The 71012-nt window shown below is 43.8% G+C and overlaps 3 protein-coding genes across 6 annotated transcripts in view; 1 reads left to right on the top strand and 2 right to left on the bottom strand.

Moving 5' to 3' along the window:
* NT5DC4 (5'-nucleotidase domain containing 4) overlaps nt 1–5996 on the top strand; it is a 9982-nt gene extending 3986 nt beyond the window's left edge. Inside the window, 5 exon segments of the mRNA XM_085016041.1 lie at nt 159–227; nt 331–501; nt 1366–1417; nt 1801–1861; nt 5301–5996. Of these exon segments, the coding sequence (XP_084872167.1) occupies nt 159–227; nt 331–501; nt 1366–1417; nt 1801–1861; nt 5301–5582 (635 nt within the window). The 3' untranslated portion in view covers nt 5583–5996.
* A 6440-nt stretch (nt 5997–12436) lies between these two features.
* Nucleotides 12437–34458, bottom strand: CKAP2L (cytoskeleton associated protein 2 like). 2 transcript variants are annotated; one of them, XM_085016040.1, is made up of 9 exons: nt 34396–34458; nt 32667–32754; nt 30492–30543; nt 28109–29352; nt 24158–24365; nt 19694–19849; nt 16673–16736; nt 15122–15311; nt 12437–13490 (listed from the first exon to the last, which is right to left on the bottom strand). In XM_085016040.1, exons 4-9 carry the CDS (start codon nt 28960–28962, stop codon nt 13265–13267), a joined length of 1698 nt encoding a protein of 565 aa, XP_084872166.1. In that variant the 5' UTR covers nt 28963–29352; nt 30492–30543; nt 32667–32754; nt 34396–34458; the 3' UTR covers nt 12437–13264. The 2 variants fall into 2 exon arrangements, with proteins under 2 accessions (XP_084872166.1, XP_020942679.2); XM_021087020.2 differs by having other exon boundaries at nt 32688–32754.
* A 19064-nt stretch (nt 34459–53522) lies between these two features.
* On the bottom strand, nt 53523–66787 carry IL1A (interleukin 1 alpha). 3 transcript variants are annotated; one of them, XM_013987857.3, is made up of 8 exons: nt 66732–66787; nt 66029–66083; nt 64166–64214; nt 63816–63988; nt 62591–62813; nt 59387–59560; nt 57440–57561; nt 53523–55226 (listed from the first exon to the last, which is right to left on the bottom strand). In XM_013987857.3, exons 5-8 carry the CDS (start codon nt 62766–62768, stop codon nt 55029–55031), a joined length of 672 nt encoding a protein of 223 aa, XP_013843311.1. In that variant the 5' UTR covers nt 62769–62813; nt 63816–63988; nt 64166–64214; nt 66029–66083; nt 66732–66787; the 3' UTR covers nt 53523–55028.
* Between the last annotated feature and the right edge of the window lie 4225 nt (nt 66788–71012).

Here is a 71012-nt window from a genome sequence, read left to right as displayed (position 1 = left end):
CCCGCCCTTGGCAGCTACTGCCCTGCTGTCTGTCTGTCTCTGGAGACAGGGACCCAGGGTCCCTTCAGGGCCCTCTGCTGCCTCCTTCCTCCCATGCCCCGTGGTTACCCCCACCAATCCCAGCCCCTAGCCCTCTAATGACACCCCCTGCCCCTTCCAGGACTCAGACAAACTCCGCGTCGACACCTACACCGGGCCCCACCAGCACTGTGCCATCTACTCTGGATGTACCAGCTCCCACAGGCACCGTCCCTAGACTAGGAGCCTGTGTCCCCAGCCTCCCCCTTGGACAGGAAGGGCTGTGAGCCAGTCAATCTCACCGTGGGGCAGGCTCATCGGATGTGGTATGCAAATTGCTCGGGGTGCGGGGGAAGGACATCCTGTACATTGGTGACCACATCTTGGTGGACATCCTCAAGTCCAAGAAGCGGCAGGGCTGGTGGACTTGCCTGGTGGTTCCTGAGCTGTCCCGGGAGCTGGGCATCTGGATCCAAGAGAAGGGTGAGAGGTGGGGTGGGTCATCAGGGGACACTGGCCAGTGGGGCAGAGGCTTTCCCCCTTGTCAACCTCCCCCTCTCCTGCAGGTTTGGAAGTGTCCACTTTGTGGTTTATGAGAGCTGATTTTTTATTTTATTTTATTTATTTTATTTTATTTTATATTTTTCCTTAGGGCTGCAACTGCAGCCTATGGAAGTTCCCCAGGCTAGGGGTCGAATCCGAGCTACAGCTGTTGGCCTATACTATAGCCACAGCCAAGCCAGATCTGAGCCACATCTGTGACCTACACTGCTGGAAACTTTAGCTCACCGAACAAGGCCAAGGATTGAATCTGCATCCTTATGGATACTAGTCAGATTCTTAACCTGCTGAACCACCACAGGAATTCCAAGCCGAGCTATTTTATACCTGAGGAAAAAGAGACCCAGAGAGGTTAAGCAGCTTGCCCAAAATCACACAGCCAGAAGGCTAAAGCTGAGACTAAAATCCGGAGTGCTGTGGTGTTTCTATAGTTCAAGTTCTCCCTCCTCACCCAACCCCTCCACCCCCAGAGCCCTGAAGAATGTGAGAGGAAGGTCACGCCCCCGGCCGGGTCAGAGTTGCTGTGAACCCAAACAATTCAGGCTTGTTCACAGAGCTGGGTTTGAGTCACTGCCATGTGACCTCAGGCAGATCACCTGACCAGTCTCCACTGGTCTCACAGTGCTGCCGTTGCTCTGCTCTGGGTGGAGTCTCACTCGTTGTAAGAAAAGTGTCAGGGAGGTTATGCACACAGCTGGGGGCTGGGCCTAGACCCCCATGATCTGGAGGCCTGGGACAAAGGTGGGCAGGGTTGTCACTCATACCCCCTTTCCCCCACCTTCTCAGAGAGAATGGAGGAGCTGAAGAGGCTGGATGTGCACCTGGCTGACCTGTACCAGTGAGAGTCCTGACCTGTGACTCCGGCCCCTGGAGGGGAGCAGGATGGAGGGTGGTAGGCCATGTCCAGGCCTGGCAGTGGGCCGTGGCCATGAAAGTCAGGAAATCCTGATCTGTGTCAGGCTGGGCTTCTTCAGTAACCTGGAATTTGGGACCCCACTGACCCCCCTGGGACACTCGACTGTGACCTCTAGGCCCTTCCTCCTGACCCACCTGGCATGGACTCAGGATGCTTACCCTCCCCAACACGGCTCCCCACCAGCCCAGCAGCGCCATTGGGTGCTGATAGCGGGTCCCTGATCCTGGAGCAGTCTGGGGAGGCCGTGTCTGGAGCTGGGGGCCTGGCTCCTCTCCTCCTGGGTCATGTGGATATTTTTGCACCAGGCACATGGATGGAAGCAGTTATGACCTTCAACTCCTCAACTCCACCAAGAGAGAGATTTGGGTAAGAGCCAAGGGCCCAGTGAGGAGGGCGGGACCGTGATCCGCTCTGGCCCGGGTTCCCAGAACCCAGTGATTCTCTCGGGCTCAGAGAAGCGCTGCTTGCCCTTGTCAGCCAGCGCCCTCTGCTGGCCCAAGTCCCAAATGACTGCAGTGTGCTCTTGAACAGCTGAGTTAGTTCAGCCTGTGGGGGTGATTTCTCCAGCTTGGCCCGGGTCCTCAGTCTTTACCCCTAACTTCGAGAAGTGCCTGCCTCTTGGGTTGGGTCCTCGTGTGACCAACTAGTCAGCTGGCATCTGGGGTCAGCCAGACAAGGGCCGGAGAAGATGGGGATTGAGAGCCCTTGAGCTGATGGGTCTGGGAAAGAAGAAAGGAAACCTTCCCTTAGGGCATTACTGACCAGCCCCCAAAGCTGGGAGGGTCTCCTCCGACTGCATCAGGGGATTCAGGCAATTCGGCTTTTCCAGGCCCCAGGGACTGATAATGAAGGATCTTTGGCCCTTCCACAGCCCTGCGAGGTGGGCTGGGCAGGGATTGTCACCCTCATCTTACAGATGAGAAAACCGGGCTGGAACGAGCATGATCTTGGTCCCTCTAGGAGTAATATCTGGGCTGGTTTTCTAGACTCTAAAAGCAGGGACTGTGGAGTTCCCGTTGTGGCTCAGCTGGTTAAGAAACCAACTAGTATCCATGAGGACGTGAGTTTTATCCCTGGCCTCCCTCAGTGGGTTAAGGATCCTGCGTTGCTGTGGCCTTGGTGTAGGCTGGCAGCTGCAGCTCCGATTCGACCCCTAGCCTGAGAACTTCCATATGCCATGAGTACAGCCCTAAAAGCAATTAAAAAAAAAAAAAAGTAAAAGCAAGGGACTGTGACGAGGTAGGAGTCTAAGAGGGGGGCTGGGCATGTGGGCCTCTGCAAAGCCCTTGATGGGGGCATCAGAAGGTAACTCAGGCTGAGAGTTTAGCTTGGGGGTGGGGGGGGGTCACTTTCCCAGGACCAGGGGGGAGACTAACTGTGAAGAAAGCAGGGAGGGGGCCCATGGCAAAGTGGGGAGAGCTGGCCCATCCCAAAGACTCTGGTTGGTGGAGCAAGGGCCTCAGTGGCCTCAGGTGACAGACCCGGGAGGGTGGAGCTGGGCTGGAACCCAAAGGTGGGCTCACTTGCGGGTGAAGCAGTTTCCGGGGGGGTGGGGACCTTGAATCAGTGAGCTGTCCCTCTGCCAGAGAGTCACCCGGGAGCTGGACCTGAGCTATAGCACGATGGGCAGCCTGTTCCGCTGTGGCTTCCGCCAGATGCTCTTCTCCAGCCAGCTGATGCGCTACGCTGACCTCTATACAGCCACCTGCCTCAACTTCCTGCACCACCCGCTCAGCTCGCTGTTCCGGGCGCCCCAGGAGCTGGTGGGTCCCTAGAACTCCCCCAGCATCCCTGACCCTTTACCTCAGAAGGACCCACTGGTCCCCAGCCCCTGCCAAGAGGTTTTCAGGTCACCAGACCCACCGTTCCACCTCCAGGCACCAGCCTTGCAGATAACTGTCCGCATCGCGAAAAATAGATCAGGAGGGGTTATAGCAGTACAGATAGGATGCCTCCTCTGGGAAGTCCTTCTCCTCCCAACCTTAACTCCTGCTTTAAACTGAGACTCCATTACCACTATTTCCCTTGTATATATGACACTGGTTTCAAGGGAGAAAGCTATGGTCCCCCACCCTCACATATACATACAGTGATTGCAGAGGAAGTGGACCAAATAGCAGATGATACAGTAAATGCTCCAGCTGGTTTTCTTTGGGGAGACCAGAGATGCTTCTGGGTCAAGAGTAGAGAAATAGAGGCAGCAGTGATGCCACGGGGTTCATGGGGTCCATAAGTGCATAGCTCCCCGGAGCATGAGCTTCCGGTCTCCCAAAGATCGGTTGGTCTTTCTTTTTCCTTTTTTTTTTTTTTTTGTCTTTTTAGGGCTGCACCCTCGGCTCATGGAGGTTCCCAGGCTAGGGGTTAGATTGGAGCTATAGCTGCCGGCCTATGTCAGAGCCACAGCAACATGAGATCCGAGCCACGTCTGTGACCTACACCATAGCTCATGGCAATGCTGGATCTTTAACCCACTGAGCGAGGCCAGTATTGAATCTTCATCCTCATGGGTACTAGTCAGAGTTGTTTTAGCTGAGCCATGGCAGAAACTCCAGGGGTCACTATTTCCATCTTTAACAATGTACTGTCTGCAGTCAAGGATTTGGACTTGAAACTAGTTCTCTGGAGCTCCCCGGGCCCTGCTGCCATTCTCAACTGCCTTCCTGATAGTTGAGAGGAGAAAAACCATTTTATGTGTCTTGCACTGGGCTGGGCTGGAGTTTTGTTTGTTTGTTTATTTTCACTTTACGGCTGCACCTGCAGCATATGGAAATTCCCAGGCTTGGGGCTGAATCGGAGCTGCAGCTGCCAGGCTACACCACAGTCATGGCAAGGCCAGATCTGAGCCGCATCTGCTACCTAAGCTGCAGCTCACGGCAATGCTGGATCCCTGACCCACTGATCGAGGCCAGGGATTGAACCCACATCCCCAAGGACACTATGTTGGGTTCTTAACCTGCTGAGCCACAACAGGAACTCCTGCTTTTTTTTTTTTTAATTGATTCTGCTGAATGATTAACATAACCCAGCCAAATAGTCTTTCTTCTCCTCATTTACCATTGGTGAATTGGAAGTGCAAGGAACCTGGGTAACTTGCTGTTGCACTGCTGGTAGACAGACTGCATCCAGGGCTGCTGAACTTAGCGGAGGGGCTCTGTCCCCTGCACCACACTGCCGCATGCTGGGGGAGTGGAGCTCACAGAGCAGCCTCATCTCATCTCTGGGCTTTTAGATGAACAGGGCTGGAGAATCCCTGTAGGCAAAGCTGGGGGTCCAGGGCCTAGGTTTTTTTTTTTGTGTGTGTGTCTTTTTAGGGCCAAACCTGAGGCATATGGAGGTTCTGAGCCGTGTCTGTGACCTACACCACAGCTCACAGCAATGCTGGACCCTTAACCCACCGAGCGAAGCCAGGAATCGAACCTGCATCCTAGTGGATGTCAGTCAGATTTGTTTCCGCTGCACCACGATGGGAACTCCTCCAAGGCCTAGATCTTGTGCTGTTAGATATCATTGCTAAAGTCCAGAACAGTCAGGTGAAGACAATGGCCCCGAAGGGCCACAGGTGAAAGAACATGACCTTTACCTAGCTGGGCCTGCCTGCGAGTTTTGAGGAAGTGAGGTCCATCTGCCAGAACCTTCCTTCTCCTGCTGACCCTCCCGGGCTCCTTCTTCTGTACCCTCACTGGGCAGGAAGCTGGCCACTGTGGTCAGAGGGTGGGCTGGGGGTGAGTCTATGGAGAGCTGAGGGCTCTGGGAAGCCTCACCAAAGATGGAGTTTCTCCACCTCCTGCTGCATTTGTCCCTACAGATGCTGCAGGAGTCAGTTGTGGATCAAGAACGGGCCAATCTGGACCCCGCCTCCTGCCTCCTCTCTTGCAGCCGGAGGATGAGTCCCTGGGAGGTGGGAGGGGTCCCCTGGCTGGCCAGAGGCTTGGAGGCTACCATGGGCCAGAGCTGGGGTCCCAAGGGAGCAGTATCACCCCAGGGAGCATTTTGGAGATTTGCGGGAGCTATTTTGTCTTCAGGTACAACCACTCCTATTTATATAGAAATACGTGTTATTTTACCATACGTATTATATGTGTTATAGTTGGGTATTACATTTCTTTTTTTTCTCTTTTTTCAAAGGTCTTCTTTTTTAGGGCTGCACCCTTGGCATATGGAGGTTCCCAGACTGGGGGTCAAATCAGAGCTGGAGCTGCCAGCCTACACCACAGCCACAGCAATGCGGAATTCCAGTTGTGTCTGCGATCTACACCACAGCTCACAGCAATGCCCAACCCTTTAATCCACTAAGTGAGGCCAGGGATCAAATCCACAACCTCATGGATACTAGTCAGATTCATGTCTGCTGAGCCACGCTGGGAACTCCCTGAATTCTTTTTTTTTTATTTATTTATTTTTTATTTTTTTGGTCTTTTTAGGGCCACACCTGTGGCATTAGAAGTTCCCAGGCTAGGGATCAAATTGGAGCTATAGCTGCCCGTCTACAGCACAGCCAGAGCAACGGCAGATCTGAGCTGCATCTGCGACCTGCCCCGCAGCTCACAGCAACACAGATCCTTAACCCAGCTAGGCCTGGGATTGCACCCGAATCCTTGTGGCTACTAGTTGGGTTCTTAACCCTCTGAGCCACAATTGGAATTCCTCACTGCTCATTCTTTAATGCCTTCTGTATGCCCAACAGACAGGGAGAAAATGAATTGTAAATGACTTTATTATCTAGCCCAGGCGAAGCTCAAACTCAGGTTCATTAATAACCTTTAATTAGTGGTTTGTGACTCTTTCCCTTCCCAATCCACCAGAGGGCTGGACAGCTCCCATCTGTAACTGTGTGTCCTCTGGTCCTCTTTACCTCCTGTCTCCATCCCAGCCCAAACTAGGGCATTCAGACACGTTTTCTACCCCTGGTTGGGGGGTCACTGTGTGAACTTGGGAAGGTTCCATAATGAGCTCTCTTTGTTTCTTATCAGGCTGAAGGCCAAGAGAGAGACGAGGACCAGGAGGGCTGCCTGGGGGCTGCGTGAGTCCTGGACACGGGCTGGCATCAGTGTCATCTTCTACTTGAGACATTTTCCAGATAAGTGGTTTCAGGAACAATATGGAAGATGGAAAAAGCAAACATGTTGAAATCTCCTAAGAGTAACAGTTTGGGAGCCCAGGAACACTTCTTTTAGGGAGGAGGGTGTATTGCTCTCATCCTGGGAGCCATTCCACCTCCCCCAAACCCCTGCCGCCACCCCGCTCTGTGCCATTGGGAAATGTGTGTAATAAGTGGAATGATTTTACCTGTTCCCTGAGCGTATCGTTTCACCGCCAATTTCTATTCATTTCTTTCTTTCTTTTTTGTCTTTTCTTTTTAGCCACACCCACAGCATATGGAGGTTCCCAGGCTAGGGGTCTAATCAGAGCTGTTGCCGCCAGCCTACACCACAGCCACAGCAATGCCAGATCCGAGCCGTGTCTGCAACCTACACCACAGCTCACGGCAACGCCAGATCCTTAACCCACTGAGGGAAGCCAGGGATGGAACCCGCAACCTCATGGTTCCTAGTCGGATTCGTTTCTGCTGCGCCATGATGGGAATTCCCATTTCTTTTTAAAAATAGTATTTCTGGGCACTGTGGATTCTATTGCTAGTAACAACACCTGATTGGCTACTACAAAAGGCAGTAAATGCGATGGCCCAGATGTCTTTGAACTTGATGTGTACCTGCATCAAAAATCATAACGTCACACTGAAGACTTCCCTTCGTGGCTCAGTGGTCAATGAACCCAACTAGGATCCATGAGGATGCGAGTTCGATCCCTGGCCTTGCTCAGTGGGCTAAGGATCCGGCGTTGCCGTGAGCTGTGGTGTAGATTCCAGATGCAGCTCAGATCTGGCATTGCTATGGCTGTTGGGGTAGGTTGGCAGCTCTAGCTCTGATTTGACCCCCTAGCCTGGGAACCTCTGTATGCTGTGGGTGCAGAACTAAAAAGAAAAAGCAAAAAAAAAAAAAGAGTCATACTCAGATTAAAAACTTTTTTTACCAAAAAAATCAAAAAAACTTTATGATTTTTTTTTTGGTTGCACCCAATGTATATAAAAGTTCCCAGGCCAGGGACTAAACTCTCGCCTCAGCTGTAACCAGAATCACAGCAGTAACAATGCCAGATCCTTAACCCACCAAGCCACCAGGAACTCCTTGATTATTTTGGTAGAAGCTGCTCTGTAGTGTTAAGCTCTAGCCCTCCATTGATTTGATGTCACTGATTTGAGTCTGCTTTTTGTGTTAATGGTATCATCTGGCATTTACATGGAGGCTTAGAAAGAATATATCTATATGTTTGAAATGACAAAAAAATTCTTGAAGGAGTAGGTCTGTGACAGTTCAGTAGTTTTGTTTTCTGTGGATAAATAAGGGAAACATTTGGAAGATGTGTGTGTTCAGAGAGTTTGCAGTCATTTTTTTATATCTCTTCTGCATTTCAGAAGCTTCTAGGCCTTTCATTCTTCGTCCTGGGTTGATTTTTGGGCCCCAGAGTCTACAGAGGCAGGTTCTTGAGCAAAAGGAGCAAATATGCCCAGCTGTGTGCCTTTTAACACTAGAGTTTTTTATTTTTTTATTTTTTTATTTTTTTATTTTTTTATTTTTAGGGTGCCACCTGCAGCACATGAAGTTCCCAGGCTAGGGGTCGAATCCAAGCTATAGCTGCCGGCTTGCACCACAGCCACAGCAACATGGGATTCAAAGCCAGGTCTGCAACCTACAACACAGCTCATGGAAATGGGATCTTTAACCCACATCCTCGAACCCGCATCCTCATGGATCCCAGTTGGGTTTGTTAACCACCGAGCCAAGAAGGGAACTCCACATGCTAGAGTTTTATTCAAGGGCTAGAGAATAGCATTTCTTCAGAAAAATTGCTCAGTTTCTAGGGCCCAGACTTTTCTGGGAAGGTGCTAAAATATGGTACAGTAGCTAACACTACAAAAATCAACCCTTAGAAATCCCTCCTAGGGTAGAGAGAATGCAGAAAGGGCTGGGGGATAAAGGGCCTGGCAGAAGACCCTTAAGGGATCTGAGGAAGAGAGTGAAGGAGAGGGAGGGGGAGGAGGGAGGGGAGGAGGGAGAGAGATCCTGCAAAAGAAGAGATGGCCAAAGGACCCTTCTCACGCTTTTCCCTCTGCGGGAAACATCCCTGCCTCTGCTCCTCGTTAAACCTGCTCTTCCTTCAGATCTCAGGGGCCTCCCTGATGTAGGAGACTAGACCTGTTCCTCAGTCTCCACAGCCTTTCTCAGGATTATCACACTTTGACATTTGTGACTAACACATGTCCCCACTAGACTCGTGGCTCCTGGGGACAGGCCATTTGGGTCATCTCTGGCTTTGAGTATCCTGTATGTTTTAGTGAGTGCATCATGTAACCTGGTTTATTATTACTCTGGGTTGGCCTGTGGGATTGCATGCTTTTGAAGATACATTGTAAGATAAGAGAAAGTGGGGAAAGGCTATAAAGCTTTGGATTGGAACTCTCCTAAACTCTTAGGATCTCATCTGGAGCAGGGTAGGGGGGCTTCTCATCTGGGGGCTACTCATTTTTTTTCCTATGGTTTTCTATGGTTGCCCCTACAGCACATAGAGTTTCCTGGGCCAGGGATTGAAATTGAGCTGTAGCTGCAACTCGCTGCAGCTGTGGCAGTGCTAAATCTTTTAACTCACTGCCCTGGACTAGGAATCGAAACCTGCCTCCACAGTGACTGGAACTGCTGCAGTCTGGTTCTTAACCCACTGTACCACAGTGGGAACTCTTATTTATTTTTATTTTTTTAAACACTTTGTCACCTCATTCTCATTTATCTGCACCTTCAGGATGTACCCCATTATTCCTAAGATGTGGACATGGAGAGTCACACCCCATTTCTGGAAGAATTTTTAGTTGGGCATGTGGCCACCCAAGACATTTCCCAGCCTTCTTGGAAGATGAGTGGGGACACCTGACCAAGTTCTGGCCCCGCCCATATTAAGCAGAAATAGGGCATCCAACTTGCAGGTTGTGACCTTAAAAGGAGCGGGTGTGCCTTCCACCTCCCCTCTCCCCCTTTCCCACCAGCTGGGAGCCATCCTTGGCCACATGGCTGGGCCGCACCCTGGGGATGCAGGGCTGTGAGATAGATGTGGTCTGCACCTGGCACCAGGTGAGCATCAGTTGGTTCATGGGGAATGTGATGGGGGAGAGATGCATTTCCAGTTGGGCCTAGTCACGAGGGTGGGGGTGTAGAGCGGTGTCTGAATCCTGACACCCAGGCCTGAGCAGGCAGAAATGAAGAGAGCAGGAGCATCATCCCTGGGGTAGTGACCTTGTGGTAAAAATGTGATCAAGTCACCTCGTTTGGAGAATAAATGACAGCACTTTGGTTATCATAGCGATTCCTGTTTGATAAGGTGGGAACAGTTCCAGAATTTCTCAGATTCGTCCTTTCCTTGTCACCGTTCTGGCCGTCATTTCTACATGTTAAATAGAGATAGGAATTAAAAGCTCTGGACTCAAAGCCAGCCAGCTCTGACTTTGAGATTTCAGCCGTCATTTACTCTCTGACTTAGCATTTCTATGCCTAGGGCATAGGGCTATTGTGAGAATGTAATGAGATAACACCCATGGGGGGTGGCCCCAGCAAGCACGAAACAAATAGGAGTTTCCTACCCTGTTGTGTGTACTAGTCAGGATTTTCCCCCAGCAACTGATGAAACCTAAAGGAAACTGGCTTAAGAATAAGGGAATCTTATTGTCCCGTATCATTGAAAAGTGTGGGGCTTGACTGGCTCCAGCCTTTAGCCAGGGGATCAGGCGATGTCACTGGATGTAACCTTACTCTCTTCAGCTCTCAGGCTTATCCCATGATGTTCTATAGTTGGTTTTTCTGCATGGTTATGAGAGGGTTTAAGATTTCTGCCTTATCTTTTCAGCAACTCTACCAGAAAAAAGTCTCCTACCAGCAGAAACCTAGGAAATTGGTTTTGACTGAGACAGAAACCCCCTTGTCCAATCAATGCCACTGGCTTAAGAGATACTGGGCTCTGCTTGGCCAGACCTGGGTCACATGCTCATGTGGGTGGAGTCCATTCATCTTAAGCTACAGACCAGTGGGAGAAGGTGGTGGGAAGGAAATTAGGATGCTCTTACTAGAAGGACTACATGCCAGGTAGGCACAGCAGATGTCTTTTATAGCATGAGCACCTGGTACCTAGTAAACAGTGATAAATGTCAAGTGTCCCGCCTCCTCTCCCAGTCTTCTGGTTCATGGTCATTCTGCACAGGGATGCCAGTATACAACCATCCTTGTTTGTCTTTCTTTAAAACTTGCTTATCCTCTTCTCTTCCAAGAAGCTGTCCCTAAACAACTTTAGACTTGATTTCTGCCAAGATCTGTATCTCTATTACAATTCCCTATGACTCTTCCTCCCAAGTGATTAAAGGCCTGCCTTCTTTCCTTCCCTCCGTCCCTCCCTCCTACTCCCAGTTTCTAGAACAGCTGTTTACTAAGCAAGAGGGTTATCACGAATCTACAAGGAGCTCCAGAGTTAGGGTGCAGTTTTCTGCTGCTGTTGTTATTACCTACATCTTTTTATATGCTGAAGAGGCTATTTAGTCTAATCAGGCTGTTTAAAATCTCCACTTGGTCAGTTTGAAAACTATGCATTATCAGATGCCAATAGTTCAACCTGCATCATTAGTACCCAGGGCGGTACTGTGAGACTTCTTGCAAGGAACTGGAAACAAAGAAAATGATGTTGCTCTTTGAGAACTGAACTGTAATACTGAGACAGTGGCTCTGAGGAGGGTGTGTAAAATCACCTGATCCCCAGGTCTGGGTGGGGGGATGGGCATTGGGTGGCAAGGATGAACCCTGTGAAGCCAGAGAAAAGGCAGGTGAACAAAGGGCAGCAGTGCAGACCCATCCAAGTCGAGGGAGGGAGGGCTCAGGGAGGGGCTTGCTTCAGACTCAGCCTGGTGATTTTGAATATTTGATTTCTTGAAGTCACATTTTCAGATTCTGTGAGTCCTTTCTTTCTTTTTTTTTTTTTTTTAGGGCTGCACCCACGGCACATGGAAGTTCCCAGGCTAGGGGTTGAATCCGAACTGCAGCTGCTGGCCTGCACCACAGCCATAGCAACCCAGATCTGAGCTGCATCTGCGAACTACACCAGAGCTCACGGCAACGCCAGATGGTTAACCCACTGAGCGATGCCAGGGATTGAACCTGAGCCCTCATGGATACCAGTCGTTATTGTTGAGCCATGATGGGAACTTCAGATCCTGGGATTTCTAGGCAAACTCCTAGGAATTCAGCTTCACAGGTCAAGTGAGTCTAAGGAAGGAAAGGGCTGGCCATGTGGATTCCTGCATTTTGGTTGTGGTGACCATCTATTTCTCATGGCAAGTGAGTCTATTAGCATTGTGGTTTTATGGCTCAGTTATGAGTCTCGTTTTTATCAGTCTGACTTAGAGAGGTAGAACTACCTTCCTCACAAAGGGAAAATTCAAGTCCTGAGTGAAGCTGGTGGTCAGATGGAGGTGAGTTCTCTAGAGTAATGAGTGCTTTCTGCGAGGCCTCCAGGGACAACCTGTTGGTGTTTCCCCGGACAAACCCCTAATTCTCTAGCCAGGCCACCATCACTGTTTTCTGTAATAAATAAGATAAATGAATAAGCAGGAATGAACACAAGTTAATTTTTTAAAAGTTAATACATAAATATTAAGAAAACTAAAATTTAAAATACATAGGTTTTTCTATACATATTTACAGAATGATTCTGATTTGACCTTTCCAAAAGCAGTTGCCCAGGAGGAAAGAAAGGCAACCCATTCGAGCCCCTGGGCCTGGGGTGTCTTCTTCTCAGGCCAGGTGTCCCCTAGCAGAGCAAAATGTGAAGAGGCAAGGGTCCTCTCCACCCCTCTGCGGCTCCCTTTTGTTTTTATTTGAAGGACTTCTGAAGAACGAATGCAGAGTTGGGTTTGAATGACAAAAGCTTGATGAGCACCCCCATTCAGTATCGTGTTTCATTAGAAAAGCTCAGACAGGGACCAGACAGGGGTTACCCCTCATCTCCAGGAATCTGTGGGGAAGTGAACAATCACACATAAAAGTCATTTGTGATCTCCAAGCAAAGGCACAGCTGGCATAAACTCATCTGCAATGGACCAGAGGGTCTGTCACATCCCTCGCAATGGGGAAGGCTGGTTTCTCAGCTCCGTTCTTTCACGCTGGGAGGATGGGCCTTCTCTGCTAAGGTGGATGCGGGAAGGAGAGGCTATCATTTTGCAGAAATGACCCTCTGATATTTTTACCATATTTGTGGGGGAAATTAATTTTCAACAGTTTCAAATTGCTGTATGCTGTGAAACTTTGGTAAACTACAGTCTTAAACAAATAAAGCAAACTTTCCTGTGGGGATAGAAAATTTGAGAGTAAGCCCAGTGAATTAATTCCTGAAAATTAAGTGAATGAGGTACTGGGAGCCCCTAGTCTGCACCACAATGCCCCTCCATTAGACAGTTTCTTCCAGGTCACCTGGATAAGTGCATTTCTCATCTCATGCAAGTTCTGAAATTTCTTAAAAAAAAAAAAAAAAAAAAGCAAAGCACCAGGAGTTCCCTGGTGGCTCAGTGGGTTAAGGATTTGGCATTGTTGCTGCTGCAGCTTGGGTCACTGCTGTGCTGTGGGTTCCATCCCTGGCCTTGGAACTTCCGTATGCTGTGGGTGCAGCCAAAAATGAATCAAGAAATTATGATTCAAGGGTTGGAAACCCCAATGTTACAGGCAAAGCCTCATTTTTGCGGAATATAAAACAGTCTGTCTCTTCCACTTCCAAGAGCTCATTGAGTGAAGCCACCACTAAGTCGTGCTCCTGTAGCATTTCTGGGTAGCGGGACACAGCTCGCTCGATCCTTGCCGAACGCCGCACAGGGGTGATGAGCTTCATGTCTTGCACTTCCGGCATTCCACCCATTCTGAGACACAATGAGAGAGGCATTCAGAATCTTATAACTTCTTCTGAAATTCTACTTGCTGTTCTTAATTTTTTCGTATTCCGTGATAAAGCACAAGAGACGTTTCACTGTAGGCTGAGACCAGAGGTGTGTTTGGAGCAGCCCTCGTCCTAAAACGGCCTTTCCCTGACTGTCAGCATGAAGAGGGTGGTGTCCACCTGCTCTCAGAGGGTGTCAGCATAGGGATTTAACTGATGAAGTTTAAGTGTGGTTTTTATTCCAAGTCAACTACTCAGCAGTTGGTGTGTTTATTCAAAGAGTTGATAGGTTTTGGGGAACGTGGGCCTAACACCAAATGAAGTTGGACTAATGAATTCTAAGCTTTGAAAGTAAATTATTTAAAAAACACCTTTTTAAGATGGTAGACCAAGGAGTTCCTGTTGTGGCCCAGCAGGTTAAGAACCTGACCTTGGCTCCGTGAGGATGCAAGTTAGATCCCTGGCCTTGTTCAGTGGGTTAAGAATCCGGTGTTCCGTGGGTTGTGGTGTAGATTGCAGATGCGGCTGGGATCCAGCATTGCTGTGGCTGTGGTATAGGCTGGCAGCTGCAGCTCTGATCTGACCCCTGGCCTGGGAACTTCCATATGCCACAGGCAAGGCCATTAAAAAAAAAAAAAAAAAAAGATGGTAGACCACAAATTGAAACTGGAACAAACTAGGCATCTTCTTGGTAAACTTTAATCATTCCAATAGTAAGCAGCTTGGAGGACAAGTTGCAGAGATCTGTCCACGTAGTGAATCCTGGCCACACCTCACAAAACCACTGAGGACATTAGCCCAACAAAGCTAGTGGCCAGTCTGCTGAAAACCCTCATGATAAATTCCAGAGCCAGCAAGAGGAAGTTTTCACATCAACTGCTTGCCTCATCCACCCGTGAGCTGACTATAGTGGTGGAAGGACATGGCTGAGAGAGGATTCTAGACTGGAGTGGCCCAGCTGTGTGTTCCAGGAAACAAAGACACAAAACTGCGGTCCTGGTGCTTTGTTTGGAATTTTCCTTTCAAGTTCATGAACAGAGATTGATGTTATACTAATGTATTTTCTAATGACATTGATGCCCTGACATGGTTCCTTAAATCTATGGATTCTGCCTGAAATCTGCACTTGTTTAAGAACCAAACACTTCTGATGTTATGAGCAGCCTCTAACTAGTACGTCCCTGACTGCCCTCCCTGTTCTTACTGGGCTGTTTACCGCCCCTTCTTCCCATAGCTCCAGAGGCTGCCCTGGCGGGGCAGTGAGTGCAGCGTCCCCACCCCTACCCCCGGGGGACCTGCAGGAAAGGCAGGGGGGCTTGGTGAGTGCAGGACAACGGAGGGTGCAGAGGGCACAGCCCTCCTGACTCTCAGGGCTCCTTGAAGGGGGTGTGTGTACAGAGAAAGGACACAGATCTTCCTGGCACTTGGTTCCGCCCCTCCCCTCCCCCTCAGCTCCTTCCTGCAACACCAAAGATGGATTAGATCACCTAGGCCTCGCTGCACGAGGCACAAGCTTTCATCAGTCTGCTGGTATCCTGGATCTGCGGAGAAGAAGCTGAGGACTAGACTTGAATCAGACTTGTGAACACAAAGCCTGCTTTAGAGTCGGCTTACCTAGGGATGGGCGCGATCTGTAATTTGATACCAGGATGAGGAGCCTGTTCTGATGTGGTGATCTGAGGTGTGGCTGTAACCTGTTCCCCCTCTTTTGGGGAAAGACAAGACTTTCCAGATTCCGTTTTCTCTGCCAGCTCATCTATTGATGTTCTATTAGTTTCAGCAATTAAAGAGTTAGAGGTAATTCCTGTGTATACAAGGTTAAAATGAAAAGTAAGATTTAATACACAAGCTAAAAAAAAAAATCAATAAAATGTAAAAAGCAATATATACAAAGATTTCCCAGTGATCTTCATGGATCCCATATACTAAATAAAGAGTAATTGATTTGGAAGGGGACTTATAACTAGTTTTTCCTGCCCTAGAGTAGTACCCTGCTCCATCAGGTCATCCTCCTAACCAGCCCTCCAGACAGCCTCTGGGCCTGTGAGAATGGATTCTTGATACACATTCAACATCCTGAGCTCATCCTCAATCGCTAATTTGCACTCAAGGGAGGTCCCTTAGTGACTAACCATTGGCCTCCTACCCTTACATCACACCTTGTATAAATTTTCCTGACTTCGTAGGGTTAACTCACTTGACCCCTCCCTCCCCAGAGATGACCTTACGACTGTCACCTGGGACAGCAGGTGAAGAAAGGTCTGGTGTTAAAATAGTCCAACCACAACAACTAGAATGAAGGGAAGGAAATTAGACTGGGACAAGCAGATACTATGGCTGGAGGCTGAGACCCCAAGAGAGGCCAAAAGGGGCCAAGAGGTGGGAAAGGCAAGGATTCCTGTCTCCTCTTTTTAGCCCTTTGAAGAACACTGCCATGTATTACAAACAAATATCATTCTCAGTAAGAGTACCACTCTATGACCTTATTCTCAAAAGTAAAGGGTTAGTTAGCTGTAATGCCACATGACTTGGCTGTCCCCCAAAGTTCAATCTACTCTTAAAGGAAAAAGATTTGTCACTTTGTAAGATCATGAAAATAATTCATTTCATTTTTTCAAGGTAGCTTGCTGTTTCTTTCCATTCATATAACAAATATTATAAGCAACTATATAAATGTGTCACTCAGTGTATTTGGCATAGTATTTTCATAGACAAGGTCTAAAGGGTCTGACCAATGACAGCCATGGTTAGCTACGTGAGACGATTCCCGAGATGGCTATTGTTTAAAGGTATAGCATAAATTTGGATGCCTAAGTGTTGGTGGGCTTGTTAGTTATGATGAAACAGGTAACTTAGACCAAAGCATTTCTCCCATTTGTCTCAGTCGCTTCTGTCTTCTCTCACCTTCTCTCCAGGGAAGCAAGACACCCTAGTCCAGGCTGCTCTGGTGAAAAGCTTTGTTTGGTGTTGAGCAGAAATACATCAGCTAATGATCAAGGCTGGAAGGGCCAGGGCATGGAAACCAAGAAGTGAGAGGCATTTCAGGGGACTTATAATTCTTTGTTTTCCTGCTATGTGTTTCTTAATGACTTTTACTTGAGTGGATGGAGGGAATGAATTTAAATACAAAATAGAAAAACAAAAACAAAAACAAAATAGCAATACCTTCTGTGGTTCTGTTTGGATCTTGCAAGATACTAAGAACAACTTCCCGCAATTCTTGTATTGGCTGGAAGGAAGAAAATATATGAACAGCATTAAAAACATTCATGGAAAAAAATTATCTAAGTAACTTATGATATTTTTAACGAGATAGACTTTTTATATAAAAAATGCTTTCTTTTTTCTCTTCTGTCTAACTATAAATAACATTTAAAAGCTTTTAGTTTTAGCTTTACAGGAAAAGTGAAGGAACAAAGAAAATATTGGTTAAACGCTGGCATGCTTAACTTTAATGAAGAGATATATTTATGGAAAGTTATCTATAATACTCTTTCTCTAAATCAAGTTAATTTTCTTATTGACTTATATGATCCCATTGAAGACATTTTCCTGCATAAAGATTCTCACTCAAAGGTGTAAAGCTAGCCGTTTATGCCAAAAGACTTGGCATATGTTTTTAGTGTTGTCTTAACTGAATTTTTGTTTTCATCATAAAAGTCACATATCTCATTACAGAAAACTGAACAAGAGGTCAAACTTAATAAGGGAAGTAACCCATAATCCCATCACCCCAAAATAACCTTTAGTTTTTCTGATAAAATTATCTGAGATGGGCTTCTTTTTTAAAGTATGTAAACCATGCCATGAAGCAGAACCTCATAAATGAATTGTACGTTCTCCTAGGAATTTAACATTCTGAGGCTGGTCTTCCTGACCTGGGACCCTGCATCAAATAAATAACCAATGTAACCGGACAATAGAGGATAAAAGCAGAACGATCTACACATTTTTACAAAATCTGAAATGCTGTATGTAAGCTTAAGGAAATAGGAATAAATGTATAGAATACATTGCGAAGAGTCTTAATTGTATAAAACATTCATCAGGTATATTTTATATTTTACAGGCTTCTAGTTAAAGATGATAAATTGAATACACATTTATTTCTAATCCCTCTTGAAACTCTACTGAAATGTTAATAAAGGGATTACAAGGAGGCAAAACCCACAAACAGAAGAAATAGCAACAAAATTTTGGAAGCTAGAATATAGAAGGAAGAGGTAACCAGTTTGGCCAACTTAAACATCAAGTTCTGAGCCAGCAGTGTGGCTAAGAAACAATCTGATTCCACCCCAGAGTCTCTGGAAGGCTCGGGAGTGGATGCTGGGGTGAAAATCAGGAGGACTCTTGAATGTCTATCAAAAGGCAGCCAGGTCTCCCAATATACCCTGCATCCTTGAATTCCACGCAGCCTGGAACTGGGCCCTGCCCACCTTTGTCCTGGCAGAAAACCGGGCATGTACCCTCCAAGTCTCTGGGGGAGAGCATGCACGACTGAGGGTGGGAGTGCTTACTGAAAAAAGGGATAGATGGAAGTTTCCATGCTGAAGGTCAAGCTCCCCAGTTCTCCTCTCTGTAACACTGGTAGCCTAGTTTCTAGTTCCCAGGAAGGAGGTCAGATGAGCTCTCTTCAGAGAATCTGACCAGTCTTAAAGGAAAGACCTGAAGACATTGATATTGAGGATTCTTCAGCCAGATGGCCCTGGGGTAAAGCCTCCTCTCATGTTATTTGAAACTATCAAGGTAACAAAATACTCAGTTTGCTCTGAGAAGCAGGAAATGGGAGGAGAGGGAAACCGAGGCCTTATGGAACAAAGCATATCAAACTATTTGTTTAAACTATGTCCATGTACAACTGTTTTGAACAACCATGGAAAAAGGTTAGGTAGACTATCTGATAACATGGAAAGTGATATTAAAGGGAAAAGAGTTATAAAACTATTTGACACAGGCTTTGTTAAAAAAACGATATATAGAGTCAGTGTTTTTTTTTTTTTTTTTTTTTTTTTTTTGTCTTTTTGCCATTTCTTGGGCCGCTCCTGAGGCATATGGAGGTTCCCGGGCTAGAGGTCGAATCGGAGCTGTAGCTGCCAGCCTACGCCAGAGCCACAGCAACGCAGGATCCGAGCCGCGTCTGTGACCTACACCACAGCTCACGGCAACGCCGGAACCTTGACCCACTGAGCAAGGGCAGGGACCGAACCCGCAACCTCATGGTTCCTAGTCGGATTCGTTAACCACTGCGTCACGACGGGAACTCCAAGAGTCAGTGGTTTTGCTAGGTTTTAGAATTAAAACTTATTTCATGTGATGGCTCTGAGTTATTGATTTATGGATATTGATATGTTGGGCTTCATATATTTTCAGGTTCTTTATGGTGAGATATGACTTTCTAAGTACTGGATATTGATGTTACATTATAATTTCCTATACTGCTATTTTCCATAAGTGTAGACTTCTACAATGAAAGTAAAGTGAGACAGTCTCTTGGCAAGAGAGTGATCCTATTGGCTTACACGTAACATTGTTTTCTACAAAATAAATATTTTAATCAAAATGTTCATAAAGAACATATTGTATTTCATATTTCATGTATAACTTTATGAAGTGAATTAGAACATTTATTTATTTATTTATTTGATAAATATGAAAGTTCCCAGGCTAGGGGTCAAATCATAGCTGTAGCTGCTGACCTACACCACAGCTCACAGCAATGCTAGATCCTCAACCCACTGAGAGAGGTCAGAGATCAAACCCCAGGCCTCATGGATACCAGTCGGATTCATTACGCTGAGCCACAAGGGGAACTCTTGTGAATTAGAACTTTTTTTTTTTTTTTTTTTTTTTGGCTTTTTAGGGCCACAGCATATGGAAATTCCCAGGCTAGGGGTTGAATTGGAGCCTCAGCTGCCAGCCTACGTCACAGCCACAGCAACGCAGGATCCAAGCTGAGTCTACAACCTACACCACAGCTCACGGCAACGCTGGATCCTTAATCTACTAAGTGAGGCCAGGGATCGAACCCTTATCCTCATGGACACTGGTTGGATTTGTTACTACTGGGCCACAATGGGAACTCTCAGAACTTTTAACATTACATTATATAACTCCCATTTTGCAAATAACAGAGAACTCACATGAAAGAGAATTTTTAAGAAGGCACCCACCCACACAGATACTTACTGTGGCCCCATTTCTAATGGCCTCTTCGTACAGCCCAATAACATCAAAGGTGCCTTTATTTGCCAACAACTTTGCTTTGCAGATCCAGAATTTAGCAAATTTTTCAGCCTCAGGAATACTGGACAATATGGCAGATATTTCATTAGAACGTACACCCTGGAAAAAAGAAAGATACCTAGAGGTAATTATTATGTTTTGTTGTTATTCTCACATGTCCTACTATTTATCACAGCAGATATGCAGAAATTAGTCTATACAGTATTTTTTTGAATAAAAAAACATTCCACTTTACTGAAGTACAGTTTATATATAATAAAATGCATTCATTTAAAAAGTACATTTTTGGGGGGAGGGATGGGCTGGGGGTTTGGGATGGAAATGTTGAAAAACTGAGTTGTGATGATAAACTCATTGAGTTAGAAAAAAAAGGAAAAAGAACAACCCCCCCACCCAAAATAAATAAGAAGTACATGTCAGAGTTCCCTTATGCATCAATGAGTTAAGGATCTGGCATTGTCAGTGCCATGGCATGTGTTTGATCCTTGCCCTGAGAACTTCCACATGCTGTGAGTGTGGCCAAAAAGAAAAAAAAAAGAATATTTCAATGAGTTTTGATGCCGATCATAATTTTTTTTTTGCTGTTCATTAAGTTTTAAGAGTTAAGAGATCAAATGAAAAATAATTATCACAGTTGAAAGTAAGAAACATGTTCTATATTTTTATACAAAACCAAAACTAAACCAAACAAAACCCTAGAGTAATCAACATTCATATATTTCTTACATATTCATAATAAGGCGAACACTGAATGGTGATCAGAATTTCTATTTGACTCTAATAGAAGTAGGAAGGATTGAATAGGTATGCAAGGAACATAAAGCTGTGTGTGTGTGTTGATGATCCATGTAGGTATATATAAACAGGGTTAAATCCCACAAAAAGGAATCTTAAAATGGCTTGATTGATTTGATCCCTTCTGGCTTGTACCAAGAGCAGGGCAGTGACATGGACCCAGAAAGAACATAGGAGACACCATGCCCAGAATCCCAGGTACTGAAGCACTCAGCCAGCCTCTTATTCCTCCCAAGGTGGTACAGACATGAGGGTCAGGTCACAGTCAAGAATTACTCATGTTTGAAAAGCCAAGACTACCTGAAAGAGGCCTAAAACTCAACCGGAAAAATAAACCCTGGAGCAAACAGTGAGGGAGCAAAGAGGAATAAATTTTAAGAGTACTGCAGTTGATATCTTCAGAGTGATGAGACTAATGCTATCATAAAACCAATAGGGATGTTATGCAAAAGGATCAATAGAAGAGCAGCACAAAGGGCATGGACACTGCAGAGGAACAAATCAGTGAGCTGAATATTCAGCTGTGGAATTCTTCTAGAACCCAGTGCGATATAACAAAGACATGAAGAGTATGAAAGAAAAGCTAAGAGTTCTGGAGGATCCATCTATTACTCAAGGATTCCAATATCTATCCAAGGGAATTTCTAGAAAGAAAAAGAGAAAGAACAAAGCTGAACACACATTCAAAGCAGCTGTAGAAGAAAATTTCCAAGGACTGAACAAAGAAACAAGTATTCAGACTGAAAGGTCCTCAGAGAGAGCCAAGCAAGATGAATGAAAAAAGAACCATACTTAGAAAACCAAGGATAAAAAGAAAATCTCAAGTGCTTCCCATGAGGGAAAAAAAAAGGATTACTTACTGAGGAATGAGAATTAGATTGACATGAGACTTATTTTTTTGGCTGTCCTGTAGCATATGGAGTTCCCGGGCCAGGCATCAGGTTGACCTACGCTGCAGCTGTGGCAATGCAGGATCCTTAACCCACTCTGCTGGGCTGGGGATTGAACCTGCGTCCCAGGGCTCCAGCGACACATTGGATCCTGTTGTGCCACAGTGGGAACCCCTGACATGAGACTTTAATAAACCAACAATTCCAGAGGCAAGAGAGAAAATGAAACAGAAATTTTAAAATTTCCAGGAAAAACCATTTGAATTTAGAAATTTCCCCCAGCTAACGTGTGGATCCAGCATGAAGGTAAAATAACAACATTTTTATAAGCAGCAGAACTCAGAAAGTTTATCATTCAAAACCCATAAAGTTACTAGTGAACAATCTTTAGAATTCAAGTGGAAGACTTGAAATGAAAGTAATTGCAAGAAGAATATGATATATAACTTGCATACTATGTCTGAACACACACTTACCACTTTCTTTTGTGATTTCAATGTACCTGGTTTCTTTATGGAATAAATAAAACTGGATCAAAGAGATGAGTTAAAATAAACCCCTAAATGATTCATATAAATTGAGTCACAAAATAGAATGGCAGAGATAAAGTTAAATATATGTGTAATTACAATAAATGTGTATGGGCTAAATGTGCTTTTTTAAAAGTAGAGAGTTCCAGATATGGCAAAAGAAATTCAACTGCGTGTATTCATATGAGAGATACTTTTAAAAATAAAGGGACAGAAAAAGATTTTTAGCAAATTGGAAGAACAACAAAGCAGGTGTACCAAGATGGAAAGTAAAAGTTGACAGAAATACAAAACTAGTAAAACCAACTACATCTCTTTAAGTTAAAAGATACTCTCTAAGAAAACTTTTGAGAACTCAAAATGGAAATTTCAAACTATTTAAAAACGAACAGGAACATGTCAGTTATTTATTAAGTTATGGTCTCTGCTCAGCTTTGTTTTGTGGAATTCTATAAATCTATTGGGATTCCGTAAATCACGGAAATACAAAACCTAATAGACCAATGGCCACAGAAAAAATTTTAAAAATATATGCAAAATTATCCTCCAAAGTCCCGATGACTTTATAGGCAAGTTCCTACCAAACCTTCAAAGAACCAAATAATTCTCGTGAATCTCATCTGCAAATAAACTATTTTCAGAGTAGAAGAAAAAAGGAAAATAGCCAACTCATTTGACAAAGGCAGCATAACACTGACACTAGAAAAACGCAAGACAACCAAAGAACATACATAAAAATGTGAAATAACTGCAACTCACAAAACCATATACCCATTTTTCTACATACCTACACTGTTACATACATGCATTAAAAACTGTCTGGAATGATAATGGGCAATTGCGGTAACCTCCAAGGAAAAGCCTGGTACTCATAAGTTGTGTGTGCACGCACATGTGTGTATGTCCTGGAAGTGATTTATTTGTATTGTTTGAAATGTCTTTAATAAAAAAATGCATTCATGTATTTTTTTAACACAATGAAAACAAAAGAAAGAGCAAGCACATACAAGAGTAGTAGTTAATGTTTAACTGAATCATACGAAAAAAACTGCTCAGAGTAGACCTAATCCGAAGGTTTCCTTTTTTTAGGGCCACACCTGTGGCATATGGAAGTTCCTAGGCCAGGGGTCAAATTGGGTCTATAGCTGCCAGCCTACACCACAGCCACAGCAATGCAGGATCCAAGCCCAGTCTGTGACCTACACCACAGCTCATGGCAGCGCTGGGTCCTTGACCCACTGAGTGAGTCCAGGGATTGAACCCACATTCTCACGGATCCTAGTTGGGTTCGTTACCCCTGAGCCACGACAGGAATTCTAAAGGTTTCCTTTTTTTTGATGTCCAAGTTGATGTCCAAGACTACCAACAAATTGAGTTTGCTTCAGGCAAGGACCTTAGTATCCAATTATTTTTATTAATAATAATAAAGTCCATGCAATTTTTAAATTAATATACTATTCCTTCAAGGAACCTCCTAAGGATCATTCTCCTTACTTACTATTTACTTTATCCTTATCTGCAAAGTCCAAGATACAATTTAGATGCCATTTATAGCTACCAAGAGTCTTTAGGATAATCTACTTTTACATGGGAGCTTGCCATTCGACTTCAGCTTCATATCCAAAGGTCAAGTGTTTACTCTTTGGACCTTGATACATGAAGGCAAAATTCCTTTTCAGTTTCCTCTGGATCCAGACTGCGTGGGTTTATTTCCCAACTTCTCTGTGCCTCAGTGTCTTTTGTAAAGTGGGTGTAGGAGTTCCCATCGTGGCTCAGTGGTTAATGAATCTGACTAGCATCCATGAGGATGCAGGTTCGATCCGTGGCCTTGCTCAGTGGGTTAAGGATCTGGTGTTGCCGTGGCTGTGGTGCAGGCCAGCAGCTACAGCTCCGATTGGACCCCTAGCCTGGGAACCTCCATATGCCGCAGGTGCGGCCCTAAAAAGAAAAAAAAAAGTGGGTGTAGTAATAGTTATGATACTTTATGAGATAATAAAATTAAAGTGCCTGGCATACAAGCGCCATTACTTCAGTACACGTCAGGTCATTATTATCACTGTCATTCTTCTACATTAAAAAGAGGAGCTAAATATCTGCTTAGACAGAGGTTATCTCCCCCATACTCTATTTAGGAAAAATGTTTAAAACTCTAAGACTAGGCAGAGCTTTGTGAACTTAACTGTTTCACTCACCCCTTCGATGAGCTGCAGGCACTCTGTCAGAGTGTTGTTGATTTTATTGGACAGTTCAAGCTGTGCTTTCTTTTCCTCCTCTTCTTTTTCCATACTCTTCCAGAATGAAATATTCATTTCCTCTATAATTTTTCTTTTGGTTTTAAGCTCCATAGGAGGCCGTTTATAGATTTTCCCCTTAGATTTCTGCCATTCTTCCAATTGTTTCCTGTTATGTAATTAAAGGGGGGAATGGTTTTAGGGGTTTTTCTTGGCACATAGATAAGCCTCTAAAGATGATATGCATAGATTATCATGAAACACCTTCAACTATAAAGTCAGGAGAAAGGAATTAAAAACAATTTACCAGTCAGTACTGGCAGCACTGGTTGCCTCTACCCTTCAGAAGGCAGATTACTAGGATTACAGTGGTTAGCATCTCAATCTTCAAATTCCTTAAATTCCTGATTATTCTTCAATATTTTTGCCTGAAAATTTTTATTTTACTTGTATGCAACCTCTGACAATAGCTTTCCTAAGACACCCCTCCATCTCTGCGGTCACTAACTCAGCACTCCCTTTCTTACTGTAAGCTTTCCAACTGCCACTCAGCTAGACCAATTAAACCTGTATTATTCTGTGGAGTTCCCGTTGTGGCTCAGCAGTTAACGAATCCGACTAGGAACCATGAGGTTGTGGGTTTGATCCCTGGCCTTGCTCAGTGGGTTAAGAATCTGGTGTTTCCGCGAGCTGTGGTGTAGGTTGCAGATGCAGCTCGGATCCCGAGTTGCTGTGGCTGTGGTGTAGGCCAGCAGCTACAGCTCCGATTCGACCCCTAGCCTGGGAACCTCCATATGCCACAGGTGTGTCCCTGGAAAAGACACAAAACAAAACAAAAACCCCCCAAAAAACCTGTACTATTCTGCCCTCAGTAGGGTTTTGGCCACTCAAAGTGACCCACTTCGCCCAGTTTCTTAGCCCTCTTTCTGACCACACATGACCCCCTCTTCCCCTGGCAGGAGTAATAATTTTAGGGCTCTTTCCTTAAGTATCTAGTCTCTGATGGTACCAAGTCCTAGTCCTTGCTCTCCCCACATGGTTCATACTCTTCACTCTTGTTTTTGAGCTATCAACAGCCAACGGTTGAGAGAGGCACCAAGACATGAGGACACAAGTGTTCAAATGGAGGCTCCTTAAGCTTTAGGGCTGCATATGGAAATTCTCAGGTTTGGGGTTGAATCAGAGCTGCGGTAACACCAGAGCCAAGCCACATCTGCAAACTACACAACTCATGGCAACACCGGATTCCTAACCCACTGAGTGAGGCCAGGGATTGAACCCGCATCCTCATGGATACTAGTTAGGTTCTTAACCCACTAAGCCATAATGGGAACTCCTTTTATTTTTTCTTAGCTTTTTAAAATTACAATTTGTTTAGGACTCACAGATGTACATTTCAGCCCTGATCTGCCTCTAGTGCTCCCAACTTATAAAACCCACTGCCTAGCTGATATCTTTTATTTGATGTCTGGAAGGCATTTCAAATTTAATATTGTCCAAAACAAGGCTCTTGATTTTCATCTCCAAGTCTTTTCCCAAATAGCTTTCCCTTACATTGGCAAATACTACACCAATCTACCCAGCTGCTAGGGCCTGACACTAGAAATTGTCTTGAGCAGCCCTTTCTTCCCCTACATAGGACACACCATTGTACAGTCAGCATTGCCTCCGTCTCCACTACCACACTCAAGTCCAGATCACTATCATCTTTTGCCTGAAATGCTGTAGCAGCCTCCTAACTCATTGCCTTGTTTCTGCTCTAACCCTTTTCAAATTCAATCTGTGCACAGCAGCTAGAGTGATCTTGAAAATGGCAAGATAAACCGGAGTCACTGCCAGGAACTTCCCATGGCTCTTGGAATAAAATTCAAAATGCTCTCCTCAGCTGGGAGGTGCAGGGCAATATGGCTCCTGCTACTTCCCCAACCTCACATCACATCACTGTCCCTCTCACTCCCTTGCCCTCCTGGAGCTCTGGCCTCCTTTCACTTACTTGACCCAAGCTCATTCCTGTCTCAGGGCCTTGAATCATCAGTCTTCAATTCCTTGCTCAAATGATACCTCCTTGAAGAGGTAATTTTCTGTAATTTTCTATCATATTTAATCAACCTGTTGATTTTCTATCTTCTCCACTGGAATGAAGTCTATGAAGACAGACACCTTGTTGTCCCTAGCACAGCATCTGGAATACACACGTATTTGATAACATACAGTAAAATTCGCCTTTTTTTGGTGTACAGTTCTCTGAGTTTTGACAAGTGCATGAAATCATGTGACTATTACTGCAGTCGAGATATAACACCCTCAAAAATTCCCATTTCTTGGTGCTCAACCTTCCCACCGGCGCCCAGCTCCCAGCAATCACTGATCTGTTCGCTGGCTTTATAGTTTTGCTTCTTCTGGAAAATCAATAGCGACTAACCCTCTTGTTTCTCCCTAGAGCCCCAAGCACAGAGTGTATGGTGTTTATTTCAGTCCCAACTTTTTCCCCTTTACCTTCACTCTAAATACCTGCTTCATGATAGAAGTGGAGCCATTGGCATGTTTCCCCTTTGTCGTTGTCATTCTACTTATCTCCTTGGACTTTCTTCTAATCATAAATGAAGAGGGAACGTGCCTTTTCTAAAGCCAACTTATTCCCAGGATCTGAATGTCATGGCTTTATTATTCTAGTACTTTCTATGAGTATGTATATATATGAAAAAGCGTCCCACCAGAGCAGGCTGGGGCAGTGTGTTGACCACTATATCCCCCAGTGTCTGTCACATGAGGTGCTGAAGGAACATTCGAGGACTGAGAGTGATCTGTCCCTTTTCATAGACTTCTGTCACCAAACATGGCCCAACCATAATCCAACTGCCTTATGATTCATTGTCTCTTATCTGGCCTAGACCTCGAGCTCCAGGGTAGGGACCCTTATCTTCTCGTCCATCAGTTGAAGGCCTTTGCATCGTAAGACTCATCCTTCTTGTCACTGTCCTTTTCCTAGACTAGATGTCACTGCTGAAAGTACCTCCCCTGACTTCCTATCTAAAGAAGTCATCCCAGCCTCACTCTCTCAATCACATCACCCTGAATTGTTTATCTTCTGGCTCTTCAGGAGGACAGAGAGCTTGTCAGTCTTGTTCAAGAATGTAGTCTGAGAATAAATCTTGCACTGACTTCCCCCTGCTATACCTTTTAGCTAACACCTGATTTTACATGGTCCTTTCCCCCCTTGCCAGGAATCGCCTCTTTTTCTACTACAAGCAGGAGTATATAGCTGCGTCTCCCGGGAGGTTCACATCATGAGACCAGGTCTGGTGCTGTGTGGAAAGTGTATGAAGTCCTTTGGCTCCGTTTCAAGCATCACGTATGTTACTATTTATCCCAGCAGCCTGTGATCCTGATTTCTAACCTTCGAACTCTGTATGTGAACTGATTACTCCTCTCTGCCTTAGCTTCCTTCCCAAAAGTTGGCCTGCTCAGACTCATGGCAGTTTCCTGTTCCTTCCTCCTGGATAACTTTTCTGGTTTTACGCACTAGTCGGCTTGACAAGGAAGTGCTGTCTTCCCACTTCCTAGCTATGTAAGTTCACTCCCTGCCTCTTCTGTTGCTCTTCAGTCCCTGAAGGGGAATGAGTAGTCTACATCCACAATCCCTACTGCTTATTCAACCATTCTGTCTCAATTTCTTTTTAAAGAATAAATTATTTCAAGCATACAGAAAATAATCTGTAACACACGCATGTACCATTCAGCTCTATTAAGTCTTACCATTTGTTATATTTGTTTCAGATCTTTTTTTCAGGGTTACAGCTAAAAATCACTCAGGAGTCATTATCTCTGGCCTATTTCCTGACTTTAGCATTACTGATGGTCAATTTGCCTCATTATCTTAATTTGCAAAATTTTGGAATTAAAGTAAAGTACCTTCTATCCTCTGCTGTGGTCTTCTTAACATTTGGATTAGGTTGGGTCCCATTTGGGACTCTTCTTCCATTTATAGTTGTGCCACCAGCTTGAATTCTGGGAGCTGTCTTGTTTAGAAAGCAGTTCTGGGGAAGCGCCCTTTTCGATTTGGAGTCCAAAGTCCATGTTTTTTGTTGACAGCTGTTGTTGTATTTATTTCCATTAGTTCCATTTGCTTTTATGCTAGGGGTGCTTGGAACAACTGAATTAAACCTGCCAAGTGTCAAATTAGGCCTTTGGTTTACAGTTTTTGATTTTTGCAGTACATACGATGTCCGAGGTCTAACACAAGCTTGAGTGGGTTTATGATCTTGCTTAATGTTTGGATGTCTGTTGTTGCATCCTTGAAGCACACTGGGGTATGTTCTGGGTTTGTTAGGTTTTTCCTTCTGTTCAGTCATGGGGCATGACTGTAACTTAGTTTCGTTTGGCCTTTCGTATTTACCCCTATTAACCTTCATATTCTTTATGTCCTTAGCCATCAGTTTCTTTGATGCTTGAGTCCTATTAAGTGTCTGAACATAGTGAGAGGGAACTGTTTTTGGGGTCTTCCCCTCTGGTCTTGAAAGATCTGCTCTTCTACAGTGTTGCTGTGATGTCACTGGGGGAATCCTGATTTGTGTTTTTCCAACAAATTGTTTATTAGCTCTTTCTTTCAGAACAGCACTATTCACTGACCTTTTGCCCAGGGATTGTTTAGTAGGAACTAAACTTCTCTTGCTTTGATTAGCTTCTGGCTTACTTAAAGTCCTTAATTCAGGATCTGGCTTCCTCTCTGAGTCTGGTAAGGTTTGGGGCAAGTTCTCTTTGTTCATCTCTTTCAGACAGCTATCCGAGGATTCATTTTCAACCTGGGTATTGTCCACAGAGTCTGTATATTTAGCAATTCCTTGATCTGTTACCTGCTGCTTTGTAGTTTTTAATTCCTGTGTGTTAAGCAGCTGCACGGTTTTTCTTGACAGTTCTCCAGTAGTAGATGATCTGAATGCATGCTGCTGTTGACTGCTCCTGGAAGGCTTACAGGTTGGGTTGGAAGAAACACATCCTGCAGTCAGCCTTTTGCCCAGAAGTTTGGGTGGCTCCAGCTTTGGCCTCTGGGACTCTGTGATATTGGCAGGTCTGGACTGAAGTTTACTGCTGATGGGTCTTGCAGCTTTGGCAGGCAAAGCATCATGGTTGGTGACATCCTTTTGGGGTCTAATAGTCTAAAAAGACAAAGAAAGATTTAAAAAAGAAAATTCATAACAATAGTCCACTATTTTTAAAAGAAAGTTTTTTTATTTATAATTTAAGGAAATTGAATTCTGAGACAATAAAGTCTAACAGATGATTTTTATAACCTGAGTTCCTATCAAATATATTGGAATCTTTTAGTGTGATAGAATTAAGCAGAGATGCAATGAACACACAAAAATTGCTGTTTAAAAAATAAATTTGGGAGTTCCTGTTGTGGCGCAGTGGAAATGAATCCGACTAGTTTAACCATGAAGTTGTGGGTTCAATCCCTGGCCTTGCTCAGTGGTTAAGGATCCGGTGTTGCCGTGAGCTGTGGTGTAGGTAGCAGATGCAGCTCAGATCTGCCGTTGCTCTGGCTGTGATGTAGGCAAGTGGCTACAGCTCTGATTAGACCCCTAGTCTGGGAACCTCCATATGCCGCAGGAGCGGCCCTAAAAAGAAAAAAAAAGAAAAAAAAATTGGCTCAATCAAAAAAGTACTTGCTGAATGCCCATTATGTTCCAATGAGGTATCCTTCTAGCAACTTGGGAAAGATACATACATACATAATAAACTTATGTTTACTTCCTTCTAGAACTTTGTACTGCTACACTAACTTTTAAAAAACAACACTGCCTTTGTAAAGGTCACAGTGTCACTCAAGTGACTTTGTGTTGTCCTGGAGATCGGGGTATGGATAGGCGCTAGATGCTGGGACGCCTGAGCTACTTTGGAAGCGCTCTCAATAAGCATCTCACATCTTAGTAGCAAGTCTGTATGTGCAACTATGCAAGCTTTGTGAAGGTGTAAAGGAAGCCTGTGACTAGGACCACCTGGCATTAAGGGCAAAGAGATGTCCACACTAGGATAGTCTGCCCATGTGTGGTGTTGCCTATGGGTACAACAGGGGAGGTTAGGAGTGAGAGGCAGATGGATGGATGGTACCCATGTGCTGGCTTACTCCTCGAGCCCAACATTTACATCATCCTCTGATGTCTCCATGAGTGCTTATTACTGCTTACCGAAGAGGGAAGGAATTAGACCACAATCTTTAGGTCACTAACATTTTTTATTGTTCTTATTGTGAATCATCCAAAGGATATTTTTAAAAAGACTAATTTCTACTTACAGATTTAGAAGGTGGAAGAGTTGGGCAATTATTCTTGGCTCTTAGATAAGGCCTATAAAAGATGAAATAAGAAGAATTCTTAGTATAGAAGGATCAGCAAGGTTTGGGAATTATGGTGATTAAAAACTATTAGAATTTCAAATCATTTGTATTTCCATATATAGTAAAAAATTTAAAAATTATAGTCAATAATGTCCCTTTATGATCCCTTCCTTCAACCTATTATTCTATTCTTCGGAGACCACAGCCACACTTACCCATTTTTTTCTGTGATCCTTTCAGAGATGTCCTATGCATAAACGTAATATCCTAACAGTATTAACGAAATATGTGTTTTCTTCATATAACCTTTTCTTACTTATTCAAACATCATTTCCTGAATGCTGCAATGTGCCAGGCATTAGAGACACAATGCCAAATAAAATAATTAACTGCTTCTTTAAAAAACTTGCTTGTGGGAGTTCTCATTGTGGTGCAGCAGAAATGAATCCATGAGGATGTGGGTTCAATCCCTGGCCTTGCTCAGTGGGTGGGGGATCCAGCATTGTGGTGAGCTGTGGGGTAGGCTGCAGACTTGGCTCGGATCTGGCATTGCTGTGGCTGTGGTGTAGGCCGGCAGCTGCAGCTCTGATTTGAGCCCCCAGCCTGGGAACTTCCATATGCTAAGGGTGTGGACCTAAAAAGCAAAAACAAAAAACAAAAAACAAAAACAAAAACCCAACCTTGCTTGTATTTATTTATTTAATTTTATTTTTTGGTCATGTCTGCAGCACACAGAAGGCCATTGAACCTGCACCACAGCAGGGACCTGAGCTGCTGCAGTGACAATGCCAGATCCTTAACCCACTATACCACAAAACAGCTCTTTTTCTTCTTCTTCTTTTTTTCTTTTTTAAAAAAATTGCTTGTTTTTTTTTTTTTTTTGTCTTTTGTTGTTGTTGCTATTTCTTGGGCCGCTCCCGTGGCATATGGAGGTTCCCAGGCTAGGGGTCAAATCGGAGCTGTAGCTGCCAGCCTACGCCAGAGCCACAGCAATGCCGAGCCGCGTCTGCAACCTACACCACAGCTCACAGCAAAGCTGGATAGTTAACCCACTGAGCAAGGGCAGGGACCAAACCCGCAACCTCATGGTTCCTAGTTGGATTCGTTAACCACTGCGCCACGACGGGAACTCCAAAAATTGCTTGTTTTTAAAGTACCTTCAAATAGTGAATTTTCAGGGGAAAAAATCAATACAATTAAAAAAAAACTGGGGCACATATGAAATTTAGCCAGTTAGATTGAAAACAGGAAAAGAAGGACAGAAAAATAGAGGAGAATTTAAAAAGATTCAAGACCAAAAAAAAAAAAAAAAGATTCAGTCTCCATGGGTCAAATATAACTGCCAGACTAACAGGAAAGGAACTTTGATCAGAACTTGCTGTTGGTTGTTGGTTCCTCCCATCTTGAATGTAAGCCCTGAGAGAGCAGAGACCCAAGAGTGACCAATACACTGCAGGTATTAAATAAATATTTGTTGAATAAGTGAATTAGGTTTATTTAATTAAGGAAATAAGAGTCGAGTAAAAACCCCAAGTAAAAAGAAACTAAAACAAAAAGTGAAAGCTAACTTTGTAAAAATTCATTTTCAAAATAAAAATTTAGCAACACGGGGAGGAAACATATCCATGCTAAGGCAAGTGAGATAAATAACACCATTAAGATGACAGGATGTTGTCAGAAGAGATAAGTGAAACAGTCCTATTCTGTTCACCTCAAGAGTAAGTGATAAGAGAAAGCACAAAGAGAGCTCTGAAGCTGGAGGCAGTGGGTGTGCAGCTACTGAGGAGGCATTGTAACTGGCGGCCCTGCCTTAGAAAGAAGCACCAGAACCAGGGTCATTCAACTCCTTGGCCAAACACTGCCTTCACAAGAATCACTTCCCCAGGAAAGGATGCGGGGACAGGAACAGCTTCTGGCATTGTAGGTAACATCGTAGATCTTCTCTTTCTGCCTTTGGAGACTGTCACAGAATAATGCTTAAATCTTTGCCAACATTCTGGTCATGCCTGCACCAAAATGCCCTTTTTGAACAATCATAGGCTCCTGATGCTGGTCTGAGGTGACAGCAAACAAAAGGGTTAAGATTTGAAAAGGCTTTAAATTGCTATTAGCAACCAGGGTGATAGAACTTACGTAACTGGGAGACAAACTCACTTGGTGTTTTGGCACTTTAGTTTCCCCTTGGCTGCTAGGTACTCCTGAAGCTTTTTCCGCCGCTCTTCTGCAAAAGAGGCAAGCAAACAAACAACAGCACTTGAGCTGGGGATTATAACCAGTTCATTTATATTCTAAAAGATGACACTTTTCTGTAATGATTTTGGCTCTGGACCATAATGTTACAAAGTCACCAGCACTAAAAATTTGCCCCCAAGTCAACACACAATCATTTATGTGTCATGTCCTATACTAAACTCTTCACACTTACAGGACTTCCTTTAATCTGCACAACAACTCTTTGAAGTACAATCCGAAATTTAAAGAGAATAAATGATACACCAAGACAAGATATGAAAGCAGGTTTTTATCCAACCCCAGAGCCCTTCTTCCTAGCCACTCTTTTCAGCTACAACACATCAGCCTTTGTTTTGCATGAAGAAATTTGGTTACTGGTCCACCTGAGCTGGCAAGTTCAGGCTTTGTCTTATTAATTTCTTCTGATAGGGACTTTTGCCCACAAACCCTTACATGGTTCCCTTTGGGACTAGGGACAAAATAGGCCAGATTAGGGAGTTCATGGCAAATATCTATCCATACAGTGACCTTTTAAGCAAGGCGTCTGTGAGGGGGATGAAAAGTCAATATTTGCATCTTCAAAAAGTTTCACTCTAGTAGTGAAGATAAAATAAAACAACACTAATTACAATATAAAACCAAATCTAGGTGTCATAAGAGGGGATTAAAGACAGAACTATGGGAGTCCAGAGGCAGGGACTGAGTGAGGGGAGTAGGTGGTTGAAAAAGGCTAAAGTTAATAATGATTTTTTTTTTTTAAAGGCTATATGGGTGCAAAATCACACAACTTCGTCTAAACTGAGTTGGCTTGTGTGCTGAAATGTGGTTGTGATGCATCCTTAGGAGACAGCTGTGAAGAGTAGGACTGATGGAGGCTGGGCGGTCAGGCTGGAATTCCAGTTCTGTGATTTCTAATTGCTGCTGAACCTATAAAATCGGGCAGAAATGCTCATCTTTAAGGGTTGTTGGCTTAAGTTCCTAGGACAGTGCCCAGGCCCTAGGAGACAACCAACAGGCATTACTTCCGAAACTAACAAAACAATGCATTTTGGAGCCGGTGGCAGGCATTTGAACAGGAGTATTTTGAAAGGCAGCAAAGGGCTTCAGGCACAACGAGGAGGTCGGGGGCCCAGGACCCCTCGGCCTCAGTGCAGATTTAGCTCATCAGCTTCCAGGGCGCGCCGGCTCGCGAGAAGGCTCCACGTCGGGCTGGGACCCGCCTTGACAGCTGTCACAGCTTGGGCGGGGCGGCACAGCCCCGCGGGCCACACCCCGGCTCCGCCAGGATCCAAATCTGGGCTGCGGGAGCGCCTGGCTTCCTACAGGGTGTGGACCTTGCGTAAGGTTCTTTACCCAAACGAAATGACAATGACAGCTTTTTGCAGAGCAGCTGTGGGAGTCACTAGGAAGACGCCTGGCAGGCATGTGGCTCGTGCACAGCCTCCCCTGCCCTTGGCCCTGACGTCTCACCGGGCGGGACCTGGACCCGGAGCAGCACCCCCAGGACCGGAAACGCCCACGGGGAGACTGAGGCAGACAGACAAGCCACCCTTCCCACTTCCGCGGAAAAGACTCGGGGGCTTCCCTTCGTCCCCGCTCATAAGACACAGCAGCTCAAGGTCATACTTACCAGCGGCGGCTGAAAGTCCCGGCCGCACCATGATTCTCCAGTGACAGTTTTTCTTCAAAGGCCGCGCCTGGAGGTAAGGCAGGCGCGCCGCGCGTGCGCCCACTCTCATTGGCGCCAGTGGGTTTGAAACTCGCCAATCGGAAGCAAGGAAGGGCGGGCCAAAAGGAAATAGACCCGTTGCGGTTGGCCCTGCCTTTGGAAAGCGTTCTGATTGGAAGAACGTACAGCCATTGACATTGAAGGAGGCTGGTTGGACTGGAGGCGGAGCCCTCCCCCCTTAAAGATGAGGCTTCTGGGAGATTGCTGTCAGTTAACACAGAGCTGCTGGGGTCTTCCGCTGGGGTGGCCCATTGGCCGCATTCACAAGTCACCATTAGGGAGTTCTGGTCGTTGCTCAGCGCTAACAAACCCGACTAGTATCCATGATGGTTGCGGGTTCCATCCCTGGCCTTGCTCAGTGGTTTAAGGATCCTGGCGTGGCTGTCGCTGTGGTGGTGGCCGGCAGCTATAGGTCCGAATAGAAACCCCTAGCCTGGGAACTTCCACGTGCCCCCAGTGAGCCCTCCCCCTAAATAAATAAACAAATAAACAAACAAAACAAAACAAGGCATCCTTAGCTCTCTTGGATCGTAGGGTTCACGTAAGAATAAGATAAAGCCCAAATCTAATGAATTTGGCAGTTCCTCACCAGCATACACCTCTAATATTACCCATTTCCTGAAGCTAAATTCTCTTAATGCTTAGTACTGTAGAGTGGCCCCTTTTTTGTTTTTACTCGTGGTAAGATACACATAACATTTACAATTTAAGCCAATTTTAAGCGTACAGTTCAGTGGCATTAAGCATATTTAAAATGCTGGACAACTGTCACCACTGTAAAAAATTAGTAAATAAGAACCTCGAATACATGCTATGTAGGACAGGAAACTATATTCATTCACTTGTGATGGGACATGATGGAGGATAATACGAGAAAAGGGATGTATATATGTCTATGACTGAGTCCTTTGCTGTACAGCAGAAATTAACAGAACCTTGTAAATCAACTATAATAAAAAATTAAAATAAACAAAAAAAAAAAAAAAAGAAAGAAAGAGCCTCAAATAGATCAAGGAGACCAGAAGGTGGAGTTCTCATACTCTGAGACTGCCGCAGAGTCTAAAAATAAGAAAGACTCCTTTTCTGTCGGGAGCCATAAGGCTGCTCCAGTAAAGAAAGCAAAGCCACAGTCGGCACCTGCATGAGGCTTGTCTGGTTAGCAGAGCTACAGACAAGCTGAAGAAAGAAGAAGGATTGCAGAGCAATCCCTTGAAAGACATCGGCTCCAGGAAAATAAAAATGATATCCCCTAAAAAATATGTTAATCTATTTTTCTGTGTTTATCCTTCTTTTTCTATCTCCTATTCACAGCTTTCTTACAGCTAAAGATTTGCCCTGGGTACGTAAAACACTTGAACCAAAACAGAGTGAAGTTATTTAAACAATGTAATGGAAAAAGCCTTTGTTTTGGAGTAACAATTTATGGCACCTATTTTGTGAGAGTATACAGGGGAAACTTATGATTTTAGTCCCTTTACTTAAAAAGAAGTTTGGGGCTGGGAAAAATGTTGTTTGGCCTATAAATTGCTATTTTCTATAATAGATATATTTTTTATCAAATAACAGTGTCACCTGTAACTTTCATCCCTTGTGGGGGCATTTGATAATTTTGGGTATAATACTCCTTTCTATTGAAATTGGTGGTTTGGAACTTACGTAAATCAGCACAATAGGTTAAATGCTTAGCTTGCTGGCGCCAAATAAATCGTAGTTTTAAGAATGCCATGAGCCCAAGGCTTTCATGTGTTTTGTTAACTACATACGCCTTTAGTTAAAGAATGTTAGGTATCATGGTTTATTACTTATTAGAGCTTTGTTCTTAATATAGAATAGCTACTGTTGTTGACCTTTTAAGAAAAATACAGTGTGAAACTTTAAGTTTGTAATCTTGAAGGAAAATCTAAAGTTGAAAGGAACATGTTTTAACTAACTTTTTTTTGTATCTCAGGTGGAGGGAACAGAAAGGGCTTTAAATCAAATGTTAATGTCAAATCTTACACGAAACCTGATTGTGATATGGTATAAAAACTGATGCTTTTCATTTAATAAATTGGGTCATCTGCAGCATGCAGCTGAGGAGTTGGCTCCAGTTCTTTCTGCGCTGTGTGTAGCCCATCCTCTCCTTCGGCACTCCCTGGCTGCTGGGGCTGGACCTCAGGACTCTTCCCCTGCAAGGACCTGCAAATGAAAAGCCAGGTCCTCTGTTTATTATAGCCCTTCCAACTTCCTTTAACCCCCTCTATAAATGCTTTTTCTTCTCTTGACCTGAATGCAGCTTGCCATAGTTGCAGACTCCAAACTGCAATTCTCTGCTGATGTGAATAAATTTGTCCTTGTGGGAGAACAATCTGGCAGTCTATTTCAGGTCAACACCATCTGTCTGCTGAACTTCATCCTCCTAAAGAGAAACTCTGTATCCATTAAACACTAACTCCCCATTGCTTTCTCCCCCCAGACCCTGGCAACCATCATTCTACTTTCTATGATTTTGACTATTCCAGGAAACTTATTTAAGTGGAATCATACAGTATTTGTCTTTTTGTGACTGGCTTATTTCATTTAGCATAATGTCCTCAAGATTCATCCATGTTACAGCATATGACACAATTTCCTTCCTTTCTAAGGCTGAATAAAATTCCATCATATGTATAGACCACATTTTTTTCATGCATTTATCTGTCTTGGACACTTGGGTTACTTCCTCTTTTTGGCTATCATGAATAATGTTGCTATGAACATGAGTGTACAATTCTGTTCTGTTGAAGTCTCTGCTTTCATTTCTTTTGGATATATACCTAAAAGTGGTACTGTTGGATCACATGGTAATTCTAATTTTAATTTTTTGTGGAACTGCCATACTGCTTTCAGGGTGGCTCCTTTTTTATTTACAAAATTTTTAAAATTTGTTTTTCTTTTTTATGGCCTAACCCATGGCATGTGGAAGTTCCTGGACTAGGGGTTGAATTGGAGCTGCAGCTGCCAGCCTATGCCACAGCCACAGCAATGCCCGGCTGGAGCCAAATCTGTGATCTGTGCTGCAGCTTGCAGCAATGCTGGATCCTTCATACACTGAGTGAGGCCAGGGATTGAACCTGCATCCCTCACGAACACTATGTTGGGTTCTTTTTTTTTTTTTTTTTTTTTTTGTCTTTTTGCCATTTTCTTGGGCCGCTCCCGAGGCACATGGAGGTTCCCAGGCAAGGGGTCGAATCGGAGCTGTAGCCACCAGCCTACGCCAGAGCCACAGCAACGCTGGATCCAAGCCGCGTCTGCAACCTACACCACAGCTCATGGCAACGCCAGATCCTTAACCCACTGAGCAAGGCCAGGGATCGAACCCGCAACCTCATGGTTTCTAGTCGGGTTCGTTAACCACTGCGCCACGATGGGAACTCCTATGTTGGGTTCTTAACCTGCAGAGTCACAACAGGAACTAACAGGGTGTCTTTTTCATGTATTTGTTTTTTTGTTTGTTTGTTTGTTTGTTTTTGTTTGGCTGCATCCATGGCGTTCTGAAGTTCTCAGGCCAGGGATGGAACTTGTGCCACAGCAGTGACAGTGCCAGATCCTGATGTGTGTGTGTGTGTGTGTGTGTGTGTGTGCGCGCGCGCGTGCGTGCATTGCCTTTTAGGGCTGCATCCACAGCATATGGAAATTCCCAGGCTAGGGGTTGAATCAAAACTATAGCTGCCAGCCTACACCACAGCCGCAGCTACACCACACCACAGCCACAGCTCATGGCAATGCCAGATCCCTGACCCACTGAGAGAGGCCAGGGATCGAACCCACATCCTCATGGATACTAGTCCCGATGTACCACAATGGGAATTCCTTTTTTTTTTTTTTTTTTTTGGCTTTTTGCCTTTTCTTGGGCCGCTCCCACGGCATATGGAGGTTCCCAGGCTAGGGGTCTAATTGGAGCTGTAGCTGCCAGCCTACGCCAGAGCCACAGCAACACGGGATCCGAGCCGTGTCTGCGACCTACACCACAGCTCACAGCAAAGCTGGATAGTTAACCCACTGAGCAAGGGCAGGGACCGAACCCGCAACCTCATGGTTCCTAGTCGGATTCGTTAACCACTGCGCCACGACGGGAACTCCCCAGGAATTTCTTTAATGTATAATTTTGATTAGACCTTATCAGCTGGGTGTATGTCTAACCAAGAAAGGGATAATGGAGGCAGACCAGACCTCCTGAGTCCCTAGACATACTTCATTCCTTTTATTTCTGTCCTGAAACATTTTCTTCCCCAATTTTTCCCATTTTGGCTTTTCCCCAGTTTCATGAAGAGGTCTGTGAAATGCTTTTGGCACCCTATGTGTTAGGGTTCCCCTTTTCCATATGTCAGTGGAGCGGTGGTAGAGAGGGGCAGCTGCATCTGGCCCCCCCTTTCCTTTTTTAGGGCTGCACTTGTGGCATGTGGAAGTTCCTAGGCTAGGGATCGAATCAGAGCTACAGCTGCTGGCCTACACCACAGCCACAATGCCAGATCCAAGCCACATTTGTAACCTACACCACAGCTCATGGCAATGCCAGATCCTTAACCCAATGTGTGAGGCCAGGGGTAGAACCTGTGTCCTCATGGATACTAGTCAGATTCATTTCTCCTGTGCCACAATGGGAACTCCATGTCTGGGCCAGTTTTTGCCAGGTTGTCTTCACCAGTTGGGTGCTCAGTTGGACATGAAGCCATTGGAACAGCTCTTCTGTTTGTTCCTAAACTGGTGTTTAGGAGGGAGCCATGCTGGGCTTTCCAGATTTATGTATTTTGACACTTACATTAGTGTTTTTTTTTTTTTTTTTTTTGCCTTCTCTGGGCCCACTCCCATGGCATATGGAGGTTCCCAGGCTAGGGGTCTAATTGGAGCTGTAGCTGCCAGCCTACACCACAGCTCACAGCAACGCCGGATCCTTAACCCACTGAGCAAGGACAGGGATCAAACCTGAAACCTCATGGTTCCTAGTCGGATTCGTTAACCACTGAGCCACAAGGGGAACTCCCTACATTAGCGTTTTTATAAAAACAGGTCGGGAAGGCCCTCGCCCAGTCTAACATTTGGTGCTGAAACCTAGGAGGGGTCATGGGGATCCCTCCACAAAAATCCCTCCTGTTCTCTCTCTCTTCCCTTTCCTTTCCCGTCCTTTGAGTGCTGAGGTTTCAAGCGGCCTCTGACAATTCCCACTTCAGAACATCCAACATTCAGGAGTTCCTGCTGTGGCTCAGTGGTTGATAAACCTGACTAGAATCCATGAGGACACAGGTTCGATCCCTGGCCTTGTTCAGTGGGTTAAGGATCTGGCGTTGCTGTGAGCTGTGGTGTATGTAGGTCACAGATATGGCTTGGATCCCACATTACTGTGGCTCTGGTTTAGGCGGGAGGCTACAGGTCGGATTAGACCCCTAGCCTGGGAACCTCCACATTCCACCTTGGGTGAGGCCCTAAAAAGACCAAAAAAAAAAAAAAAAAAATCCAACATTCAATTCCCTATTCAACCAGACTCAAAATTTACCCTCCTATGTCAGCCAGACTCGGTCACCTCTACCCCTAGCCCTTCCTCCACCAACATAAACCCCAAAATCTGGGACACATCTACTCCCGCAATGGCCCACCCATCACCCTGCAGTTCTCATAAAACTTAAAAACACTACACACCACCCAAACCAGACATGATACCCAATTAGCTGAGAAGCAAAAGAGGGACTAAAACCTATCATGGAAATTTTTCTCAGGGCTAATATTCTTAGACCCACCCACTCTCCCTGTAATACCCCTATCCTACCTATAAAAAACCTGATGGATCTTTCTGCTTAGTCCAGGACCTCCACCTTAGAAACCAGGCAGTGTTCCTCACCAACCCTGTGGTCCCCAATCCTTATACACTCTTCTTTCATACATTCCTCCTAACACCTCCCACGTCTCGGTACTTGTCCTAAAAGATGGCTTTTTTACGATTCCCCTAGCCCCAGCCTGTCAGGATCTGTTTGCCTTTACATGGGCTGATCCTGACTCCTGCTCAAGGACTCAACGCACTGGGACTGTCCTCCCCCAAGGGTACAGGGATGGCCCACACTTTTTCAATCAAGCCTTGGTGACAGCTATCAGCCAACTTGACGTCAAGCCTAGCCCTACCCTACAATATGTTGACGATCTGCTACTTTGTGGTCACTTGTTAGAGCTTTCCTCCTAAGTTGTCTAGCAGAGATGGGGTGTTGGGTTTCCTCATCCAAGGCCCAATTAAATAAATACTTGAGATCTATCTAGAACTTCTCCTCATTCCCACTCACCAGGCACTCACAACTGATCGAAAAACTCTAATTGGAGTTCCCATTGTGGCTCAGTGGTAATGAACCTGACTAGTAGCCGTGAAGACACAGGTTTGATCCCTGGCTTCACTCAGTGGGTTAAGGATCTGGCATCGCCATGAGCTGTGGTGTAGGTCACAGATGAGGCTCAGACCCTGAGTTGTTGCGGTTGTGGTGTTGGCCGGCAGCTACAGCTCTGATTCAACCCCTAGCCTGGGAACTTCCAGATGCCTTGGGTTTGGCCCTAAAAAGCAAAAGAAAAAAGAAAAACTGTAATTGACCAAATGCCTATTCCCACTACTAAACAAGAGGTCCTAGCTTTCCTAGGCCTGATAGGATATTTTACAGTGTGGATTCCCAGCTGTAGCATCCTGGGAAAACCCCTTTATTCAGCCACTCAGGACCCCTAGAAGAGACCCCAAATCCTTCAGAGCCTATCGGGGCTCCTTTCAAACAGCTCAGTGAGGCCATCTCTCAGCCCCAGCACCGGGCCTCTCAAACCCATTGAAGAAATTCTACCTCATGTACACACTAGGGAAGGATTTCCAGTGGGAATCCTGGCCCCAAACTGTGGGGCCCAGTTGTGTATCTATCAAAACAGCTAGGAACAGTGATACTGGGCTGGACTGCTTGTCTCAAAGTGTTGGGGGCATCTACCCTTCTAACAATTGAGGCCCAAAAGACTCACCTTCAGACAGCCACTCACTGTTCTCTCCTCCCATAATTTATAGAACTTATGACATACTGAGCCCTACTTGCCCTGCAACCCTCTTACCTTCAACAAATCCATGCCCCTCCCCAACACACCTTTTGTCTTTTTAGGGCTGTACCTGTGGCATGTGGAAGTTCCCAGGCTACAGCTATAGCCAGCCTATACCACAGCTCATGGAAATGCCGGAACCTTAACCCACTGAGCCAGGGCAGGGATTGAACCCACATCCTCATGGATACTAGTTGGGTTCGTTATTGCTGAGTCATCATAGAAACTCCCATGCCCTTTTTATAGAAGATCCCTGACTTTTCAAAGATGTGCCACACTAAACCCCACTACCCTACTTCCTCAGCCTCAATTATCTGACTCTTCTGTACATTCCTGCCCCAAGATGGTAGACCTTCTACTCTTCTCATTCTCCCATATCACCGACAAACCCAAAGGGGGCCCCCAATTTGTATATTGATGGCAGTTCCATTGACACCTTTCCCCAAAGAGCAGGGTATGAAGTGGTCACTGAAACATGACCTCTGGAAACAGCTGCTCTCCCACTAGGAATGACCTTTCAACAGGCCAAACTAGTAGTTATAACCTGGGTCCTAGTCCTGGACCTGGACAAGATTATAAACGTATATACTGATTCTAAATATGCCTATTGGGATTCCCATTGTGGTGCAGTGAAAACGAATCCAACTAGTATCCATGAAGATGCGGGTTTGATCCCTGGCCTCACTTGGTGGGCTAAGGATTCAGCATTGCTGTGAGCTGTGGTGTATGTCACAGATGTGGCTCAGAACCGAGTTGCTGTGGCTGTGGTGTGGGCCAGTAGCTGCAGCTCCTATTCAACTCCTAGCCTGGGAACTTCCATATGCCAAGGGTGAGGTCCTAAAAAGCAAAAAAAAAAAAAAAAAAAAGCCTATTGTAGAATATATTCCCATGCCATAATTTGGCAGGGGCATGGTTTCCTAACAACAAAGGGAACCCCTATACCAACTCCTACAGATGGCACAACTCTCTAAGGAGGCTGTGGTCATCCACATAAAGGGACAGCAGCCTCCCATATCCCCACTAAATCGGGGAAATGCACTGGCTGCTGCTGAGGCAAAAAGACAGGCACAAACATCAGTAACTCCAGACTGAGACCTTCCAGTCCAACTGCACCCTGACATTAACCCCAACTACACCCCAGATGAACTACAGCATTACTTAGAATTAGGAGCTGAATTAAATGGCCTGTGGCTCCTATGGCAAGACAAGCCAGTCATCCCTGAACCCTAAAGCCAAGAAGTACTTCAAAGATTACATAGCCAGTTCCATGTGGGGTTCAGGCCCCTTTTCAAACTCATCCAAGGCCAGACAATCTGCCCAAATTTATACTCTCAATTACAGGAGGTGACACAATGCTGCCACATTTACCCCTCAGTGTCCCCGCAGGATCGGGTCTGACCCCCACCGTTTCCCACCTGTCAAACCAGGGGACAAATTCCAGGACAGGACTGGCAGATTGACTCCACCCACATGCCTAAGTTAAAAGGTTTAAATACATGCTTATTCTGGTAGATACTTCCTCAGGATGCATTGAGGTTTTCCCTTCAACCAACAAAAAGGCAGCCGAGGGGGCTCGGGTTTTGTCACAGTGTCCATTCCTTTTTTCAGTCACCGGAGTTCTACCCAATCTCATAAGGGGCCTTCGTCATCTCCATGGTAACCCAAGAGATGGCCTGAGCTCAGAACTCAAGTGGTATTTTCACATTCCCCGCCATCCCCAGTCCTCAGAAAGAAAGGGCCAATGCCCTCCTAAAACAACACCTACCAAACTAACTGTTGATGTAAGAGAAACCAGGGACTGTGCTCCTGATGTGTCGAAGGGCTAGTCCTAGAAAGTTCATTGAAGTGAGCCCCTTTGAATATGGAAGTATGGAATTTTTTTTTTTTTGTCTTTTTGCCTTTTCTAGGGCCACTCCCATGGCATATGGAGGTTCCCAGGTTAGGGGTCTAATCGGAGCTGTAGCCACCGGCCACAGCCACAGCCACAGCAAGGCAGAATCCGAGCCGCGGCTGTGAACTACACCACAGCTCATGGCAATGCCGGATCCTTAACCCACTGAGCAAGGCCAGGGATGGAACCTGCAACCTCATGGTCTCATAGTTCCTAGTCAGATTTGTTAACCACTGCGCCACGACTGGAACTCTACTTTTTTTTTTTTTTTTTTGATCTGAGGTTTTGTTTTTACTTCTTAAGCTTTATGACCAGATAATTTACAAATCTGTGCTGATGGTATAGCTCCCCTGCTTTAAACCTTCCATGTGTTGGCAAAAGCACCATTATCAATCACACACATCCAGTAGTTCTGCAGTTGTGTTTTGAATACTTATTTAAAAGACCGTCCTGCATTCTAACAGCCTGACCTTGTAAGAATTCACAAGTGAAGTTTGCTAACGTATCTTGTCACACTGAATTTTAAAAGCATCTGATCTTAAAGATCATCTATAGGGAGTTCCTGTTGTGGCTCAGTGGTTAATGAATCTGACTAGGAACCATGAGGTTGCGGGTTTGATCCCTGGCCTTGCTCAGTGGGTTAAGGATCTGGCGTTGCCGTGAGCTGTGGTGTAGGTCGCAGACGTGGCTCAGATCCCACGTTGTTGTGGCTCTGGCACAGGCCGGCAGCTGTAGCTCCGATTAGACCCCTAGCCTGGGAATCTCCATATGCCATGGGTGAGGCCATAGAAAAGACAAAACAAACAAACAAAACAAAACAAGATCATCTATAAAATGTGAGAAATGCTAAATATTCTTTATTTGATGCTGTACGTAAACCTCGCTAAAATGCCTTTCAATAAGTAAAAGGCAATATTTTAGATACAGATAATTTTAATGAAATTGGCATAGTTAAGATCAAAAAGATAAATGGGACATTTTCAGTTTATCTTCAGCTCATGCTTTAACAGGTTAGTGAACACAACTTGAAACACAGGTGAATCTTGTTCTCTTCTATGAGCTAGTAAAGGGATCTTCTCAGTATTTAAATACGTTAGTATAACCAGTTATAGAAATCTAAATATAAAACCAATCTCCTATAAGTTCTGAAAAGGTATTTACCATTTTCCTGAACAGTTTAACACGCTACATTCAAGTTTAATCATCTCTGTGGAAAGGGAAAATGGTGATAGTACTGGTTGAACCGAAATTATTACTAAAATCCAAAAAGCTGACATATTCATTTAGCCACCAACCAATCTTATTTAAATCAAGACCATCCAACAGAAACATTTCATCAGCGATACATGACCTGAATTCTAGTGTATGAGATCAATTTATTTATTTATTTATTTATTTTTGTCTTTTTGCCATTTCTTGGGCCTCTCCAGCAGCATATGGAGGTTCCCAGGCTAGGGGTCTAATCGGGGCTGTAGCCACCGGCCTACACCAGAGCCACAGCAATGCAAGATTCGAGCCACGTCTGCAACCTACACCACAGCTCACGGCAACGCTGGATCGTTAACCCACTGAGCAAGGGCAGGGATCGAACCTGCAACCTCATGGTTCCTAGTCGGATTTGCTAACCACTGAGCCACAACGGGAACTCCAACGTATGGAAACCCTTTTAGATGACAGCCCCTTGCTGAGACCCCGTCCCTGCCACCTTTCTCAGATTCCTGGCTAGCTCTTCACCTTACCCAGCATCTCCTCAGACAGTGTGCAGACCAGCACCTCCAAGCAACCTGTTAAAAAACTATGACCTGGCCACCTTAACACTACATCCAGGAGACTGGGGTTGGCCAAAGAGGCTGACCCCATGTCCCCTTTAGCTCCAAAATGGATGGGGCCCATTCCAGGTAATTCTTTAGGCTTTTTTTTTTTTTTTTTTTAAATCCAGTCTGCCACTCCATATCTTTTGATTGGAGCATTCAGTCCATTGACATTTAAGGTAATCATTGATAAGTATGTCTTTATTGCCATTTTAAACTTTGTTTTCCAGTTGATTCTATGTTTCTCTTTGGTTCCTTTCTTTTTTTGGTTGGATGATTTCCTTTTATTTTGTGCTTGTGTCCTCTTCTTTCTAGTTTTCCTGAGTGTACTGTTTGGTTTTGATTTGTGGTTGCCCTGTTTTTCAAGTATGTTAACCCCTTCCTGTATTAGCTTGCTTTAGCCTGATAGTCATAGGCTCAAACACATTCTAGGAAAAAAAGAGTCTGGATTTTCTTACTTTCCTTCCCCACATTTTATAATTTTTTTTTTATCTCTCTTTTCTTTCTTTCTTTTCTTTTTTTTTTTTTAGGGCTGCACCCTCGGCATGTGGATATTCCCAGGCTAGGGGTCTAATTGGAGCTGCAGCCGCCAGTCTACGCTACAGCCACAGCAACGCCAGATTGGAGATGCGTCTGCAACCTACACCACAGCTCATGTCAACGCTGGATCCTCAACCCACTGAGTGAGGCCAGGGGTTGAACCTGAAACCTCATGGTTCCCAGTTGGATTCATTTCCACTGTGCCATGATGGGAAAGCCACACATTTTGATGTCTTTTTTTAACATCTTCATGTTTATCCTTTTGCTGTTTTTTGTGTTTATTGTCGCTTTTACAATAGTTTTTTTTAGATCTGTATAAGTTGTCAATTTGAGATTTTTCTTCTTTTTTGAGGAAAGCCTATATTGGTATGAACTTCCCTCTAAGAACTGCTTTTGTGGCATCCCATGGATTTTGAATGGTTGTGTTTTCATTATCATTTGTCTCGAGATTTTTTTAAAATTTCCCTTTGGATTTCCTCGTTGACCCATTGGTTTTTTAGTAGCATGTGTTTAGTCTCCATGTAGTCAGTTTTTTCTCATTTCTTTTCCTGTGGTTGATTTCTAGTTTGTCATTGTGGTCAGAGAAAATACTTGATATAATGTCTATACTCCTAAATTTGTTGATGTTAGTTTTGTGCCCCGGTAAGTGGTCAGTTCTTGAGAATGTTTCATGTGCATTTGAAAAGAATGAATATTCTGATTTTTTTTGGATGTAATATCCTGAAAATATTTTAATCAATTTTAACTTTTCTATTGTGTCACCATTCCAGGCAGTTCTTACAACTCCTATGGCAGCCAAACTAAAGGGTGAAATGGGATGGACCCACCACTCACGACCTCAAAGGAGCTCCTGACCCTGAAAAATGTTCATCCCCTCTCATGTGTCTTGCCTCATCCAGATATATGGCTACTCAAAATTAACTCCCACCAGAATTAAGCTTTCCTGTGTCCTAGAGAAACCAATAAGAGAAACTAAAAAATTGGAAGAGGCCACAGTTCACTCCAGCAAAAATCTCAGGAATCCTGCTTCTGGTGATATTCACCTTATTATTAAATCTGCCCCCTTCCTCTCTTTTCTTATAACTCAGGCTTACTTAATTTCGCTAGCCTCTTTTTTGGCAGTTCCTCTTCATACTCAGTGCCAATCCGACCTGGAACCCATTTGAACAACCACTAATAATGGTCGAGGGGTTACTCCCTGCCATCACTGATGAGGGGTTACTCCCTGCCATCACTGATTTCTGGCTCCAAGGAGATCCTCATCCACGCAGAATGCTACCCCTTATCCCTTGTCTCCCGTTAGCTGATCTTTTTTTCCTCTCCCTCTGATTAGGAGCCGCTCTGATCCCCCGGCCCTTGTGCTTCCCCACTGTCTAATCTCACTGCTACAAACCTCCACTGACATAATTGTAGGAGTTACCCCAAATTCCTCCCACCCCTGATGGATCTGCGTTCCTCTGTCAGCTTCTGTCCAGCTTTTCAAGCATGCTCTGCCCCTCCACAAGCCTGGGAACATACTGGCACCTTTCTAAAAGTCCAGAAAGGTAACAACAGCTCTGATCTTGGACAATCGCAGTTTTAAAGGTCTCATTTCAGGCCCAAGTTGCCCCACTACACTCCACAATTATATATATATATATTGGGGGGGTATCTTTTTTTTTTTTTTTTTTTATCTTTTTAGGGCCACACCCATGGCATATGGAAGTTCCCCGGCTAGGGGTCAAATCCAAGCTAAGCTGCCGGCCTATACCACAGCCACAGCCACACCAGATCTGAGCCCTGTCTGCGACCTACACCACAGCTCAGGGCAATGTCAGATCCTTAACCCACTGAGCGAGGCCAGGGATCAAACCCTCATCCTCATGAATACTAGTTGGGTTCATTACCACTGAGCCATGAAGGGAACTCTGGGATATCTTTTTCTTGTGTGGCAAAAACCCCACAAATTGGATGGGAACATGCAGTTTGGCTTTTCCAGCTCCCTCTATTCAGTACTCTCTAGGATAGGGATGCATTCCCATCGCTGTCTCCACACTGATCAGACCGAAAAGGGCCATCCAGTTCCTGCCCCTTCTGGCGGGGGCTGGAATAGGTATAGCAGGGGGCACAGGGGCTGCAGGTGTGGGGTGGCAACCCGCCGATACTCACTCCTCTCCCAACAAATCTCTAAATCTCTGAAAGAAGTAGTAGACCAAATGGCTTACCTCCAAGATCAAATAGATTCCCTCGTGGCAGTTGTCCTTCAAAACAGGAGGTGTCTTGATCTCCTTGCTGCAGAAAAAGGAGGAATTTGTGCAGCTCTTCAAGAAGGCTGCTGTTTTTACAAAAAAAGTCAGGACTAGTCAGAGAGGGTATCAATGTCTATGAGAACAGGCCACCTGGTTCCAGGAACAGAGAACCTCATGGCCTGGTCCCCTGCCTCCTCACTTTTCTCATGGCTGGTCCCTTTCCTCATCTCTCTGGTTCTTCTTCTACAACTTGTAGTGGCCAGGCCGTTGCTACTGCGCCTTTTCATTTCCTTTTTATAGAGATCAATCGAGTCCGTCATGGACAAATGGGTCTGGTCCATTTTAGCACTCCAGGCTGTCTGGTGTCACCAGATTCCCTCCACCCAAACGTCCTAAACAAAGACCCTGTTCAGGAGGAACTAGCTGCAGAAGAGATTTTCACCCCTTTTCTTTATTATCAACAAAATGGAGGAAACTTAGAGCCAGATTAAACCTCCCAAACTGCCAACACCCTTATCTTGCCAAGAACCAACGTTTCCAGAACAATGATTGCCTTGACTACCTTTTGATTTTGTTAATTTTCAACCCACACCCTAACTTGGAATCTACTTATCCTCCTACCTTTCCCATGACCCTATCTTGGAACCTCTTCATCCCCTCCTCCTACCCCTCCCATGCAGCCTGATGCTAATCTTGACCCAGGCTACTTCAGCCAAAGCCCCTATAAAACCTACCCCCCAAATGCCAGGGAGCCTGAGCCTTCTTTTGGTGCTTCTGGCCATTTGCTGGTCAATAAACCTACTTGAAGTCTCCATGCTCTGGACTCTGCTTCTATTTCTGCACCAAAACCCCACAGCTGCTTTCCTGCTGTAACAATTAGTGGCATACAAATATACTTAAAATAAAACAAGCAAAAATAATAATAATAAATATTGTTATTATTTTTATGGCTGAACTGATGACATATGGAAGTTCCTGGGTCAGGAATTGAATCCGAGCTGCGGCTGTGACCTGAGCCACAGCTGCAGCAACACCAGATCCTTTAACCCACTGCACTGGGTTGGGGAACAATCTCACACCTCCCCAGTGACCCCAGCCACTGTAGTCAGATTCTTTTTTTTTTGTCCTTTTAGGGCAACATTCTCGGCATGTGGAAGTTCCCAGCCTAGGGATGAAATCGCTGGCCTATACCACAGCTACAGCAATACCAGATCTGAGCTGCATCTGTGACCTATGCTGCAGCTTGCAGCAATGCTGGATCCTTAACCCACTGAGCAAGACCAGGGATGGAACCACATACTTTTGGATACTAGTCAGGGTCTTAATCTGCTGAGCCACAACGGGAACTTCTGTAGTCAGATTCTTTACCCACTGTACCAAAGCAGGAATTCCACACCTGATAATCATTAGGACCATGAGTCCTTGCCTAATGGTTAAATCTAGCAGCTGGGCAAGGGCATTTTTGGTTAAGGTGTAAGAAAGGGGCTTGTATACAGTTTTGGATGAGTGAAGGGAGTTCTCTTGGTCTTTGTAGAATCCTAGTGATCTAATAGTTTGCCGGTTGAGAAGTCATCTTACCTGACCTCCCATCCATGCTAGACTACACTATAGGTCCCATGTTTGCATTGCAACTTTACAGGGATACTGCTTGTGTCAAGGAGCTGCTTTACTCGGCTTGGTTTTGGAGAACCCTGATTATTTTGAGAATTAAAAATATAATGAGCTCAAATAAGGCTGTTACTCACGATCCTAGTTCTCTGAAGCAACACAGACTGGCTCTGCCTCCTTTTCTACCTTGTTTGGCTATTTGAAGGACTATTTTGTAGGACACAAAACATGGGAAAAAAAGCTAGGTTAAAGCTTTTTTTTTTTTAACACATCTCAACTCATCAAGCCAAGTTTTCCCCATAGCTCTCCTTGTGGCTTGAGAGGCTTCCCATTGCTCTTGGGCTAAAGTCTTGCAACCCCTGCAAGTCTAGCCTTTGGCCTACTTCTCTGCTTCAGCTTGTATGACTCTCCCCTTGGTCACTATAGCTCAGGCACACTGCAAAAATGTTTGTCACCTATTTTTTATACTAGACATACCCTGAATAGAATGAAAGCATGCTTATCAGATTATAGATGTCACAAAACTCAGAGGAAGGGTTTGTGTATTAAAAAAACCATCAGAATCTGAAACAATCTAGAAAGATCTGGGGCCAAATGAAGATTACAATTACAAGATACATTTAAAGTTTTACAAATTACAAGACATATTTAAAGTTTTGAATTCAGCATGAGAACCAATAGGTCTTAGTTGTGTACAAACACTATGTGAACCATCGACGATGTCACTTGCTTTCAAAAAGCTAATGTCACTTTCTAAAAACAGAATGGTGTCTGAAATAGGAAGGACCTACTCTGGGCTGTGTTGGGTTGACCCTATTTTAAATAGGATACTGTATTCTGGGTAACAAGCTGTATGAAAGACACTGACAAGCCAACATTGGCCAAGACTCAAGAGGACCATTTTGGCAAATGTATGTGATCACAAAAACACTACACATCAAAGAGGAGATGTAGACATACAAGCATATTTTATACCCACCACAATAATTATTGCTGTCTTAACTATTTCCATCAGCTCCCTCCCCTCCCCACCAAAAGCTCAAGTGTAAGTATATATAAACATCAGAGGAATGATTTAATGGGAAGGAAGGTTAGGGAGATATCCTTTCCCTTTTTCTTCTGTACCTTGGACTTAAAGGTGATTTGACTCTACTGTCATCAACATGGAAACTAATGTATAAGACCATACTAAAAGAAACAGATTCCAACAAGTTTGTGCTGGGATTTTTTTTTTTTTTTGTCCTTTTAGGATAATACCCATGGCATATGAAGTTCCCAAAGTTCCATGCTAGGGGTCAAATTTGAGCTGTAGCTGCTGCCCTAAGCTACAGCTACAGCAACATGGGATCTGAGCTGAGTCTGTGACCTACACTACAGCTCCAGGCAACAATGGATCCTTAACCCATTGAGCAAGGCCAGGGATCAGACCCACATCCTCATGGATACTAGTTGGGTTCTTTACTGCTGAGCCATGATGGGAACTCCCATGCGAGGATTGCTGAAGCTTATCTTGGTTACCTTCTCACTGTTTAGGCAGCTGAGAAGTGGAGAGTAGAGAACGTGCCTAGCTGATTCTGTTAGAATAACATTTGAGGCCATTTCGATATTTCACTATTCATATTTCAATATTAAATTCATTTTATATCAAATGAATGATTGATATTAATATTAACATCAGTGAATATTCATTAATATCAAAGACAGAGAAGCTATTATGCTTTTTAAGATTTCTTGATTTGGTATTGCTTGTTCACTGTTGTGTATTTCTCTGTTTCTTTAAATATTAAGATAACTAGTCTTACTCTAGCCAGACTTGGTGTATGGAAACCCTAGGAAAGTAATGGCAGCTAGAAAAAAAGGGGTGGAAGAAACAAGAAAACAGGTTTCTTCCTTTTCTCTGGTTTTCTTTGGTGCTCTGTATCTGTATCTCTCTGTCTGTGTCTGTATTCTGAGATGCTAATTTGGGACGAATTTGGCTGGAAGTAATAGCAAACCAAATATAAGTGATTTAAAATCACAGTCCTGGAGTTCCCATCGTGGCACAGGGGAAACAAATCCCACTAGAAACCATGAGGTTGTGGGTTTGATCTCTGGCCTCGCTCAGTGGGTTAAAGGATCAGGCATTGCCATGAGCTGTGGTGTAGGTTGCAGATGCAGCTCGGATCCCGTGTTGCTGTGGCTGTGGTGTGGGCCAACGGCTACAGCTCCGATTTGACCCCTAGGCTGGGAATCTCCATATGGCACAGGTGTGGCCCTAAAAAGACAAAAAGACAATAAATAAATAAATATATAAAATAAAATCACAATCCTGTTTCTTGTGGTCTTGAGGTCTGGCAGTAGGTTCTTAGGGCAACAGTGCAATCTAAGATGCTGATTCTTTTTCTCCTGCCATCTGCTTTTCTCACCAGGTGGCTGTGTCTTCCTGCTTGAGAAGCTGGTTACCACAGTTCCAAGCTCCACATCCTCACTGACCACGTCTCATGCAAGAAGGAAGGAGGGGAAAAAAGAGATTTTCTCCTATATGGCCCTATCTTTTATCAGGGGTAGAAAATCTTTCTCAGAACTGCCCCCTGCCTAGACTGCCATCTCATTAGACAGGACTAACCCAACATGACTCAATCTTGTGAGGACAGAATGACCATTGATAGACTAAGTGATTTTATTCTTTGGGTCAAAATGTATTTTTTTTTCTTTTTTCTTTTTGTCTTTTTAGGGCCTCACCTGCAGCAAATGGAGGTTCCCAGGCTAGAGGTCTAATAGGAACTGTAGTTGCCAACCTACAGCACAGCCACAGCTGCTCCAGATCTGAGTCACATCTGTGACCTACACCACAGCTCATAGCAATGCTGGATCTTCAACCTACTGAGTGAGGCCAGGGATCGAACCTGCAACCTCATGGTTCCTAGTCGGATTCATTTCTGCTGTGCCACGATGGGAACTGCAATTTTATTTTATTTCATTTTTCATTCGTGTGTGTGTGTGTGTGTATGTGTGTGTGTGTGCACCTGCGTGCACGCATATGTGTGCGCGCACACAAGCACACACACGTGCACATTATATACATTCTTTTTCTCATACTATCTTCCATCATGTTCTACCACAAGAGATTGGATATAGTTCCCTGTGGTGTTATTTCCTTCTAAATGAAGTCGTGGTTCTGTCAGTGAGGAAGATGGGGAGATAGTGATTGCATGTATAGGTGAGCAGTGTTCACCATATTCTTCTCTTCTTTTTCTTCTCTGATGTAATTTTTAGCATTTTACCAGCTGTAAACCTGCTGATGTCTTCCAATCACCATTTAATTCTAACTTCTCTTGGGTTCCAGACACGTCATCATTTCCCACTGCACATCTGCGTGTTTGGTGTCCTGCCAGTAACTCAAATCATGTGTCTAAAATGGTACTCATTCTACGTCATCCTGGAATTTAGGAGATTGCTATATTTCTACCAAAAATATTGATGAAGACACCACCACTCACCTATTCTCAAAAAACTGAGAGTCATCTTGGACTACTTCCTTATTATGTCCCACATCTAATTCCAAGTTCTCTTGATTTTGGCTTTTTCCAACTCAGCATACATTGTATCTCGTGTTTCCAAAGGGATCCATTAGTCCCTAGTGTGTCTCTGAATGTGCATTTGTATGGAAAAATGAACACATGTGTTGTTTGTCTGGATAAATGAACACATGCATTGTTACATGTATTGTAACACAGGATATTGAACCTGGGAAGATCCTTAATGTATTAGCAAGCTAACCACAAAATCTTGGTCTGGATTTGTGAAATAACACTCATTATAGTTATTTTTGTGAACTTTTATCATCTGTTCCCAATTACCATGCAGTAAAATAATGTTTAAGACAACAAATAATTATGTGTCAGGTTTACCTTTTTGTAACATTTATTCAATTGTCATTGATAATAATGTATCAATCCTTATTGTTGATGGGAATGTAATAGTAGGATATGCTCATAAGATTGAGAACTAGAAAGAACAGTGCTTATGTTCTGGAAAAGAAAGCTTGGTTTTTTCTTTTTAAGGCCACGCTTGTGGCGTATGGAAGTTCCTAGGCTGGGGGTCAAATTGGAGCTGTAGTTGAGGCCTATACCACTATGCCAGCTCTGAGCCACCTCCGCGGCCTATGCAACAGTTTGTGGCCATGCCGGATCTTTAAACCACTAAGTGAGGCTAGGCATAGAACCTGCATCCTCATGGAGACTACTTCAGGTTCTTAACCAGTTGAGCCACAAAGGGAACTCTAGAAAAAAAAAATTTAGATCACAGTTGTCCCGTGGTTGCCAAAATTAAGTTCATCCCATTTTAGCTGGTAGGATTTGATAGCAGGTGAAACTGAATGACACAGGAATGCCAAGGCGAGTTTAAAGGCAGACAAGTCAAAGCTTTTGGCCAATGATCAGCTCAAACAAACAAGGTAATTATGATAAATTTATTATCATAATTACAGGGCTCCCAGTTACTAGAATACAGACCTTCATGGCCATGGAAAAAGTACAACAACTTGGCCCAAAATGCCTTAGTACCTCCAACTCATTCAACCTGGAAAACACTGTCTGCTATCATTGAAGATGACTGGTCATACTCAGAGATCACAAGGAGTTGACATAAATATAATAATATGTTATACTTATATTAGAAATAATATTATAAATACATATGTATATATAAATAATAACTTAAAATAACATTTCAGGCTTTGCCTTCTTCTGGAGGCTCAGCTTCAAGAAGCATTTTACTAAAACAAGCTCACTGTCATAGAATACTGTTGAGGCAGGAAGGAGATATAATCTATTACATAGATATAATAGATATAATAATAAATATTATATACATAATGTACATGTATATGCTATGTATGTGTGTGTGTATATATATGTATATATATATATTTTTAAGATTAAATTGAGGTTCCAGAAACTTACAATGTTATATAGGGTCCATCAGCAACTTAAAAGCAAAAGGTAAGCAGGTGGAATGAAATCCTGGGTCCATAGCTTCTCATTCCAGCTGCTATTGTGGATACTTCTTAATATCCTCAGGCCTTAGTTAACCCATCTGTAATATGGGTAGAACCTTTTTGGTAGCCATAGTCAGTAACCCTGGTCCTCCCAAGATTGTTATGCGGAATAATAATTAAAATGATTGGTAGTTTGTAAATGACAGTGTGTTTTTTAAATACTAAGCGATGTTATTTGTTAGTGTTGGTTCTACCAGACTTCGCTCCCTCTCTTACAAAGAGAGTAAACATTCATTTAGAATTACAAAGGCTCAGCACATGCTCAGCGAGTGACTAAGAGTGAAAGATTTAACTCCTTCATGTACATGGTACATACGGCCTGTCAACACTTCACAGGTAAGTAGACACCAGAGTCAAGACTGGTTTTCCAGTATCTGAAAGTCAGTGACAGAGGGCAGCCCCGGTGCCATGTGCACCAGTTTTTCCTGCCTTGTGGCAATAAACAACTTTGGATGGGCGGCTGATTTGAAGTAGTCCATATTGCCATGCTTTTCCCAGAAGAAGAGGAGACTGGTCTCATCTTTGATGGTTTTGGGTGTCTCAGGCAGCTCCTAGGATAAGAAGCACAAAGATCTGTTAGAGAACAAGAGGATGCTAAAAAAAGAACTGATGCTCAGTCCCTTGGCATTTGGCCTTTGTGAGAAACAGCACTTTAGGACTATGACTCTGTAAAATGATGATATAGGTTCTTCATTTACTTGTTTATTCAGAAAGCATCTATTAAATGCCTATTAGATGTATAGCCTTGACTATTCATAATAATTGATTTCCTTGGTTAGCTGGAGAGAAATCCAATTTCATCATGAAGATGGCCAAGACACTAGTGTCTCCTGGTGTTCTGGCAGGGAGGTTGAAACGTTGTTCTTATCTCACCTTCAACATGGACAGAAAGCATTTTGCATCAAATCTGATCACTAGTGACTCTAAGACTTTTTTTTTTTTTTTTTTTTTTTTTTGTTAAGGCCAAACCTGTAGCATATGGAAGTTCTCAGTCTAGGGGTTGAATTGGAACTACAGCTGCCAGCCTATGACACAGCCATAGCAATGCGGGATCCAAGCTGCGTCTGCGACCTGCACCACAGCTCAGGGCAATGTCAGATCCTTAACCCACTGAGCAAGGCCAGGGATCAAACCTGCATCCTCTTGGATACTAGCTGGGTTCATTACTACTGAGCCACAACTGGAACTCCCTGACTCTAAGACTTTGAAACATTCAACCACTAAATGTGCAAATCATACTTCGGGAAAACAATTTAGAATTTAGAGATGTTTATCTCTGTATTTAGGTCTATAGCTGAAGGTTAAGAAAACCAGTACACATACGCACAACTTCTCAGTCACATCAGCAGCTGAACCCTTTCAATACAGTTTTTTTCCCCCACTATTGTGATCTTTTTACAGGAGGAATATAAAAAAATCTAACAGTACTTTCATGGAAAAACAAAATTCAAATTCTAACTTGAGATGCTTCTTTTCTGCTCTTTCAGTTGAAAAGAACTAAATATCCTTTTGAAGTTTCCTTGGAGTTTTCAATGTCAACAAGGATTTTCTTTGGCTGTGCCCATGGCATATGGAAGTTCCTGGGCCAGGGATTAAACCGCACCACAGCAGTACCCAGAGTCACTGCAGTGACAATGCCAGATCCTTAACCCACTGAGCCACCAGGGAACTCCAACAAGGATTCTATTTCCCAAACCTATTCGTCTCCTAGTTTTCCCCATCAGTAAATGGAATTTCTCCTCTTCTCCTGTTGGTTCTATTTCCAAAATATAACCAGATTCTGTCCCCTTCTTTCCACCTATCTCATGACTCCCCGCCCACAGAATGTTGTTGTTGTTTTTTTTTTTTTTCTCTTTCTATGGCCGCACCTGTGGCATATGGAAGTCCCTGGGCTAGGGGCTGAATCGGAGCTGCAGCTCCAAGCCTATGCCACAGCCACAGCAATGCCAGATCTGAGCAGCATCTTCAACCTACCCTGCAGCTCATGGCAATGCTGGATCCTTAATCCACTGAGTGAGCCAGGGGATACTTGTTGGATTCTTAACCCACTGAGCCACAATGGGAACTCCCCCCCGACTGTTCCTATAAACTCTTAACTGGGATCTCTGGTTTCTCTATTGCTTTTGTTCTGATCTAGTCTCCATATTGGAAAATATAAGTAAAGTCAGGACATTTCCCTTTTTGAGGCCCTTTGAGGGCTTGTTACTATCCTTCAAATGAAATCAAATGCAAAGCTCTTGCAAATCTCAGCCTCTACGTAACTTTTCTCTTCAGAGTGCCCCAGCTCCATGTGTGTCCCTTCTATCTTTAAGGCTGGCCTGTAAGCTCTGGAAGCTCTAGGCTGGGGTTTGGGTCCTGGCCCTCAGCTTTTGGCTTTGTACCATTGGCAGGTGATTAATCTTTGATCTCAGTGGCTCATTTGAGTTTCTTGGAGGGAGAGCCCACTGTCTTAATGCCTACTATCACGTTGGGCAGATAGTAAATGTCAGTAAAGTTCCAAGATGGATGGAATAAATGGATGCCCAAGGATGGGAGGGGGATGGGGTGAGGCAGGGGAAGGAGAAAGAAGAAGGCAATTTACCCTTTCTGTACCTTTGCAACTTCCACCCTGCTCTCTTATGGATCTTGCCTAGAATTAATTGCTTCAGGAGACAGACGTGGGATGGGGAGGCAAATGGGCAGGTGGGATTGTGGTAGGAAAAGAAGAGGACTGGGCACCCTGCTGGGGAGCAGGTGGTTGGCCTGTTGACTGAGAACAACTGACCTTCAGCAACACGGGTTCGTCTTCGTTTTGAGCACTCACAAACAGTCGGGTTTCTGAGATTCTTAGAGTCACAGGAAGTTGCGAATCATCATTTGATGTATAAGCAGCCATGTCAAATTTCACTGGCAATGAGAAAAGCCAAAGAAGAAACTAAATCCATTGTACTGGTGTAAAATCAAGTGTTTATGAAGATGCTGTGTGTGTGTGTGTGTGTGTGTGTGTTATTTCCCCAACTGTTGTGTAAGTACCTGAAGGTCAGGAGTGGAATTTATACATTATTGGATTACTAGGCATTATTATTATTTACTAGGCAGGTAAACACATGGGTAATGGCTTTAGAATTTTCTGTGTTGAATGAATGCTTGGGGTTGAGCACTTATTGAATCTTTTTGTAATTCTATGCATGAGATAAGACCCTGAGATTTGTGAGGTCATGAGTAAAATGGATGGGTTTAAGGAAGCTGACACACTCGTATGTTGCTAACGATGACAGTGAAAAGTAGTTCAGTTTTCCTTAGAGAAAAGTGCTTAATAAGAGCTGTAAAATTATTTGTGCCTAGAAATCCAGCATGTGGGATATTCTGCAAAGAAATAACCTCTTAGGGAAAGAAATAATTTATACACAGATGTTTGCAACTGTGTTATTTAGAGCAAACCCAAGGGACCAGCATAGCAACATGATGGAATATTCCAGTGTCATTAAAAATGGCAAACACAGGAGTTCCCATTGTGGTGCAGCAGAAACAAATCATACTAGTATCCATGATGATGCGGGTTTGATCCTTAGCTTCGCTCAGCAGGTCAGTGATCAGGTGTTGCCGTGAGCTGTGGTGTAGATCACAGATGCACCTTGGATCACTTGTTGTTGTGGCTGTGGTGCAGGTTGGCAGCTGCAACTCCAATTCGACCCCTAGGCTGGGAACTTCCATATGCTGCAGCTGCAGCCATAAAAATAAAATAGGAAAAAAAAATGGTAAACACATATATTGTGGGAAAACTGTGTGAAATAACCTTAAGTAGGAAAATAGAACACAAAATAATTTGTAATGGGCACAGAGTGGAAAGCACATTAGCTGAAGTAGGTCTCATCAGAAAGAGCCCTGCTTGTTTATTGCAAAATAGACTCTTGGAATTTCTGAAAATAACGTTGTTTACTGATGACAGGTCCTGAAGTTAAAACATGTACACCATGGAAACTGGATGGGTGTGGCAACGTTTCTTGGATTCTAAATTTCATTCTTCAGAACATGTCTGCTGCTTAGTGGCTGTTTTGTCTCTCAATTATGTTATCAAAACAATGATGCTGGTTTGTTGTTATTTGTAAGTTTGATCAGCAGGCTTTCTAATGGAGAATGATGGCCCATCACTGGCTTCTGAGTAAATCTGGGTAGTTTTATTTATTTATTATTTTGGAGACAGTTTTCTTATCTTTCAAATCGAAAGTAAGACTATCTCAGAGAATAGAAGGAGACAGTAGCTCGGAAAGCTTTATACTGCACTAGTGCTTTCAGAGCTAGGACAATTTCCCCTTATGGAGCTTCCAGATTTGGCTGTGCTTGCTTGGAATTTTTACAGGGGGTTATGTGCTTCATTTGATTCTAAAAGAATTGTGCAAAGCCCAGAATCTAGAGAGGTTCATTCTTTGAAAGCAGAAAGCTGAAAAGAGGAGTTCCCACTGGCGGTGGGTTAAGAACCCGACATAGTGTCCGTGAGGAAGTGGGTTCCATCCTTGGCCTTGCTCAGTGGGTTAAGGATCCCGAGTTGTTGTGGCTGTGGCCTAGGCCTCAGCTGCAGCTATGATTTGACCCTTAGCCTGGGAACTAACATATGCTGCAGGTGTGGCCATGGAAAAAGCAAAAAAAAAAAAAAAAAAAAAAAAAAAGCAAGCAAGCTTAAAAGAAATACTGAAATAAGAGGAAGGGGGAGAAGACAGTTGTGTCCGTTTACCTGCCTCATCCAGGTTATTTAGCACAGCAGCCATGAGGTATTGACCTGACGGGTCTCGAATGATGCTTTGATTGCGGGCATCATTCAGGATGCACTGGTGGTTGATGACCCTCATGAAGTTGTATTTCATGTTGCTCTGGAAGCTGTATGTTGCTGATCTGGGCTTGATGATTTCTGAAACCATTATCACAAGCTCAGGTTAATGTCTAGATACAAACATAGATGCTTTACCTGCTCTAATATAAGCATAGAGAATAGCTACGGAAGGGTCATAAGGAACATCCCAATCTCTGTGAGGAAACCGAGAGGGAAGTGAAATCTCCCCAATGACAGAACAGGTTCTAGGTCTCTCACTGTGGTTACTTATTTCTTTCACTTTTTTTTTTTTTTTTTTTGGTCTTTTGTCTTTTGTCTTTTTAGGGCCGTACCTGTGGCATACGGAGGTTCCCAGGCTAGGGGTCTAATCGGAGCTGTAGCCACTGGCCTACACCAGAGTCACAGCAACGCAGGATCCAAGCCGAGTCTGTGACCTACACCACAGCTCCCGGCAATGCTGGATCCTTAACCCACTGAGCGAGGTCAGGGATCACACCCGCAACCTCGTAGTTCCTAGTTGGATTCATTTCCACTGCACCATGATGAGAACTCTGGTTACTTATTTCTTTTGACAGTTCGATTCTACAGGCAATAGATTTTTAAAAAAAGAGATTATTTGTGCAACATGTTTGGTTGTTTGGAGCAACCAGGAAGACTCCTTCGATTCCCCACCTGTATTTGCAAGTTAATGCATCTTGAGAAAAAAAAAATGAATCCCCTAAGAATTATGTAACGTCACAGAGATGCGGGTCTAGATGTTTACTGCTCTTTTTTCCCCCTTAGTTACCAAGGTTTTATTTTTATTTAATTATTATTATTTTTTGTCTTTTTAGGGCCACACCCTCGGCATATGGAAGTTTCCAGGCTAGAGGTTGAATCAGAGCTGTAACCACCGGCCTACACCACAGCCACAGCAACACGGGATCCGAGCTTCGTCTGCGACCTACACCACAGCTCATGGCAACACTGGATCCTTAACCCACTAAGCGAGTCCAGGGATTGAACCTGAGCCCTCATGGATACTAGTCAGATTCGTTACCACTGAGGCACAACGGGAACTCCTACCGCCTTTTTGTTTTGTTTTGTTTTTCTACCTAGCACATTTCTGAACAGTGGTATGTATCAACAGCTCTACAAATATTCATGGCTCTGAGTAATTCTACTTCCAACAATCTTTTAATTATAAGAAAATAAATGATAGAAATGGAAATTTACTGGAAGTTCCCTTTTGGCTTAGCACGTTAAAGGTCCGGCCTTGTGCAACAGGTTGTGAGCCTGATCCCTGGCCCAGAAACTTCCACAGGCCACACATGAGGCCAAGAAAAAAAAGATTTACTGATACAGATATTCATTTCTGCATTACTTATAATGGTGAAAAATCAGTGCTCGAAAATGCCCTTTAGTTACTGTTAGATGAAAAAAGTTGGATATAAAACTATATATTTGATCCTAATAATGTTTTAACATAGTTGTTTCTGCATGTGTATATATACAAAAAAGACTTTAAGGAAAGTACCATAGTGCTGGAAGTGGTAAACTTTGAGGGGTAGTATGAGTGATTTTAATTTGCTTTCTTATAGTTTCTCGTATTTTCCAATTTTCTAGGTGAACACGTGAATGTTTAGCTGTTACCTTAAAAAAGTTGGGTTTAAGTTTCATGTAGTGGCTTATACAGTAAAGGCATGGGAGAGAAAAACCATCATTTCTATAGTCAGAACTGCCTTGGTTTGAAGCTCTACCACTTACACACTATGAGATTTTGGGAAGGTCACTATCTTACTGAGCTTAATTTTGTCATATGTAAAAAGAGAATGTAGGGTTGTCATGAAGATTAGCGATAAGTCATTAATGAATTAATAAAGTAGGTAGTAGTAACAAAGCTAGTAGTAATAGAAATAATAACAATATTATATTATAAATATATTATATTATGTTTACATACTATAGAAATACATTTAATATATGTTTGATATATATTGTATTATTATAAATATATTTATATAATATAAAATATATTATATACACACTTAATATATCTATAATATTACATTATAAAATAGCTAACATTTATTAGGTGTTTTCTTCTTTTCTTTCTTTCTTTCTTTTTTTTTTGCTTTATAGGGCTGCACTCTCGGCACATGGAGGTTCCCAGGCTAGGGGTCAAACCGGAGCTACAGCTGCAGGCCTACACCACAGCCACAGCAACGAAGGATCAGAGCCTAGTCTGCGATCTAAACCACAGCTCGGGGCAATGCCAGATCCTTAACCCACAGTGCGAAGCTAGGGTTTGAATCCACAATCTCATGGTTCCTAGTCAGACTCGCTTCCGCTGAGCCACAAGGGAACTCCTATTAGGTGTTTTCTATGTGACAGGCATTATTCTAGCCTAGAAGTGTGAGAGTGTTGCCTCATTTCATCTTCACAACAAGTAGGGACTCTGATTATCTCCACTTTATCTCTGTTTTACAGTAGAGGAAACTGGAGCACAGACAGGTTAAGCAACTTGCCCAAGGACTCATAATTAGTATGCAGAGGAGCGTAACTCCTAAGTGGTCACCTACTAACTGCTTTTTGCCAATAGGCTGAAAGTCACAGAACCTTAACATCACGGCCACCAACAAGCCTGTGATCATGGATGCTAGACTCAGGTCACGGCTGCTCTCTCCCCACTGGAGAAGGATAAACATTAATTTTTCTTTTTTTATAGTTACTAGACTAATGTCTGGTTACCCTTTGGTCACTCTGATTCTAGGTTTTATTTTCCCTGCTGGCTTTATTTTACTCTGCTGTCCCCATTTTTTTTTTTGTTGTCTTTTTTCTTTTTAGGGCCACACCTGAGGCATATGGAGGTTCCCAGGCTAGGGGTCAACTTGGAGCTACAACTGCTGGCCCAAGTCACAGCCACAGCAATGAGGGATCTGAGCTGCGTCTGCAACCTACACCACAGCTCATGGCACCGCCGGATCCTTAACCTACTGAGTGAGGCCAGGGATCGAACCCACAACCTCATGGTTCCTAGTTGGATTCGTTTCTGCTGTGCCACGATGGGAACTCCCTCACTTGTTTAAAAAATAAAAAACAAGGGTATTATTGCACTTGACCCCTTACCTTCTTCTGTGTCATTGGCAATGGCTTCCAGGTCGTCATCGGTGATGAACTGATTTAAACTCAACCGTCTCTTCTTCAGAATCTTCCCGTTGGCTGCTGCCATCACCACACTGTCCTTGAAGTTTAGCCTGGATGTCTTAGAGGTTTTAGAGGTACTCAGAGGCATAAATTTATCCATGCCGTCCCCAGGAAGTGGCTCATAGCTGGCATCATAGAAGGACTTCTGTGAAGAAAGAAAATGGAAACTGAGAGGTTGTCTATAGCCATAGAATGAGACTCATTTACAAGAGTTTAGTTCAACAGACTTAGAGAGGATGTTCATTTTGGTTTTGGGTAACCCACTTTTCATCAGTCTTCCCCTCCCCCATCTCTCCTTCCCTCTTTCCTCTTTCTCTGCCTCCTTCCCTCCTCATTCTTCCCCTCCCTCCCATCCCTCCTTTTAGGATTTCCCTGGAAGGATGTGATCTCTTGGAAAGTCATTGTCATCCATCTGCAGACTCAAAAATGAAATGCTATGCTTAGTGAAGTAAGTCAGACAAATACTGTATGACATCACTTACATGTGGACTCTAAAAAAGAATACAAATGAATCTGTATACAAAACACAAACAGACTCACAGACATGAAAAACAAACTTGTAGTTACCAAAGGGGAGAGGAGCAAATTAGGGGTATGGGATTAACAGAGACAAATTACTATACATAAACAACATGGATTTTCTGCATAGCAAACTATTTTCAATATCTTGTTTTTTTTTTTTCCCACTGTACAGCAAGGGGATCAAGTTATCCTTACATGTATACATTACAATTACATTTTTTATTTTCAATATCTTGTAAATAACCTATAATGGAATGTAATCAGAAAAAAACCCAGAGTCACTATGTTCTACACCTGAAACTAACACAATATTGTAAGTCAACTCTATGTCAATTAAAAAAAGGAGATGTGATGACACAGGTCTACAAATGATCTTCGTGAGTTGCAGCCTTCCAGTTAGTTTCCCCACAGTGGGTTACCCATTTGTGGGTATGTTCAAATATTTTAGAAATACTCCTTTGGGAACAGCTTTTAGAGCCAGTATTGAAGTCTAAGGCACTACCTAGGCTGCCTATTTGTGGTCTCTTAGCAAAACAACACAGCATGTGAGTGGTAAGATTTCCTGCTTTCTGTTGGCCTGCATCCTCCATCACTGCTTCATGGGCTATTATGTTCAGAGGATCACCTCTAATGTCTGGAGCTGGTGTTAGAGAGGATGCCACAGACATCACTTTAGGAGACAGACCCCAGGTGCAGTGGCCTGAAGAAGCTGTCCCAGGATGGCACTTCATTCTTGGAATTTCAGGAGAATTCTACTCTCTCTTGGTAAAAGTTGGTGAGCAGGAAGAGAGCCATCAACTGTCAGGTGGAGAGAGGCAGTCAGTCTCACTTATAATGAAAACATGCATGTGTCTGGACTTCTACTGAAGGTAAAACAAAAACATCTGGGGACTCAAGCCACAAACGGTTCTCTCTTGGTAGAGAAAGTAAAGTATAAGCATAGCAATCCCATAAGAAGTACAGTCATTTGCTTACCTGATTCAGAGAGAGATGGTCGATATCAGAACTGTATTCTTCATTTTCACTGTTAAACAAGGATACAGTTCTTTTGTTATATCACTATAGTCAATGGTCAACATATTTTAATAACCATATTAGCTTTGGGTAATACACACTCGCAGTCATTACTGTCATCTTTGAAAATTAAGGACTTCTGTACATACACAAACATGCAGTAATTTGTACCTGATAATTTGGAATTAGTAATCATCAGGTCAGGCCTTGAACTTTATTTATGCTCTATTTATAAACTGAAGAGTCATAATTGAACTTCAAGGAAAAAATTTAAGCTTCTGACTCAGGGGAGAAGAAATATTTTTGAAGCACCCATTTTAATTTTAACCAGATAGGTCATATGTTACAACTTGCTTTCATGTATTCACTAATGCAGAATTAATAATTTATCCCTTGCAAAATATCTAAGCAACATTTCTATAGCCTAGTCTGTCAGAGTATTTCAATAGGTAATGGATTTGAAAAGATATGTGTACCCCAATATTCATCACAGCACTATTTACAGTAGCCAAGACAGGGAAGCAACCTAAATGTCCATCAACAGAGGAATGGATAAAGAAAGATGTGGTACATATATACAATGGAATATTACTCAGCCATGAAAACAACAATATGGATGGACCTAGAGATTATCATACTAAGTGAAGTAAGGCAGTCAGAGAAAAAGACATATCATGTGATATCTCTTATATGTTGGATCTAATAAAAGTGATATAAATGAACTTATTTTCAAAACAGAAATAGCCTCACAGATCTTGAAATCAAACTTATGGTTACCAAAGGGGAAATGTCAGGGGAAGGGATAAACCAGAAGTTTGGAATCAACATATACACATGACTACATATAAAATAAATAACTAACAAGGACCTACTGTAGAGCACAGGGGACTCTACTCAATATTCTGTAATAACTCATATGGGAAAAGAGTCTGAAAAATTATATACATATATATTATATTACATGTATTTTCTATATGTATAACTGATTCATTTTGCTCTATTGAACCTAACACAAACTTGTAAATGAACTATACTCTAATAAATTTTAAAAAGGTAATGGGAACACCGTATTTGTTTAAAGGGGTCTGCAATTTTAACTTTTTATTCATTTATCTTTCTCCTATGTCTGAATGAGATTGACTGTGTATGTTTCACATGCTCGAAGTACTGTGAAGACATTTCCTGTTCCAGATTGTGATCAAGAAGTTTTCCTGAGAAAAGTTTCTTTTTCTGGCAGTCCATTAAAACCCATTACTGTTTTAGGGCATATGAACCCGACGGAGGCTGTGACTAAGAAGATGTTGAAAACCACTACGACTCAGCAGACCTTAAAAGTCATCTTTCTAAAACGGCTGTTTCCCTGTAAATTTCACTTCAGTTTACATGCTGGATGCTTAATTTCTCCGCATCCTCTTTGAACCTGACCTGACTTCAGAGCTAGGACACATCTCTACAGCCTCTGCGGATATGGCCCCATGCTGGGTACTGTAATCCCAGCAAGATTCTGCTTTTTTCTCCCCCCTCTTTAGTGCCGCACCTGCGGCATATAGAAGTTCCCAGGCTAGTGGTCAAATTGGAGCTGCAGCTGCCAGCCTATGCCACAGCCGCAGCAATGCCAGATCCGAGCCGCATCTGCGACCTACACCGCAGCTCACAGCGAAGTTGGATCCTTAACCCACTGAGCCAGGTCAGAGATGGAACCCGCATCCTCATGGCTACTAGTTGGGTTCTTAACCCACTGAGCCACAACGGGAACTCCCTGGCTGGGTTCTAATATGAGTTGATCCCCTCGTTAAATCCCAAGAGACAGAATCTCTTTCCTACCTGTAGCAGTTCTTCAGGTCTTCAAAGAGGTCAGGGACTTTGGCCATCTTCACTTCTGTAACAGAGAACACCAGTAGCTGTCAGTCCAGCCAGCTTCAGAACCAGATGCCTGCAAGGGGAACCACCTCCCTTTGGGCTTCTTGAGAATCTTCCTGAGTGACTTAGCTCACACCCACCATTTTGCCAATTCTTCTTTTCACTCCCTTGAATTATTTGCATATGTATTTGCCTCCTCTACTAGACTGTCAAGTTCTTTTAGAATCTTGGTATCCCTTCTGTGTCTGACCCAATGCACCACACATCGTAGGCATTCAATGAAAATTTGAGCAAGTAACTAACAACAAAAAAAAGAAAACCTCAACAAGAATGAGCTATTTACCTTAAATAGATGCACGAACAAGACAGAGTTAGATATTTCCTGGTTTTCTCCTAATAGATTTTGGTAGAAGATATTCCCTCCAATGGAAGCCTTGGCTATACCCTCCTGTGCCCTCATATAAAGCCAGTTCCTCCGTCCCTCCATTTCCCATCAGTAGAAAGAATCATTTTCTGAAATCTGACTGTGATTCTAACACACTCAACCAGAGAAGGACAGGAAAGGAAGGAAGAGGCTTTAGTTACAGAGGAGGGAGTTTGAGAGAGAACCGCCAAGAAGAAAAACAAAAAAATATTTTAAAAGCCAGAGATGTAATAAGAACAATACCTGTGCTGGCTGGAGCGACAAAGAGATGACTCGCTCACTCTCCGCGTGGAAACTTTGCCCCAGTCAGGCTCCTTCGCCTTTTGTCTGCTTTGGGGTGGGCGTGGTCATGATTGCATCGTGGGGAATTTACAGGGAAGAATTCTGCTTTGTATTTTTTCTTTCTTAACCTTATACTGGCCCAGAAAACGACAAATTTTATCCTTGATAACAGTGCTTGCAGAGATTCCAGGAATTTCTAACTTGTTTTATTTATTGCTTTACTCTAAACAATTTAAAACATGTAGTCTGAGAAAAAGGGAAGAAGAACAGGAAACTTCAGTTTCTAAAGATATTTGGTGGGGGGAGGGAGGGAGAACTCCTAAAATCAGAATGGTACCTGACTAGAGCTGGGGAGGCTCTTCAGAGCTGTGGTTTGTGTTTGGGCCCATTTGTTTTTTTGCACTAGGTGAGGAGGGGGAGGGGGACAAAATATGAATGGATGGAATATTCAGTCGTCCCAACCCAATCTCTGCCCCGCAGCTAAGTGGTGGCTCTTGAGGAAAGCTGATCCATCTTTGCTGAAGAGGGAGGTTAGCTTGAGTAGGCATACCTGACTCTCAGGATGGGGTGACAACCTCCTGGTTAGGGCAGGGAAGAGGAGAGAAAAGTGATATTCAACCACAGAAATCTTAATCCTTTTACTTCTCTGAATACTGTCCATCTATTTCACACAGAAGTGGCAGAGCTTCAAGAGAAAACACTCGGCCCTGGTCATGTTATAGCGAAGTTGCCCTCCACCAGAGCCCAGAGACAAGTTGGGTCTTCTCTGGGATAAACCCAAGGATAAACCCTCCTCTAGGATGGGGAAAAGGATGGAACATGATACAGGATAGTGCATCGGTGTTACCTGCCTGGTATCATCAACAACTTTTTCAGGATCTTGAGGCTGGTCCAGTTCAGGTGGTAGAACATCAGGCTCCTAGCAGATAAATGTTTCAGGTTTCCTGGTTGTAGTTTAAGCCACATTTAAAAAAAATTTTTTTTTTCATTTTTTAAAGTTTTATTATAGTTGATTTACAAGGTTGTGATAATTTCTGCTGTGCAACAAAGCGATTCAGTTATCAATGTACACATATCCATTCTTTTTCAGATTCTTTTCCCACCTAGATTATCACAGACTGTTGGGTAGAGTTCCCTGTGGTATACAGCAGGTCCCCGTTGGCCAGTCATTCCACCGACCACAGTGTGCATATGCCAATCTCAAACCTCCAGACCATCCAACATAAGCCACATAATTTTAAATGAAGGACATGCATAGACAAAGAGGGTAGAGGAGGCATAAAAAAAGTAAAGGGGGGAAGGCAAGTCCACAACATGATAAAAGCAAAAAAGGGCTTAAGGATCTGGCATTGTCACTATTGTGGCACCGGTTTGATCCCTGGCCCTGAGAACTTACACATGCTGCAGGTATAGCAAAAAATAAAATAAAATAAAGTAAAAAAGCTTAGAGCTAGGAATAAAGTGGTTGGTGTGAGTTGAGTAAAACATGCTGTTTAGCCTTGTTTAACTGTAAATAATGAGGTTGGTTAGGTGATCATTAAGGTCCATCCTAGGTGCAAAATCTCGGGTTCTTATTCTATTGCTCAATTCAATTCCTCCTGGTCATCAACCTGGTGCTCCATTAGTTGTAAAAAGGAGCCACGGAAACAACTGGCATCCTGGCAGTAGGCGATGTAAAGGTAGGACCAGATGGGAGCTGAGCTTGGGTGTCTCAGGATGGATTCTTTGTGAACGATGATGGCAGCCAGGTATTTACATCTGTGCTTCTCCTCCAGGCAACACAGAGATGGTTACCCTGCTCACCCCTCTGCCTCCTGCAGGTCTCGTGAGGACTGTTACCAATAGACAGTTGCAAAGAACACCGTGAATGTGGGCTGCTATGGAGATGCACTAAACAAAAATAATAACAGCACTAATGAAGGCTTCTGTCCCTTAGGAACCTGCTTTGTTCACTGAAGAAAATACAGTTCTTATGAAAATAATGGTTTGAAACTTCAACAGGGAGGACATTTTCAAGTGAAGGCCTCCCCTGAAACCCTGAAGATATTCAATTTCTGGGAGGAATACATACCATCTCTTTGGTAATCCAGGAAAATACCCTCAGTTCCACCGTCAGTGGTAACACCCATCCTGGTCGATGTCATATCCTTGTTGCAGAAAATGCCTCAAATGTGGTGGTTGAATTTCTCAAGGAGGGTTTGACCTTTTTTCTAGATGGCTAACACAGGTTGGAGTCTCATCTGACTTTTTCCTGCATGTGACCTTCTTGGAAACTAGTTTTAAAGGAAGAACAATGCGGGTGAGGTTTAGAGAGTGAGAGATTCTTGCTTTATATGGGGGAAGCTGCTTTTCTGTGAGTGTAAACAAAGGTTGACTTGTGGGTAAACCATAGCCCTGGACCACTTTTTCTAGGGAACAGAGGAGCTCTACCAGAGCCCAAGGGTGTTTGGGGGTGTCCTGAGACTGGGACTTCGGGGGGCTTCATGCACCCACCTCCTGACTCAGATGAGGCCTCAAAAATTCTTCTCTAGTTATTTTAACCTAAATCATTCAGAAAAAAATTATTGCGCACTTAATCTTTGCCAGGGGTTTTGCTGAGCATCAGTATTTTTCTTTCATGATTCACAAAATTAGATTATGCTGGATGAGATGATGTTGTATTTTGGTAGGTGAGTGATATGCTTTATAAGCTCGGAGGTTGTGGGTCCAGAAAGCCCTGGGGATGCTTTTCATTTGAAAACTGCTTTGCACAGTTCACAAAAAACTCTCACCATCACTGTCTCCCTGGCTCTCCACTTTACCTGTGAGAGACAGTGATGACTGTGCCCTTTCACAGCTGAAGACCTTTGAAGAGGTAAAGTGACCAACCTATTGTCACAAAACTGGCAGAGCCATCCCTTGAACTCAGGTTTCTAGTTCCAAGTCCAAGCTTCTCTGCCCACTGCATATGGATATGCCCAAGTCTCTTACCACCACCAATGCCAAGTGACAGGGCGGAAACTGATCCTCAAAGGTCTTCCCCTTCTCAAAGAGCCTATCATCCAGTGACTCTAAGATTCTTTGTTTAAAAAAAAAATGGTTAAAAAAAAATGGTTTGAAATAGCTTCCTTCACTCTCTTCTCCTCTTTCAATGAAATCTCACTCTTTCTCTTTGAAATACAGGAAAAGGATGAGGGTGATCAGTGTTATGGAATTCATGGCGGCAGTGGAGTCGGGATGGGGACTTTACTGATGCTTTTGCTATTGTACCATGAGGACAGGAAATGTCTGTAAACATCTGGGGAATCAACTTTATTTTTTGGCTCTCCCCACAGCATGCGGAAGTTCTCAGGCCAGGAATTGAACCCATTCCGCAACAGTGACCCAAGCCCCCAGCAGTGACAACTGCTGGATCCTTCCATCGAGCCATCAGGGAACTCCAGGAACCAACTTTAAAATCATTACAAGTATCAAAAAAAAAAAAAAATAGTTGTGTTTAGTTGGATGTGAAAGTGTGCTTGAAGAAAAAAACTCAATTCTTCTCCATGAATTTTCAGGGAATGCAACAATTTATTTTTAGGTGGTAGAAAGCCTCTTCAGAGGAATTTAAGTGTCCATAAACCCTTACATGCAGAGATTTTTTTTTTTGGAGTCTCAATTCACACCCTATCTAGTTATAATCTGCATCTAAATTCCATGACAGTTAGTGGGAAAGAGGAAAGGATCTAACAGGTAACCTAGTCTTTGATGTTCCAGGTGTTATAATATATTATCTCCTCTAATCCTCTAATCAAAGCCATGAGGTAGGTGTTCTTTTTTTTTCTTTTTTTGGTCTTTTTGCCTTTTCTAGGGCCGCTCCCACGGCATTTGGAGGTTCCCAGGCTAGGGGTTGAGTCGGAGCTGTAGCTGCCAGCCTACACCAGAGCCACAGCAACGCGGGATCCAAACTGTGTCTGCAACCCACACCACAGCTCACGGCAATGCCGGATCCTTAACCCACTGAGCAAGGCCAGGGATGGAACCTGCAACCTCATGGTTTCTAGTCGGATTTGTTAACCACTGAGCCACGACGGGAACTCTGAGGCAGGTATTCTTATCACATTTGCAGAACAGGAAGCCAGGGTCCAGGGAGATGAAGCAATCTGCCTAAGGGTGCAAGGTTACCAAGTTGCTGAAATGGGATTCAGCCCTCAGAGCCGAGCCTCAATCAACCATGAGGGCTTCTCTTTTTCTTAGTGTGACCTCTTCCTTTCCTTTGCTCTT

The sequence above is a fragment of the Sus scrofa genome, chromosome 3 (assembly GCF_054392235.1).
Source record: "Sus scrofa isolate SSC_HxYL_T2T_F1_AM1 chromosome 3, Sscrofa_HxYL_maternal_Yorkshire_Landrace_v2.0, whole genome shotgun sequence".
Classification (NCBI taxonomy): Eukaryota; Metazoa; Chordata; class Mammalia; order Artiodactyla; family Suidae; genus Sus; species Sus scrofa.
This window is presented reverse-complemented; position numbering and strand designations above follow the sequence as displayed.

Excerpts from the sequence above, each read along its gene's own strand:
- CKAP2L (XM_021087020.2), bottom strand. The coding sequence starts at position 34,426 with ATGGTGCGGCCGGGACTTTCAGCCGCCGCTG. Across the intron at positions 29,353-30,491 it reads CTCTTCCACCTTCTAAATCT|ACTATTAGACCCCAAAAGGA; the intron begins GTAAGTAGAAAT and ends TTGTCTTTTTAG. Across the intron at positions 13,491-15,121 it reads CAGATCGCGCCCATCCCTAG|AATGGGTGGAATGCCGGAAG; the intron begins GTAAGCCGACTC and ends ATTGTGTCTCAG.
- IL1A (XM_005655198.4), bottom strand. The coding sequence starts at position 66,075 with ATGGCCAAAGTCCCTGACCTCTTTGAAGACCTGAAGAACTGCTACAG. Across the intron at positions 59,561-62,590 it reads TGCCAATGACACAGAAGAAG|AAATCATCAAGCCCAGATCA; the intron begins GTAAGGGGTCAA and ends TAATGGTTTCAG. Across the intron at positions 57,562-59,386 it reads AAATAACCTGGATGAGGCAG|TGAAATTTGACATGGCTGCT; the intron begins GTAAACGGACAC and ends TCTCATTGCCAG.